Source organism: Lissotriton vulgaris, chromosome 5 (genome assembly GCF_964263255.1).
Source record: "Lissotriton vulgaris chromosome 5, aLisVul1.2, whole genome shotgun sequence".
Lineage (NCBI taxonomy): Eukaryota > Metazoa > Chordata > Amphibia > Caudata > Salamandridae > Lissotriton > Lissotriton vulgaris.
The window spans coordinates 984881398-984953486 of NC_141693.1; positions in this window are offsets into that span (position 1 = coordinate 984881398).

A 72089-nucleotide genomic window follows, 5' to 3' on the forward strand; every position below is an offset into this window, starting at 1 on the left:
TTATTACGGGGCGGATAAGCTTGCTGTCGAAGAACTTTAGTCTTCAATTCCTTAGTCTTCCTATCCGCTTTCTCTATCTCATCCTTATTCCTATTTTCATAGTACTGGGCAGTAGCTAAAATCTGCGCTGACGTAGAAACAGCCCAAGCACTCTCAGAATCCTTCAACCTATTACACAATTCCGGAAGCAAATTATGAAAAAATTTGTCAACGAACAATCTCTGACCACCTTCGGTAGCCATGTCCTGACCACTGTGGTCTACAAAGGTCTCTTCAAACCGCGTGAAAAAATCGGACACAGTTTCGTCTTTCTTCTGCTTGCATGCAGACAACTTGTCCCAATTAACACGCACTTCAGGCATTAGAGTCTTCATATAATTAATAATCCTACCAGGAAGGTCAGCAATCAAATCCTCAGGCTTAGCACCACCTACCTGTCTATTATCTGCATCTCTAAGATTATTCCATGTCTCACCCAGTTCATGCGCATGATTCGTATGACGAATCTTACCCCAAATAGGCTGTGGAACAACATTCCCAAACAACATATCTATATCAGCCAGATTCATAATACATGAACTCACAGTCTGAGTTAGCTCCTTATAGTACCCTGCTGGATTTTTGCGCGGATCAGGCAAAGACTGCTTAATCGCTAAAACTTCAACACGCTTCCAAGGAACATGTACCCAGACACGCTGAAAGTGTGCAGCAACAGGTGGAACAACATTTGCATCAGCAGGTCTCCAAACTGGAGGAACTTCACGCATCGGATATTGACGCGCCTTTCTCCTAACTGACGAATCAGGCTCAAACAATCGGTCAGAAGTAGATGCATTCCGCAATGACAACAACGTCCCAACTGCTTTCTCAACCTCAAGACCCACAACAGTCCCTTTCGCAAACTCGGAACGTATACGATACAACTCAGGCGGAGTTTGACCTACTTCACTATCTTCCCATTGTTCACGAAGGAACGAACACATCATATCAAATACGTATCTCTGTTTCGGTGCTTCCCATTGATGGAAAACATCCATAACACTCTCAAGATCATAATGCGTAGGATATGTAATCCATTTACACGCCATGTGATCCAACACAGTCCTTTCATCAATATTAGGCAATTGAATACGCGATTGTCTAAGCTCGACAACAGGAGACATACCCAAGGAACCCAACAGAGGAGAAAAGATACTAGCAACTGCATCAGTCATTCTCTGTCGAGCAGAAGGAGAAGGTGACAAAAGAAGAGGAGACGGGGCAGAATGAGAGGAAGCCAAAGTCGGAACAGGAGGAGTATACAGGACAGGCGTAGGAGTTGCAGACGAAGGAAGTAGCAAAGTCGGCGACCCTTGAGAAGGCTGCACCAAAGGAATAGTAGCCAACGGAAGAGGAGCTGGCTGTTGAGGAATCACAGGTGGCAAAGCAACCGGAGGTTTTGCAACCACAACTTGTGGCGGTGCCGTAGCATTTTGTGCATAAGGGGGTGGCGAACTCAATAGATGCGACATTAAAGGATCTTTCACAAGATCTTTCTTCTCGTCTTGCTCTTTAGGTGGAAAAGCTGGGTAGCACTTATCTACCGCTAATTTACGCTGCCTAAGCATCTGTTCGCTTTCTTGTTTTTCTTCATTATCCCTAAACTGTATAGCAGCTTGCACCATTGACATACCCCGTTCACGTTTATTTTTCTTCGCTAACTTAATTTCTTTCTGTTTGGCTTCCTTTCGCCATATGCGGAAAGACTCAAACATCGTCGGCCGGGCTTTCTTCTTGAACAGTTTAACTTCAAGATTGTCTAAAATCTCTGTTTCAAAGCTACCATAACGGGGCCACTGTAGGACATCGTCTTTTCTCGTGTATTCAACCTATATGTCATTATACGCAATGGGGCCCACTCCATGTTTTACGTAGAGCTCATAGGTCGGAGTTCCAATCGGAGGAACCGGAAACGAGTCCTCCAATCGGGAATCCCTAGTACAACCAAAACCAAATATCTTTCCAAATCTGCTAAGACCAGGCATCTTCGCTCACTAGTCTAGCTTCAAACTTCAAGGGAAATCTCAAAACGATAGTCTCGTGAAAACACGAGTCCCTCGGCTTTGGGGCCTGCAGGTACCAAATCAAAGCGATCCTGAAGGATACCCAAACAAAACTAAGGACTGGGAAACGCTCCACTCATACTTAACTGAAACGTCAATGGCGTCACCAGAAGACCCGTCTATGGTCTCGCTCTACAAATCGTATAATGGCTCCAAGACAGGGCGACAGTCAGGGCAGCAGTCCTTCGTAGCCGTCGGAAAGCGGGGAACCTCGCAGCAAAGACTTTCGGACCACGACGACATACAGGGGTCGATGAAGTGGCAGGCCTTCCTCCAGAATTTCCACACGAAGCTCTTCGGGCTTGGACCGGTACCGCTGAAGTCGCCCCACGTGGGCGCCAACTGAAGAACCGGGTTTTAGAACCCAGCGGCGCCAGGGATAACGTCCGATGTCTTCGGATTCCCCTGCCTCGGCAAACAGAGACACGGGACACTTCTTGATGACGTCAAAGACCAAGTTTATTGGCTGCAACCAGGAACAGAGGTCTACGAAGCACAACACAGGTGGTTCGTTAGAGACTGCACAAATTCAATGAGTGGAGCATGGTCTTTTATGCCAAAAATCACATTCCAGGCTAGCATCGATTACATACAAACTGACCAATTGGAACATGACATTTTAAAAGTAGCGCATGACGACAATCCCACTTTCCGTTGTCCAGCCCGCCAGAAATGACCAAGCACATTCCAATATCCTGTTCGATCAGGCCGGACAAACCCATCATAAAACCTCAACCCAAAGCAGTGATTAAGCCATAAAGGAAGGAACAGAAACAGATGAGAAGCAGGATAAAAGGGTGGGTGCAGTGTACCATAAACTCAGCAATGTCCTGCTCTTTGATCTTTATCTGACCAGCTGCTTAACAAGGAACTGGCTCAGCGAGGTCAGCCTCGGGCAAGGGAGTCAGTTCGGCCAGGTCACACAAGAGTCAGCTAAGGTGTACGTGTCCCAAAGACTCGTTCGGCCATAGTCATCGGCCTATGTGAGGGCAACCACACAAAATTGCTGCCGCACACAAAATGGAACCCGAGGGTGCAACTGAAATCCCTGAATATGTAGTGTTCTCATTGATCGATTACGACGAAAACACTCGTACACACCGCACTCGTGATTTGCGGTCCGCTGATACCAAAATCGTCTATATCCGACGACCTTTATTGCACGGGTTCAGAATCTACGAACCACGGACCCATAAACTACGGAACCACAACGTAGAATCCACAAGAAAGAATCCCAAAAAAACGAAGTAGAACACGAATAGCCATCAACCAGTGCTTATGCGAATAAAAGCAGGAGAGAGGCTAGTACTTGGAAGTTAATGGTAGGTGTAATTTAAGAGAATAAAAAAAGGAAAAAGGTAGAGTAGGGAGAAAACAGGCATTCATTATATTCTTTCCCTTCAGGTTCAGAATCCCTTAGCAGTCTGCAGGTCGGACTAGACCAAAGGAACCAGCCAAGATAGTCTCTTCTCTTCTCTTTGTTATTTTATCCAATATCCACCTTCCCCCCAAGGTAACAATTTAGAGACTCGTGCAATTAAGCTCTGGGTTGTTGTCTGGTGGGATTTGGGACCTAGCATCTCTGTTCCTGTGCGGCAAAACTTACAGAGTTTTCTCGGAGTCTGACAAAGGGAAACCATTAAGAAAAAACCCCTATGTCGAACAACTCCCTGATCCCAGGACAGTCTGGCAATGGCCAGTTGCCCAAACCTTAAGTAAAACATCAGCAACTAGTTGAGGCCATACCCACTGTGATAAGGGCCATAGAGGGGCGTGGTAGATTCGGAAAAGGAACCAAGAGCAGGAAAAGCTGTATGTGGTGCACCAGCCCCAGTTGGCCATTCCCAGATGGCGCCCGGGACACTGGCAAGCAACCCTCACACCTCCACGGAGCCCCCAAATATCAGTGACAGACTTCGATATCAAATAATGTCATCCACTGTCTTCGGGGTCACCACAGACAGATTTATGCTGCCACTATGGGAGGAGTCTGATTCTGACCCCTCGGTCCCTCTCGGGGCGCGGGATCCCGCTTACGATGGCGATTTCCTTTCTGGCCTGATCACTGCCACCGCTTGCAGTGCCTCTGCTCTCGCTTTCTCTGTTTGTGAGGAACTCGGTTTCTTTGGAGCACATCGCCCCTGCCATCACCTGAGTCGTTTCCTGGGTTCTCGGTCCAGGGGTGGCACCGCAATCCTCCGAGCCGCTTGTGGTTCCTGTGTTTTATAGGTCTCTATCCATTCCCATGCCATTTTGGGATCTTTCCAAAAATGCGCCTTCCCATCCAACAGTATACCCAGCTGGGCTGGGAATATCAGGGAATACTGGAGACCCTCTTCTCTGCTTCGAGAAGAGAGGTGCAACGTCTTTGTACCTCCAGCTTGTAATCAGGGAAAAGTGAAACTTTGCTACTGTCCACCATATAAGGGCCCTCAGCCCTTGCTTTTTGCAATGAGGTGTCTGGCGAAGTGAAGGAGCCTGGCCACCACTGGACACGGTGACCGTCCCGGGCCGGCTACCTGGCAGGGACACAGTATGCTCTCTACAAAGTATAAAATGTTGACAGGCACTCCGGTACGAGCACCATTCAGAGCCAGGGCTCCAGAATAGCAACCAAGTTGCTACCCTCCACTCCCTCTGGCCGCCCCAGGACCCTGATGTTGTTCCTCCTGTTCCGTCCTGCTGTGTCCTCTGCTCTCCGCTCTAGCATGCAGACCCTATCAGACAGGCCCCTTACCTGGAGCGTCAGTGCCCACTGTGCCGGCGCAATGTCCGCCATTGAGGATTCGGTCAGCTTCACTCTCTCAGCTAGTTTTGCATGCTTCGTTGTCAATAGGCCCAGCCACACTGACACCGTACTATTGTCCTGGTGCAGTTTTGCCTTGGTGCTGGCTATTGCGTACAATATTCTAGTAAGTTGCTGTTGCACAGGGTCCTCAAGGGTGTTGCTGCCTGAGTCTTTCCGCATTTGTTCCCGGGCATTCTCTTCCTCGCCCAGGTTGCCCCCCGTCTGCCTTGCTTTAGGTTTGACCATCCTAAGAGGGGGTGCTTCAATACAGGTATCTTATCGATACACTTTTGCAATCCAGCAATCTAGCTGCGGTCCACCTCTGTGGTACAATATCAATCAAACTCCCACTAGGTTGCAACTCGACATTGGTAACTCACGTTTCATTGCGAGGCCCTGGAGTCAGCATTCACGGGCGCTCGCCAAGCAGGTTTCCCAGTCAGGCGATGGGTGTCAGGGACCCTGCCAGGGCGTGCAAGCCAGTTCAGCCACCCCAGTTCTCAAGTCCCGTGAGTGCCTCCTCTGCTCTTAATGTTTTGGGACTTGGCCCCGGAAGCTTTGTCCCAGTCAGGTAGGCCACACCTCCACCTGTGTGCTATGTGGCACAAGTGTGCTTCTCCTGCAGCCCGTGTCTGTCCCAGTCGGCCACCTCCCACATGGACCAGTCACAGGTTTCCTGAAGTATGGGCTCAGGCCCTCAGCGCTTGCACTCCCATTGTCCCCCAGGGCTACAGCCTACAGGGATCCTCCACTGTGGCCAGGCCACTTTCAGTGGGCATCCCCTCGTACCTGACTGCAGCTCAGTGAGGGCCTCCACACGCTTCAGTGTCCCAGAATCGGTCTCGTCAGCTGTCAGCGCTCCTTTGCCCAGTCATCTCCATTGGGCCCTGATTCAGACCTCGGGGAGCTGCTGCCGCTCCTTACCGCAGCTCTTGCATCACGCTCAGTGCTTCGAATGGCTGGTAGAAGCCTGGAACTCCAACATTCCAGTTGGGGATTTCAATCCCCTCGGGCTCTGTGAGGCCTTTGTTTTATTTGTTAGAAAATTCTGCCCATAAGTGTCAGAATGTTCATTAGCCTTCCCGCTCCCTTGTTAATGGCCCTCGCCTTTGGCTCGGGCCTTTAAGCCTGGAGCGGGCGTTTAATGGCCGGTATAGCCCGCTACGGTGAGCTATAAGTCTAAATCAGAATCCAGAACAATTGTATGGAGGCTGATTAAAGGAGTGCTACCACTTAACTGGGGATATCGTATCTGCCACGCAGAGTTGCCAGAACCTTGCCAGAACCTCGCATCGCTGCCAAAAGAAGTTGGTTTCCCTCCCGCCGCCGCTCGAGTCCACCTCGCGGCCGCCGAGCGGAGGGAAACTACATTTCCCAGACTGCCCAGCGACCCGGAAGACATCTCTGGGGTCACCGCGCCCGGAGGCGCTTGAAATTGACGGCGCCCTCCGCGTCGCGGGACGCGAGTGGGACGCCCGGACGAAGCCCGGACAAAGGGCGGACAGTCGAAGACAGTCCAAGACTGGCCACGACTGGACTGGACCAGGACTCTAACACCGTCAGTATCGTGAGTTAATTGTTTTTGTGCCCTGCTGCTATTGACTGTCTATAGGCGTAAGGTTTAACATCTAGCCGGTAGCATCTCACAAGCTTGTTTATTTGTAGTAGGATTGTCTGCCTCCCATATGTCGAAACAGAAAACTCCCATCACCCCTGCCAACACTATGGACAATTATTTAGTGCATATGGTGGCAAAAATAAATAGTGAACGGAGGTCTTCTTTGGGGCTTCATGACTCTCCTCCGTGTGCACAAAGAGAAACTATAGGCTTGATTGGACTGGACTCTGATGCAATGAATGTAATAGATGTACACACTGAAGAAAATAATGATTGCTCGGTATTAAATGCTTCTATGGCACCTATTGCCCCAAAATCTGTTATAAATGTTGATCTATTAACAGGGGATGAGTTACGCATGTCCTGTGATGATTTAGAGATAGGTGAAGAGAGCATTACTCCACCAACGCCAGTCCCCGCTCCAAGAGCAGCAAAAGGGTTCACTAAGGTTCCCCCCAAAAGACCAGGATTACGGTCCAGTAGGAAAAAAACAGCAACCCCCCCTAAAATTAAACATAAAAGTGTCACAGAAGAAATAAGGGAGGAAGGGAATGGCACCACAGGATGGGATGACTTGATATCGAGTAAGTTTATGGGCATGTTAGAATCCAAGATATCACGATTAATCAAACCTCTCCTATCCAAAATAGACCAATTGTCTGACAAAGTACACAAACTGGAGACCCTTTTAAAAATAACAAATGACAACATGGGGGGAATACCAAATTTGATCATGAGTAAAATGGATGAAAAACAAGCAAATATGACAGGGAAAGCAGAAGTTTTACCCAACCCAATTCAGATAGGTGCTACTAGATCTAGTAATGATCTTAACAACTCCATAGTTGTAGACCCTCCGACAACACGAGGGAATGCTTTAACACCTGATCTTCATATAGGATCAAACCCTGTGGAGCTGATAGTGGAAGCCTCACCCCTGGTTCTAGTACTTGCCAATGTCCCACCGCTGAAAAAAGACCAGATTGAGACTTCTGATTCCCTATTAAATAAATCTTTACAGTGGTTAAGTAATAATATGCAAATATCTCCATGGGGCAAAGAAAAGCTGTCCGAAGATCTGCTAACAGCAAGAAGAGTAAAGTGGATAGGGACTAAAGCCAAGAAATTCGCTGGAGATTGTGTGGTATTAAACCTTAAGGGCCCAGATGTATTACCAGACATTTTGCTTAATATTTTCCCCCCGCAACGCAGAACGGCAGAAATAATCCCACTTACGCTGGACTTCTTTTATAGCAGAAGAGGCCTTGTGGCAAAGCCAAGCATATTAAGGACTAAGTGGTCAGTAGTTGGAAACAGAAGGGCTAGGGGTGGACCCTGTTGCGATTGGGGGCTAAATCTGGAAAATTGCTTCTCGGCTTTATCCGACTTGAACGAATGCGATTGACTCGCAAGCCGTGAACTAGTCTCTCCCAAAAGGCAGATGATGCAAAAGAATGGAAGGGTAGAAAATATGATATGCACTCACTTGGTCAGCCAGAAAATAGGCAAACAGAAATCAGAGCCCGTGGTATGTAAAAACTCTGCATCCGAAGAGCCAAAGTTAGTTACAGAGGGTCCTATCTGTACTAGAGAGGCGAAAGGGACCAAGATTACATTAATGGAGGGAAAAATAACAACAGCAGAAAGTAAAGTATCTGCAAACAATGATGAAAATGGCCAGCTATTGCAACAACATGAAACCACACTACTGTCCCTTGTATCTTGGAACATTGCAGGCATAGCAAGTAAGGCAACTACACCGGAATGGGCTGACTTCATTGACCAACATGATATCATTATGCTACAAGAAACCTGGTCTCTTACTCCAATCTTTCGAGAGGGGTATCTAAACTTTCACATCCCAGCAACCAGAAATCGTCTAGGACGTCCCTCTGGAGGCTTGCTAATCTGGATACGCCAGTCCTTGAACTGCACTATAAAACAACTTTCCATACCATCCAACGATATTATGGCACTCAACATTAGATGGGATAATGGTCAAGAGCTTACCCTGTTTAATGTTTACGCCAGGGGAGTGGCTAGTGGCAAATCCTCAGAGGTTGTAACAACTTTAGAGCAGAATATTGAAATGTTAACATCAAAAAGTCAAATAATAGTGGGCGGGGATTTTAACGCCACTTTTGAGCCCTTGGGTGACGAGGATAGGATCTTGTCTGAGGAAGAGGACGCCAAGTGGGGAATACCCCAGTTGGAGTTGCCGGCCATTAAAAAATGGAGTACAGTGGCAATCCAGTTAAAAAGTCTCTGTCTAGCTAGAGGCTTGAGAGCGGCAAATGGGCACACGCTCTCTGACTTAAAAGGGAATAATACGTTTGACAATGGCCGATCAACTAGCAGAATTGATTATTTACTATTGGACGTAAGGATCTGGAGTAAAATGCTAGATATTGTAATCTCTCCATTCTTCGAATAAAAAAGCCCTCGCATAGGGGATGACCCTGCTTCCCTTTTTTGATGTCTTTCAGTACAAAGTTCAAAAAAGAATCAAATTAAGGTGATAAGGACGTTCTCACTGCTCAGGAACCCGGTAAAGCATTGCCTTCGTCACACTTTAGCACACTTATAGTAAGTATATATAAACAAAGGATCATCTTACTTAACGATAGGGTTCCTAACGCCCCATTTCGCCTACTGCCCCCAACCTTTAAACTACTGTATTTCATTGTAAATACAGAATAAAGCACTGCTAACCTTGCCGGCCAATATTTCAAAGATAAACCTCAAGACTGTTATTTCTCATTTTCTTGTCTCTGCTAAGGGCCAATCCTGTTATTTAGGCACCGGAATGAACTAATACACATCCCGGCTCGCACACCAGGATCACAGTGTCCGGGAAGGCGCCCCTTGGACCCCGGTTACCTCTTAAACTTTCCCCACAAGCGACGCACCACTAACTCAAAGGTAAAAAAGTAAAAAAGTAAAGAGTTTGTAGAACGATGGTATTTAATGCTAGTGGCCTCTATACCTAAAGGCGTAGTTATATCCTTATCTCTCCAACCTTCCTCTCTAAATTCATGACCAAGTCTGAATGTGGCCATGAACAACAACAAGCACACTTTCTAAACGCACTTTTCTCTTTTTGTGCTCTCCCTATTACTTTTTGTCCCTTTTTTCATCCCGGTCCTTCCCTGTGTCATATGCACAAACAAAGGCTTAGCATAGATCTTGTGCCCTACCCTATGTACGTGCACATCAACGGCCTATTGTAATCGCTTGTTCCAAATGTAAATAATCCCCTGTAACTGCAAATATTGTTTATTCATTTGTACATAACCGTGTGTTTATATGTAATCCTCTGCCCATATATTTTCTGTGGGCTGACATCTCAAAATCAACGAATGCATAAGCTCCATGTCTATCGTTGTAGGGTTTTTTTTAAAATGTTTTTAAACTGTTTGTTTTTGTACATGTTGTAAGATTGGGTGTTGACTTTTTGTACATAGAAAACTGATTACATGTATATGTTTTTACCGACAGCCCTGAAGAAGTCCCAGTTTGGGACGAAACGCGTCGGCTGTATGTTTCATTGCAACCTGAAAATAAAGATTAATAAGAAGACTATCAACATCTCCTTGAGAAATTTTTCTTCATTGTGCTTAAATACCATTTGCACTTATTGTCTTGCTCTTTGTGGTGCACCTTTGCGGTTGTTTTATTTGCACTGAAATTCCCTAGGGAATAGGCATAGTTATGATGGGTGCCATCCAGTGTGCACACAATCCCCCTCACTAACTTAAGGGCCATAGAATATTACGGGGAGAAAGATAGTCAGGTGCTGTCTTTAGGAAGGGTCCATCATTAAATCTTGTTCCTTGCTAGATATGGTTGTAGAAGAAAGATTAGAAAGTGATCACAACCCCTTGCGATTGACCTTTTATTATCATTATGATTCCATAGTGCACATTAATAACAATGGAATGGTGACGCAGGATGTTGCATGTTCGAATAACCTACGCCACCTGAAATGGAGAATGCTAATAGAGGACGCAGCAAAACTAGAGGTACTTAAAAAACTAGTAGTCGATGAAGTAAATAACATCAAGTCCCACCAAGGGATGTCTAGCTTCCAAGACTACATGATGGAGGCCCATGATAACCTCTTTTCTAAAATACAAAGCTTCTTCACTAAAACAGCAGATCCCTGTAAAGCAAAAAAAGATCAACCAAGGCAAGGCTGGTATGATAAGAGCTGTAGGGTGGCACGACTCAATCTGAGCTTGGAATTGAAAACAGGCAATGCTATAGCAATCAGAAGGGCTAGAGACATTTATAGACAAACCCAAAATCAGGCCAGGAAACGCTGGGATGAAGAAGGCTGGCAGGAACTGAAGGAGGCCTGTGCAGCAAAGGATTCTAAGCGTTTTTGGGCCATAGTAAAATGGGAGAGGGGAGGGATAGCTGCCCAACCACAAAATAATGTTGCCATAAATAAATGGACTGAGTTTTTCAAACCACAGTATGCCCGAAATCCTGCCCATACTTCTGATCAACCCCCCCCCATCCATCTTTTTTTAAGACCAAATATTTAATGAGAAGGATGTTAGCAAAGCATTGGATTGCATAGCGGGGGGAAAAGCTCCAGGCATGGATGGCATTCCGGCTGACGTATTTTTATCGGACCGGAATTCCTGGTGCTCTTACTTTAAAATGTTGGCTAATGCTGTGGCGATGGGAGGGGAAGTGCCCGTTTCATGGAAGGGAGCAGAAATAATCCCCATATTTAAAAAAGGAGATAAAACACTAGCCCAAAACTACAGACCCATCAGTCTTATAGATACAGCACAAAAACTGATGGGGCGCTTAGTCCAGAATAAGTTGCAACAATGGATCGATGAAAAGAACATACTGTCTCCATACCAGGCAGTGTTCCGTCCACTGACTAGTAGTGTTGACCAAGTTCTCTACTTTATAACTATCTATTGGAGAAATGTCACACTTAAAAAGGGTTCGTTGTATGCCGTCTTTGTGGATTTAAAAGCAGCTTTCGACTTAGTCCCTAGAGAAAAACTGTGGCAGACCCTGGCTGATGTAGGATTAAGCCAGGAACTCCTCACCCTCCTAGTTCGCCTCCACGAAAATAATTTCGCTAAAATCAGATGGGGCAAGCAGGGAGAAGTTACAGACCCTTTCCCAGTAGAACGAGGAGTAAGACAAGGGTGCGTTCTAGCACCAACACTATTTTCAATTTATATAAATGGAATTGTTGACCATCTAATGAAATCCCCAAGCGATGCCCCAATTATAGCAGGCTCCCACGTCCCTGTTTTAATGTTTGCGGACGATACGCTTTTACTTTCACGCACGCCGAGCGGTCTCCAAAAAGTGGTTGATGCCTTTGGTGAATTCTGTGATAGTAGGGGCCTCGAATTGAATACTACCAAAACCAAATTCATGTGCCTAAACTATCAGTCCTCTTTCAAAGGTGTAATAAAATACAAAGGTACCCCTTTAGAAAAAGTGGATGCTTTTACTTACCTAGGCATCACCCTACAGGGAAACATGAAGTGGAAATCGCATATTAACACGACATTATTGAAGTTTAACCAGCTTGCAGGCGCAGTTGCTTTAAAACATCGATCATCGCTAACAAAGCCGGTTAACTGTGCACTTGAAATATACAATTTGAAAGTATCGGGTGCCTGCTTATATGGATCCGAATTATGGGGATTTTCAAATCTTGAAGAGCTGGGACGTGCAGAAAACAGATTTTTACGAGGGCTTGTTATGGTCCCCCAAAGTACACCCACAACTCCTCTGAAACTGGACCTTGGCAGAAAAAACATCGAGGACATAGCTAGACTACGGCCACTCTTGTACTGGAGACGCCTGATGGTGACCCCAGAGCTGAGCCATTATGCTGCAGCTCTGGCGGACGTTGTCAAGTTCGATTGTTTTCATTGTATTGAATGGCTAAAAGAACTACGGGGGCTCCTTGTAATGTTAAAGCTGGAACACCTATGGGGCAATCATGATGTGGCTAGTTTTCCCTCGAAAGCAAAATTGAAAGAACTATATTGGGAGATGGTGTATGTAACAATGTTCTGTAAAGGTTCCCAATCAAAACTGACAACTCGCTTTTGTGATGTCAAAATGTATCCATCATGCGAAACATATTGGGATATAATTGAACGACCACATGATAGGAAACTATACTTTCAATTTCGTATAGGAACATTACCAGTGAATGCTTTTAAAAAACACTGGTCTCCAATGTGGGATGAACACTGCTATTATTGTAAAGATCAAATAGAGCACATTTCCCATTTGTTGTTCTGCTGCCCATTATATGATAGCCCTAGGCGTAAATGGTTAAAGCCAGTGTGCTTGAACATTGGCACCCGTAGTCAATCGACAGCCCTTAGAATACTAGAATCTGATTGTTCCACACCATTTGTAGTTGCTGTAGCTAAATTTCTTGCTTGGGCATGGGCAATCCGCACGCGCACTTTAAAGTCAAATGTAACAATAACATGAAATAGGGTTGTTATAACTCAATCATTCCACTGTATGAATTATTTTTTAAAAGAAACTAATTTTTAGGAATATTTGGAAATCTTCTTGTATTTTTAATGTACAATATTCGACTGTCAATGTTTAATATGTATTTTAGAATTATTTTTAGCTGTAGTATTTATTGTAATAGGGCAGGGTTCTTCAAACTGTGGGGCGCGCCCCCCTGGGGGGGCGCGGCACCATCCCAGGGGGGGGCGCCTGCTCCACTCCGATCTTCCCTTTGTGCAGCGCGAGACTCTCTGTGAGCTGAGGGCGGGCGATTTCCGTCAGAGTGGGGCTGCAGGGGCCTAAGAGCTGAACAAAGCTCATTAGCATGCGAATGGTCTCTTAAAGAGGTGTGAAGTGCTCGGGTGCGGCTGCCTGGCTGAGTGTGTGTGTGTGCCCAGACGGCTGCCTGGCTGAGTGTGTGTGTGTGCCCAGAAGTTGTGTCAGCCCGGGCACACACAGGCATGGTGAGATGAAGAGGGAGAGGGAGGGAGGAAGGAGACAGAGGGAGAGCGAGGGAGGGAGACAGGCAGACAGAGGGGGAGCGAGGGAGGGAGACAGAGGCTGACAGAGCGAGAGCGAGAGAGGGAGACAGGCAGACAGAGGGAGAGCGAGGGAGACAGAGTGAGGGAGAGCGAGGGAGAGTGAGGGAGGGAGACATGCAGACAGAGGGAGAGCGAGGGAGGGAGACAGGCAGACAAAGGGAGAGCGAGGGAGGGAGACAGGCAGACAGAGGGAGAGCGAGGGAGGCAGAGTGAGGGAGAGCGAGGGAGAGTGAGGGAGGGAGACATGCAGACAGAGGGAGAGCGAGGGAGGGAGACAGGCAGACAGAGGGAGAGCGAGGGAGGGAGACAGGCAGACAGAGGGAGAGCGAGGGAGGCAGAGTGAGGAAGAGCGAGGGAGACAGAGGGAGAGAGAGCGAGGGAGACAGAGGGAGAGCGAGGGAGAGCGAGGGAAGCATAGCGAGGGAGACATAGCGAGGGAGACATAAGGAGAGCGAGGGAGACAGAGGCAGCTAGAGGGAGAGCGAGGGATGTCGGGTGGAGCCGGCCACCAGACGTCCGTTATGTTGCCATGTGGGTGAATAGATGTATGGGTGGAGTGGTGGATGTATGGGTGGAGTGATGGGTGGAATGGTGGATGTGTGGGTGACATGGTGGATGTATGGGTGGGGGGGTGAGGGGATGGATGGATAGGTGAAGGGGTGGATGGATGGTGGGAGAGAGGATGGATGCATGAGTGGAGGGATGGATGGGAGTGGATGGATGTGTGTATGGTTGGAAGGGTAGATGGATGGGTGGAGGGATGGATGAATCAGTGAAATGGTGGATGGATCAGTGAAATGGTGGATGGATCGATGGGGGGGTGGATGGTGGACGAGTCGGTGGGTGGATGGATGAGAGAGGTGATGGATGGATGTATTGATGTATTGATGGGTGAAGGGGTGAATGGATGGATGGATGAGTGAAGGGGTGGATGTGGGGATGGATGGGTGATTGAGGAGGGTAGATGGACGGGGGATGGATGGAGGAGTTAAGGGGTGGGTGCGAGATCAATGGATGGATTCATGAGTGGATGAGTGGGTGGATGGGTGAAGGGTGGATGGAGGGATGGGTGGGTGGGTGAGGGGGGAATGGAGAGAGAGGGGGAGGATGGATGGATGGATGAGTGAGGACATGGATGAATGATTGGCAGAGTGGATGGGCAGGTGTGTGCATAGATGGGTGAGGAGAGGAGCATGGAGATGGATGAGTCACAGAGTGCATGCATGAGTGGGGGGAGGGTGGAGGGATGGATGGGTGGGTGGATGGATGAGTGGGGGGTTGAGTGGGTGGACGGATGAGTGGGTGGGGGGATGGCTGGATGGGTGAGAGGGTGGGTGGTTGGATGGATGAGTGAGTGAGTGGATGGGTGGAAGAGTGGATGGATGAATGGAGGAGTGGATGGATGGATGAATGGAGGAGTGGATGGATGAATGAATGGAGGAGTGGATGGATGAGTGGGAGGATAGCTTGGGTGAAGGGGTGAGTGGTTGGATGGATGGGTGGAAGAGTGGATGGATTGGGTGAAGGGATGGATGATGGATGGATGGATGGGTGAGGGGGTGGATGGAGGGCTGGATGGGTGAGATGATGGATGGAGGGATGGATGGTGGATGGGTTTGCAAGTGGTTGAAGGGGTTTGGATGTGGATGGGGCACCGATGGAGGGAAGGAATGAATGGTGGGGGAGTTGGTGGATGACAAGGTGTGCATGATGGATGGGGAGGGTTGTGATGACTTCCTTTGCCTTGGAGGATTGTGTTTTGAGCTGTGTGGTACGCCTCTGTCGTTTCGCCACACCCACTCACAGGCCTGCAGTTTGCTAGGCACTCTTGTTGTGTTGAGCATTGTTTGCTGGATATGGCCCGTGGTGTGCGCGTTGCAGTCGATCATGTGGTGTGCCGGATTCCCGAGGTTTCGGTCGGGTGGTGGGGGGGCCCAACATCTGGGGGAATTCAGCTGGGGGGGCTCAACCTGGAAAAGTTTGAATACCTCTGTAATAGGGTTAGGAAGGATGCTTTTATGACAAATGTCGAATAAAGCTTTTAAATTGAATTGATTAAAGGAGCCATAGCTGCTTCCCACAGGGTCTTCAGTTCTGAGAGACTGTGAAATTGTTGTTGGATCCCTAGGCTTACCCAGACTTCAGTGCACTCCAGGTCGTTTGGAACTCCTGCAAAGGAAACAGTAGAGATTTACTTGAAGATTTGCATACTAATAAGAAATTAGAAATCCAGTGTTTTCCATCAGTTGTGGCTAAAGTATTGAGAACAAAGCTCTGCTCTACCATGCCACCAGGTTCCAGAGTCATTGACCGTCATGCTCTTTAGCATAAATGTGAAATTTTTCCACAAATATTTGCATTGTTTTACCCTTATATAATTTTTTTGTAATGACATGCAGCTAACAGACTTTCAGCATCAGACATTTTAATCCTGAATAGAACATTGGAATGTTGGGAGCTCCATTGAAAACAATGGAGGGCTTTGGGCTTCTAATAGCCGGTAGAAGTCCGGACCTCCAACATTTGAATGTTTGTTTTACAACTGTTGCTGTAAACAAAAGACCTCAAGGAGCCCGAGGTGAATTTCAATCCCCTCGGGCTCCATGAGGCCTTTGATTTACAAATTTGAACATTCTGCCCTCTGGGGCAAAATGTTCTAATAGCCTTAAATGTAAATGTGCTGCCCTCACCGAAATGCTGGAGCGGGCGTTTAATGGCAGGTAGAGCATTCTACGGTGATCTCTAAGGCTGTATTAGAAATTTGTTTGTGAAACTTTAGTCTATCTAACCAACGATTATTGTTCTTTGGCAACTTTGTTGCTTCATGTTTAGTGTGCTTTGATGATTCATAGCAATTCTAAGAAAAAATGCAATAGGTTTAGAGCCAGAATCCATTAGCTGAATTACTTTTTTGTTTTTCACAAACAAAATTCCCACTTTGGCAGGCTACTTGTGAAATACCCAAAAATTAATGGCGATAAAAACATGGCACCCACTCAACATTCAGTTCTGCCTTCAGTCGATCAGCTGCAACGGCTGGCAGGAATCTTGGTATCGTGGGCAGTCCTCTGCCAAAGGGACCTGCCAGGCCTAACGTCAAGGTCTAAATGACTATGCACGGTTTTCAAAACCGTTAAAGATCAGAACTGTCAACAGCATAGTAAGTCAGGAGCCACTTAACAGAAGTCCTGACAGGGGCTCAGTCTGGGTGGTCTGCAGGGAAGCAATCACTGGTGTTTCTTAACCAATGGTTGTGAAATTGCTAGTGTTTGTTCAATTCTAGTGGCATCATGTTTTCCACACTGCTTTGTTTAAATATATGCCTAAGCAATGATTTCTTGATTAGGCAGTGCCTGTGTCCAGACCTATCAGGGTGGTCTCTAGTCTGGAATACAAATTCCAGAATTTCGAACCCCACATCCTTGCAAGTCGTTTACATCATATGTATAGATTTCTGGGAAAAGGCATTGGGAAATCTGTGGCTTTCATGCATTAATTGCACTGACGCTGGCATTAAACCTTATCACAGCAAGTGTGCTGTTTCCAGTGCAGGCCCATGTCTGCACACGGGACAGTGCATTAGTGAAACAGACCTGCTGTTAGAAGCTGCTGGTCTGCCTTACACTGTGCAGGCAGCAACCAAACCTGAAATTCACAGGGGGCAGCAGGGGTGTAGCTTTTTAGGGGGGGGGGGTGGGGTGCTCCATCCCCCTAATAAATCTATTCTCTAGTAATTAGGTGGGTTACAGATGTTTTCAGACAGGTATGGTGAGGAGTGCGTTTGATTTTACCTAGGATTTTTACATTTTCTCCCGCTCTCTCTCTTTTCAAGGTCTTTGAACATGTCGGTTATTTTGATGTTGGTTATTTGATATACTTTAAAATTATATGCCAGCATAGTTGTTGGAAAATCTGAAGCTCACCCCCTAATCTTACTGACCAAGCTATGCCCTTGGCGGACAGAGTTTCCCCTAAAGGCAGATTCAGTGTCGGACTGCATCTGCTGGCAGAGAGGTGTCTGGGGGACTCTGGGGGACTCTTTCCCCTTTCCGAGGGGTGTCCTTGTGAGGTGTGCACTGCCACTGACTGTGAGTCTGATCTATGTGATGGGCAATCAATGGCCCTCATGGCAGAGTATTTGCCTCTGTGCCTTCATTTGCATGGGGTCACACCCACATCCAAATGAAGGAAGGCTCCCTCACAATCTCACTAGGCGGAGGGTGTGGAAGCAGGAGGACAAGACGGAGTTGATCTGGCGGTCCATTTTGAGCTCGGAGTCCAGGATGATTCCCACGTTGCGTGCGTTGTCCGTGGGGTCGGGCGGGGGGTCACCAGGTGTCGTTCCATGCGTCGATGTTTGGGCCCATTATGATTACTTCTGTTTTGTTGGTGTTTAGTTGTAGGCTGCTGTTTTTCATCCATTTGGCCCCCCAAACATCTTGTTCATCCACCTCGGAGGCAACGACCTCACAGTTATGGGCAGAGGGGCATTGTTACAGGCAATGAAGGCAGATATGGGTGAAATCAGCAAATATATTGGCAATGCGAGTTATGGTGGTCAGAAAAAGTCTTGCGTAGGGTCCTGCAAGGTGCCAGGTCATGTGAGGCTGTTGAACATTCCCGTTGAAGGTTAAAAAGCGCCATGCGCAAGTTCACGGACCAAAGGGGTTTTGGCTTTATCAGGCACGGGTTAATACATCCCAACACCAAGGTGTATTTTGAAGAGGACAGGGTGCACCTGTCCTAGGTGGGCTTGGATCTGTTCTTATTGGACATTCGTGAGCGCTGGAAACAGCAGGTTGCAAGTGAAGGAAATGGCAGACCTTGGTGGGAAGGCTCTGGAGGCGACGGTGGCCACATCCAGAGCATTGATGGAGTTACAGGGCGATCCGGAGGTGGAAGGGTACAGAAGGGTACCTCTTCAGGAGCACAATAGCGGTGCTAGTGCCAAATCCCAGGAGTCTTTATGGCAGGACCCTGGAGGAAAATCGTCGGCACCCCGCTAGTCCTTAGTGCGGTTGTAAGCCTGAACAGCCGGGGGCTTGCCTTGCAATGCTCCGCCTGGAAAAGGGCGTGAGTAAGATGGTGGACCAGTGGTCCATGGGATTCAAGGGAGGGGGATCCCATCATAACTGGTAGCTCTGATTGGGCTAGCCACAGTGCAATTTGGCTTGTCAGGCAGGCAGGGCAGCGTAGGTCAGTCACTGCTGCCTGCCCTTGGATAGCCTGTAAGTTAACCCACCATGTTGCATACTTTTTGTATGGAATAAACCTGTAGCAAACTTTTCCCAACAAAAAATTGTGTTGTGTAATTATTTATTCCATTGTGCATGCTAAGTTCTGCAAAGGTGGGGAGGGTTGCCTATATAGGCTGTAGAAGAGATGTACCAGTTAACGTTCACATTCTCAGCCTCTCGCCAAAAATCTGGAATTCCACAAGCATATGTTTGCAGTCACCTCGGTCAGGCCTGCGTTACCACACGGGTGTCCATGCAGCTTTAGTTTTCCATGCTGCTTCAGCTCCATTATGGTCTGTACAGTTGTCTCTGTATTTTGAATAACAATCAAGCGCGAGGTTCTTACTTTTCAACTGTTGATGCAGGGATTAGACATTTCTTAGGCGCAGAGGGACCAAATTTCAGCCTCCGGTCTATCCTCCTTTGGAGCTAAAAACCGCAGGCACTGTAAGTCAAAAGTGGTTACACTTATTAAACTCATTCTCCAGTATGGCTATAATTTGTTTTCCAAATAATAGGTATGTTATGCACTCGAAGGAAAGTAGGCCGGTTAGTACAAGGCCCACTTCAAAATCAGGTCACCCACTGCAGCCGGATATTTCCACGAACACAGACAAATGAGGCACTTGCATGGAAAGGAATTGTAGTTCAGAATTATATCATGTAGTCTTACCGTAAATGTGTATCTATAAGAGAAAGGTGTAAGCATGCTCTGTTCAGTGGGGAGATTATGCGGGGTCGTGCATATCGAACAAGTACCATTTGAGGCAGAAGCAAGTGCCCTGCACGAAAAGAGAGCGGACTTCAAGGCATCGAAGGTAGAACCGCCCAGGCTTCAGTCTGACTGACGTCACCAAGTCCCTGTGGGTCTCAGGGATAGCAAAGGTCCGCCTTGAGTCGACGATAATTGAGCCTCGGGTTGACCGTGGGAGCCTTCCGGAGCAGACGCCATCTTTTAGGCTTGGGAAGCCAGGCGCAGCACCTCTGTGGCTTTGTGGCCACTTTACCTGGAGAAAAATCCAGCATGGTCCTAAAACACAGCATCTGTGTCTGCAGAGGTTTCAGGCCGCCGTTCAGAAGAAAAAGAAAGTGGTATTACATTTGAAATGAAATGAACACTTGGTAAGCGAATTGTTAAGGTGTACACAGCTGCTTGGTATTTTAGCCTTATAATAAGATAAGCTGGGCAGCCGCTCATGTTTTCCTTAGAAATTAAATGAAATCCAGTATTTGTAAAGCGCGAACAATTACCCGAGAGTGTCAAGGCACTGGGGGCCCTCGGGAAGTTTAAGCGAGCCATTGCCTGAGTGAGAAAGGCTGCTTTTTAAAATGCACATGTTTTTGCCTAGACCCTAGTCTCATTACCTTTGTCAAACAATAAAAGCTCCATCTTTTGTATTGTTTTGGTAATTAAGGATAACAAAATTAATGGAAACATTGGATATGGAATATGCCCAATACTTATGTGTTATATAACTCGGTTCTACTGTAGAAAATCCGAGAAGGCAACTTTAGTTTGATTTACTTAAGGGTCTGTGAAGTTCAATTTGGGAATATTATTGCCAGAGGTGTGGTCAGGGCAAAGATCAACAAGGACATGCCCTCACTAAGCACTGGGCTCACAGGTGGCTCCCCAGTCAACATCAGAAAATGTGGGGAAAAAAATCAAAAACTTGAGGCCCAAATAAATGTAGAACGTGGAGAGGCGATGGATCTTAAAAATGAAGCCAGCAAAGGCAGGTTTAAATGAAAGTCAGGAGCACAAAGTCAGCGGCCATCACCCCTGAAGTTCCAAGACGGCTTTCTCTAATGTAAGGTATTGAGGTGGTCGTCGACCATGAGACCGGTTGGGGAGCGAGCAAGGAGCAGCAATGTCTGCGGTGGCCAAACAGTAAAAGTCAGGTACTTCTTCAGAGACAGTCGTGTGAGGAAGAAAAAAAAAGGGATCATTGATCCTGAAGGGCCAGATTAGACCTGCTGGCGAGCGAGAGTAGCATGTTAAGCACGGTGCCTGCTGAGAAGGCTGTTTTTTGGAGCTGTGAGAAAACTGAGGGGCCAGCAGATGAAAAAGAGTATGCTGGGGTGAGGACTTTGATGCAAGCAGGACCGTGAGGAAGAGTGCAACAGGATGGGCGCATCCATGTCCCTTCCCGTCTACCTCTGATGGAGCGAGGTGGAGAAACAACATTTTGTATACCCCTCGTGAAATCATTTCCTCATAACTGTAACTTTTATTAATTGCATGGTGTGGAAAATATTAATCAACATAGTATAGAATGCACACACAAATACACGTGGGAATACTAATCTGCTTGTATGGCAAAAATATAACTAACTAATTAATGTTGTTGTCGTGATGTGTAATAATGCAAAAGCTTCGAAATAATCAAAAGTGGCATAAATGTGCTTTTTGTGCATGTATTTGTGGCAGGAACCGAAGGATAAGTGAGTATAAATTGCATATGTGTTGCTTGTTTGCTAGGTAATAACTAACAGGGAAACCTTAGTATGGGGGAAGGTAAACAGAAGGGCTAAAATTCAATAATTAACATTTATTTGTGTTTGTTTCTATGATAGTTCCTGTTCTGGCCTGTGAGGCCTAGACACAAAATGGCTGCTGTGCCAAGCTACGAATGAAAGACAGAGTGCGCATGAGCACTTTGAACAGAACTGAATGCGAGCTGACTGTGCCTGCATGGGAGACAGTTTAAGGACGGACTGTCCTGAAACCCTGTTGACTGCCAAAAAGCTATGGACTTCTCCATTGTTGAACGTGAGAAAAGACGTGAATATAACAAATTAAGGACATAACTGAGGAAACTTGTACAATGACAAAGGACCTTTTAATTTCGCTGACATGACAGAAGTTTAGGAATGAAATGATGAGGGGATGCTCATCCACCCTCGAATTTGTCAAATCAGAATCTGAGTTCATATTGACAGTTACTTTTTAGCAGTGCTTAATTTGTAAAATATGAAGTCCAGGTGCTCAAATGTTTATCGGAGGCCACACCTACTTTTCCCCATCTCCACCCACTTACTGTAGTGGCTCCACCCACATCCTCCACGGGCACTGCTAATAGTCAGAGGTAATACCCTATCTGAATTTCAGCAAGGGAGCCTTCCTCATAGTAAAGTTTTAATAGGAGGTTCCCCTACCCTGTGAAAATTTCAAAAAGATTAAATCATATCATTCATTCACATGTGGAGAAAAGCAACATAGAATGTGCACTTGACAATAGCATCGCGTAGCCAGTGTGCGATTAGATCACAAAAGATATTGCAAATTACATTAAGAATACTTTAATGAAAATACAGAAAGAAAAGGTAAACCTCTGATAACTAAAGGGTTCATCCAGCAAATACAGATGTTCTCCACAAAGCGCAAAAAGGTCAGCAAAATATTTATTTTAAAATGTATGTGTAAATCCTATTTGCATGTTGGTAAACATTTGTCTTCATCAGAACATTCTCAACTTGACAGTCGTAGCGTAGAGACACTCTTGCTCCAGGGCACTGGTTTTAAAAGAGATAGGAGGCCAGGTGAGAACCGCAGTGATAAGTGACTAGTGACTGGTGATAGAAGGAAAGAGGATGGGATAAGAGAGGAAGCTGATAAAGGATGGGGAGGAGAGGATGCTTGAGAAGAGAGAAAGACAGGAAGTAAGAGTAATGAAAAGATTGAAAGAACAAGGATGTTTGAGAGTGTGGGAAAAGAGTTAGAGAAACAGAGAAAAAGAGATGGGGGTTGATACAGTGAGAGATGCTTGGCCAACATCTGCGCTATTGCTTTTATGTAACCAAGACGCACTGACCCGGGGTAGGTTTGGGTGTACTTGGTTATATTTCTTCCCACTGACTTCCAGTGGTTGGAGAGTAAGGTCCAGTACGGAAGAGGCACCTGGGACGCTGTGAAAGCGGTACTACAAAGTGATATATGCACACCTCTATAGTGCAAGATGGGGGACATTTTCAAATCAGCATCTCCAGTTCAGACCCTGGTAGAAGGCTAGAACTTATAAAACTAAGGAGCTAGGTGAAGGGTTAATGGGGAATGAATGCAGTGGGTAGCTAAATTGTCAGGCGACGGGCACTACTGTGGTGTTTGCTCACATCACCAGTTTTCTAGGTAGTGTTTCAGGATCATGTTTCCGGTCCTACCACGATATGGGTTGAATTTAGTCTAATTACACAAGTTAGACCCTTGTTTGGTGATTGCTAGGAAAATATACTTTTCTGGTTTCTTCAGAGAAAATAACTGTGGCGGCCCAGTTTCAGAAAGCACTGCACACTTTACACCTTACTGCCTTTCAGACTCCACCCTGCCAGCTACAGAAAGCATTCTCCCAGGTGTATTTATTTCACACTCTCGCCCTGGCTTTTCGCTTGACTTTCGGCCTATTGCTCTTCTCTGACCCCCGTCCCTGGTGAGAGTCATGAGCCCAAGAGGTCCGGGCTGTAAACCAAGTGTATGTACATTAAAGTAATTGCCAAATTATTTGTGCTCTGCTGTAATCACCATTCTGGCGCGCATTAAATCAAATCTTGGTTTCTTTTCTTTTGTGGTTGTTCTTCAATAGCTTTCAACGAGGTGCTTTAGCTGAGCTCAGGGCCTCGATAAAGTTTCAGTGGCTTCTAATCTCAGCAAACCGTGCTTTAAGCGTCTGAGGTTACAGCGCACCTGAAATAATGAGTGTGCTGCCAGATAATTCTACCAGACACGTTGTCATCTCGAAGCTGTTACTTAACATTATTCCAGTGCCCCCTTGGGGAAAGATTTGACTGTACCCCAGGCACAAATTCATCTCTCTTCAAGACTTTTGGCATCATTTTTTTTTGTACTTGGCATATGCTTTTATTGGAAAAGGCTCACTTTTTTTAACGTGATCCGCAGTGGACGACTATGGAGAAACAAGTGCCTGCAAATGACAATGATCATCATTTGTCAACAGTCTTAACTATAAATTAGCTGCATGTAAGAAATCCAAGTAGGTCGTGTATGAGCATCGAGAAACATGATCAGGCGCGATGCGTCCATTCGGGCGTAGAGGCGTAGCCCCAACCATGGACGCACCACGCTTCAAGCACTGTCAGTATATTAAGCACACAAATTATTAAATAGTATCTCTCACGTGCGTGACGTCCTCGCTGGGAACGCCGCGGCCACCGGGACACGTCCGACACAATTGGAGTGCGCTAGGGGTGGGGCTGGGCTGGGCTGCTGCAGCTTGAGTGACAGTTCACACTCAGCTGCAGCAGTAGTGCGCATGTGCATTTTTGGGCTCTCACAAGCCCAAGCATGCGCATACTAAACCTTCCTCAATAAGAGTGGGACCCACCACGACCCAAGGGTGCTGTTTCATACAGCAGCCAGGGCTGCAGCCCCGTGGTCAAAAGGGCGAATGGTATATGTGCCCCCCTAACCAATCCTGGAGCTGCATGCAGCCCAGCTGGGTGCCGTCCGGGACTCTTACCAATCACCGCATTGTGATTGGCTTTCCGTAGGGGAGGGAGCTGCAGCTTGCATGTGTCGTGCTTGCAGCCGGGGTCGTGGTTGGCAAGAGCAACAACCAGTTGGTTGGCAAGGCAAGCTGTGCATGCGTGAAGATCTGAGCATGCGTATGCGTGCCTTCCCCGGCATTTAGCCCCTCCCCTCCATCCCAAGAACGCTTTGCGTTCCTTTCCGGTTCCGGGGTCGTTTGTTATTGTGTCCCGGTCACGGTGGTGGCGTTCAGCGGGTCCCGTCGTGTTTGCGGCTGTCGTCGGTTCGTAACCGTGCAGGTACTTAGCTTCTTTGGCATCAGTCTGTTTTCTTGTGGTAAATAGCGGTTTGTGATTAAATCGCGAGTTCTTTTGAGACGCTTACTAGTTTCTAGTTACAGATGCTATCCCTGAGACTTAAAGGGATTACCATTCCTCCTGATATATTCTTGAGTTCCCCCACGGGCTTTTTGGACATTGTGTAGTATAGTTTATTGTATTGGGAAGATTCTCCCTTTCAAGTTAGTTAGGACTAGAGGAGTATCGATTCTAGTCCTAGCTTCAACCTTTCTATTATTTTTAGTTGGAACTAGAGGAGCATTGATTCTAGTTCTAGCTTCTTAGTTTTTTCCCTACACATTCACATGTAGGCAAAGGGTTATATCCTCTACATTGGGTAATTAGTTGTAAGCCTAGAGGTTAATCATTCTGGACACATTGCAGGGCACACAGAGTAACTTCATTCCTATTACCAAACCAGTCATCCTTTCTTTCCTATGCCAACCTCTACACACCAGACGGTACACAGATTTATCACTCTTCCTAGATTTTCTACCACCCACCAACAAGACTTACACTAATGTCTGTTCTTTGTCCTTGTATCTAGGAGATGGTTTACAGAGGTGCATTGGTTCCCCAGGATTGACAATCACTCCAGCTGTGTATGAAGAAACCTGTTTTTCCCCTACTTTCCTTGTTTTGCTTCCCTGTTTGCCCCTGACGGGCATCACTATTTGTGTCCAGTTATTCTACTCTGGCATATGGTGAACCGGTTAGGGGAAGTTGTGGATTGAGCATCACTTCCGTGGTACTTCCGAGGCAACATCAGCCCCAAGCCTTACAGCACTTCCTGTTCAGAACGCGGCACCCCGGCTCAGAGGCGGTGCGAACAGGTAAGTTTTCTTTTAATTTTTAAATTAACCCCTTCCGTGACCCCTGACTGCCTCTGTGCAGGAAGGAGTACTCACGCAGATGAGAGGTGTTTATCAGTGTCCCCTGTGAGTGACTGCGGTTTCACTCTTGGTGTGTGGTTCATTCGGCGCAAATAGGACAGGGGTGGATTTCGGTGGTACACCGGCGCTCCCAGAGTTTTCAGGTTTGCACGTGAAGGGAACAGGCACCTTTGTTGTTATTGTCGCTACTGTAGGCGCTGTACAGTCGCACACATTTACAAATGTATGTGCTTAATGAACACAAGGTTCTCACCACTTTCGTGCCTGTAAGCATTGAGCAGTGTGTATCATGAATAAGTGCGGAGTATAGACTTGAGCCGTGGTTTGTTTTTCTGAAATATTTCTTTTATGTGTTTCTTTAAAGAAAATCTTCTCCTAAGTTTAATTGTAGACACTTTTCATATCGGTAGTGAGGAGATATATTTTGGAATAAACTGTTAACAGTAGAAAAATTGTGTTAGCTCCTCGTGTACAACAATGTCTGAATATTTGATATGCTTTTGACACAAGAAAATAACTCGTCAATATTACCTAGCTTATTTCAAAGACACAATTGAAAAAGTACCAAATAACACAAAGGAGAAGGTTTGTGTGAGTGAGCGCTGCTTGAACAGCTTCGACCCCTCTCTACTCACCTCCAGATCGGGTTCAAATCTCGAAAAAAGCATTTTTCTCTGCAAGGTGAGCGGAAGCGCAGATGCATAATAAACACGACTCTGCTGCATAAGCACGTGGGACAAGGTGGGTGCCCCGTGAGTCCGATGGTCTGAAGCCGAGTATGACTTTCTGATAGGTAGTGGCTTAAATTTAAAACTTTCGGATGACAAGGGCTACCCAGCGTACCTTCCACCCGCTTCTTTCTTTACATTCAGGCTATGAGGTGGATGTGTGCCACACAGCGGACCAACAGACACAGATTACTTTGTTAGCACATTTTCATGACTATATAATTTATATTAAGTCAAAAAGAACCCTGCACCGCTTAAAGTTGTTTTCTCAGAGTCTGCTCCTGTGTTCCCTCCCTCACCTTAGCAAGGTAAATGAGTGTTTGAGGGAGTGTTTGAAAGGTAGTTTATCCCTCTGCTGCTGGTAGAAATGTTTCTGGATGCTGTCACTTGACTTGCGGGATGGCCCGGCAGCTGGGACGTAAACAAGGAACAAACCACCCAGCACATTCATAGACGCAACCACCAAGGACAGCATGTTCATTGCTCTGTGCCTTGCTCTATAGGTGCATGTTGACACAGGGACACCTTTTGCCTATTTAAGTGCTTTGTAACGTTCTACGTGTCACCATTTCCCTCACAATCTATTTTTGATAAGCTGGAGGGTAAAAAAAACGGACAGCTATATTTCTTATTTGTTTCGTAAGCAGCTTTTCTTGTTGTAACACTTGGGTAACACTAATTTAACGCTGAAAGCCTAATAACCTATTTCAGGGCCCACAGCTTCAAAGGTGTAAAGATTTTAAAAAATCGATAGCGCTTTGTTAATGTATTTGGCAACATGTTTTTACGAGTCACTTTTTATTGGGAATTTGTGGTACTTAATTTTGTCTGGGAATCATACACAACTGAGTGCCAGAACTGGGCCTAGCTTCAAAAACATAACAATAGAAATGTTTCTGATGCTAGGCCCTGCTGGCACACAGAGTGTATATTGCTCAAAGGTGCGTGGTACTGGCAGGGTCTAGTATCAGAAACTTTTCTATTACATGTTATATGACATCCCTTTATTAATGTATAACTGCACTTTCACAATTACTTTATTAACCTTCTTGTTTCTCAAATTTGCTTGAAAATGCACCCCGGTGCACTCCGACGCACTCCGACAAAGTTTACGGCCCACCACTTTCAAATGTCACCCGCCACCACTGGACATGATGTGCTCTTGGAAAAGAAAAACAGCAAGTGTTCACTTCCCAAAATATCCTCAAGTGGTTTAATGACAATAAATCAGATTTTATGAAGACAAAACTTTACTTGCAGCACTCTGTTCTGCTGTTAGCAACACCTGAGAATCCTACAATGCCATCCAAACAGTAGTTTGTTGTTGAATTCACAAAGTGCCTTGAAAAGGTACCACTCCCATCAAACCGACCTTGGAGCAGTTAATTAATGCCTCACTCACCGACCTAGTCGGTGACATGCTTTATCATCGGGGTCCACCCTGACAGCCGAGTGCCATCAGGGTGTGCTACGACACCTGGACTACAGTGGAGCGGGTATTTTGTGTGTGAAGTGAAAAAAAGTGTTAACAATTGTCCTGGTATACTTGTGTGAAAATTTATTCTCAAGGAACTGGACAATATTAAAAGTAAGTGTATGGATACGTTTAGGTGTTATGACCGTGTGTATCACTTATGTGTGTGGTCTACATGTTTCAACCCGTAGGGTGGAAGGTACCGGGTTTTCGTCAGGGCCAGAAGGAAAATGGGTGGTCAGGACACACTAACGCCCTGCCGATCCCTAGATTCCTGTGCACAACTGACAAATGGTCAGAGTGAGAAGAGCTCAAAAACAACAATGGTTGAGCTAAAGGAAAAAAGACCTGGAGGAGAAAAACGTAAAAGGTCACAAGTATAATTAATACAAGCCTGCTACGAAGTGCCATGCTGGTTCTCACGTGTCTTCTGTTGTATCGTGCATTCCATTCAGGATTTTTTTGTGATCGGTAGTGACTGGCTATCACTAAAACTGGCACACTCTATCAATAGTGTTGTGCTCGGTGATCACTAGGTACTTAATATTGGCATTCAATCACATTTGACACTAAATAGTGCGTGGAAAAAATGCTCGCAATGCCATTAGCGTGAGGGAACAACGATGTGGATTATACGTGTTTCAACTTCTACTCAGACTGGCACACTCTAGTGATATCGGTGTGCTCGGTGGTCGAGTGGTTATTAATTAATTTCTTATACATAGTCGATAGCACTCAGCACTTCCGGGTGCCAGACACAATTACTCACGTTTTTCAGTTAAAGTGAGCAATGATCGGCGCAATATGTTTGTCCCATCAGACATACACTCACACTATGCAAACACACAAACAACTCACATACGGAGGAAATCGATGCTATCATGGAAGATATTTCTGGGTTCGCTGATGCGAGCATCTCACAAACAATCTCCCAGACGGGGGATTGGGAAAAACTCACTGAAATGAAAAGGAACAGAATCAGAACTATACTACATGGCACCATCTTGAAGGAATATGTGACAAATAACATGGCCCCTAAGGGTCTCCTTGTGACCAATGCCCCACGCATTTTTCTAGAGGATGCTACCTTTAGAAAAGACTGGGCCCTAATAGCGTGGCACTGCACGCATGACTGGATTATGCTGATCCTGAAGACAGCTTTAAGACTATCAGAAGTCATTCTAATTGACATCCAGAAAACAGAAACCCATATAAAAACCAACATAACTGGATACAAAAAGAAGTTAGATGAAATTAATAAAGAAATGAATGTATATAAAGAGAACCTAACACAACAAAAGGTAACCAAGTTCCAAAAAGACTTGAAGCGTTTCTCTTTTGTCAAAACCTATCCATACTCTGACCCAGACTTTGTACCTACAACAAAATCTACATCTGATTCAGATGCATCAAGTGTTTCATCTAACAGCAGCAGTGGCTCAAATGCAAGCACTCCTAAACAGAAAACAAGGGGAGGTTACAGAGGTCAGAATCATTGGAAACCATTCAATCCACCTATGTTTCATGATCCTTATAACCATCCACCGCAGTTCCCCATGTACGGTTGGCAACCACCTTTCCAACCGCACTTCCCACCACCGCCATTCCAACAAAATCAATACCGCCCTCCTTTTTTAGGCAGAGGCAGGCGGGGAAAGGGAAGAAGAAGACAAACAAACCAGGTACACTGGGAGGAGGACGAACCAGTGAGCGGTCAGACCAGGAGCAAGGCGGGACCAAGCAACACGAAGACCTAGTCACCAACTTATCCTCCAGAACACTTTCAGAGACAGAAATGTGTGTACTTAACAAAGGCTTGGGCTTTGTCCCGACCGCACGCCTTGATAAGTTTCAATTGCACTGCGAACTAGCAAGCTTCTTTAGAAAGCTAAGACTCAAAGCTTTCTTTGAGAAACAAGGACCGAATGTGGCGAGTGACAACCAAAATGAGAGTGGACTTAAAAAGAAATCTACTTTCACACCACCAACCCATGCAGTTCCCGTAGAAGTCATTACGTTTGAACAGGCTGTCTACAATGATGTGGAAAAAATGACCAACGATTCACAGTTCCAAAACCTAAGTCGAGCTGAATGCAATGCTCTACGAGACCTCCGCAACTGTGACACCATAACGATAAAACCCGCCGACAAGGGGGGCGGACTCGTAGTTATGGATACCAGCGCATATCGCGAGGAGTGTCTACGCCTACTAGGTGACACAAGGAACTATCAGACCCTTCCTTTAGATCCTACAGCCGAACTGCAATCAGAAATAAAAGTACTAGTTGAAACTGCAGAAATAATGGGCAAAATCTCCAAACAGGAGGCAGAATACTTATGTGACACCGAAGGCAAGATACCGTATTTTTATACTCTGCCTAAAATGCACAAGGGGAAACTACCACCACCAGGCCGCCCCATTGTCTCGGGTATCGGGTCACTACTTGAACCACTATCCAGATTCTGTGACTTTTTCCTTAAAACTATTGTGCAACAAACAACTACTTACCTACAGGACACAAAAAGTCTCCTTAATCTTCTACAGGAAATCACTGTGGACAACAATACTATCCTGCTAAGCTTTGATATAGAGAGTCTATATACGAGCATACCGCAAGATGACACGCTGAGAGTGTTGGAGAAAACACTAGGCAACATAGACTGGATGTACAACACACCAAGAGCCTTCATCATTGAATGCGCTAGGCTAGCACTCAAACGTAATTACTTTGAGTTTGAGGGGACCCTATTTCTTCAAAAAGGGGGTACCTCTATGGGCAGTGTTTTTGCCCCTAGTGTGGCCGGCCTTTATGTCTATGACTTTGAACTCAAGTTCATTCTCAGTAACCTCAATCCTTTTAGAGACAACCTGAAATTCTGGAAACGTTATATTGACGATGTCCTTGCCATTTGGCAAGGACCTTTGGAACAACTTACCAAGTTTATTACCTGGATCAACACATGCGACCAGAACCTGAAATTCACCCACTGTTTCAGCGAAAAAGAAATAGTTTTTCTCGATGTGGTGATTTCCAAGGAGAATGACCATCTAGAAACTAGAACATTCTACAAACCCACTGCTAAAAATAACTTGCTCAAATTTGAAAGCTTCCATCCACGCCCTCTCAAAGAGAATCTTCCCTACGGTCAATTTTTGAGACTTAGGCGCAACTGCAGCAAGCTCACTGAATACAAAAAACAAGCCTCTGATCTAACCGAAAAGCTTCAAGTCCGTGGGTACCCAGCAAAAATCATAAACACCTGTCAAAAAAGAGCCAGAAACCAACCAAGAGAGGCTCTCCTTGAACCAAAAACAGCCACAGCTAATGAAATACCACTTACCTGTGTCACCACCTTTAACAGTGTCTCCAACCAAGTGTCTAAGAGCATCAAGAAACATTGGTCCATTCTCAGCACTGGTACCCTTCACTGGGAAAAGCCCCTCTTCTCCTACAAAAAATCAGCAAGCCTAAAAGACTCACTGGTCAATACTAGACCCAAGGCAAAAGAACTTTCTGACAATCAGTCCATCACAAGAACTTGGGGTTTACCTGATGTCACAGGGCATTTTCGTTGCGGAAACTGCAGCGTTTGTCATCTAACGAGTAACACCAAAACCCTAAACATCGAGACTGGCAAAACATGGCAGCAGCTATCACACACAAACTGCAATAGCTGCAACGTGGTATATCTGATTGAGTGTACATGCAACAAACGCTACGTGGGAATGACGACAAGAAAAGTAAAGCAAAGAATATGCGAACATCGCAGCACCATTCGCTGCAGAAAAAATGCTACAAAACTGACAGATCACTTTCTTGAATCTAACCACACACCGAATGACATGAGGTGGACAGTCATCGAACAGGTCAAGGCTGGACCTAACATGCAGAAACGGCTCTTTGAGAAAGAACAAAGATGGATATATAGATTGTCCACACATGTCACAGGACTGAATGATAACATTCCTTGGGCCAACATTATCTAATTCCACCAGAAACAGCATGATCCCCAACTGAATTGTGTGGAGTTATTAGGTACCTGGCCCTTACACCCCTTTGATACATAGTATAACCCTGTGGCCTGTGAATTCTACCTCAATGGGTTTATTTACAACTCTTTCCCTATCCAGTAATTCCAACTATTAGCGTTGCCTAAATTTCCTCTGTAAACTAACCCCATTATACTATGTGGAGTCATCAGTTACCTGGCCTCTGCACATACACCCCCTTGAAATGTAATATACCCCCGTGGTCTGTGAACTCGGCCTAAATTAGGCCATTTCGTAACCCTGTTCCAACCCAGTATTTGTAATCCCAGCGTTGCCTTCAAGCCCAAACTAGGCCATTTGGTAAGCCTGTTCCAACCCAGTAATTGTAACTCCCAGCGTTGCCTTCACTCTTATGTAAACAACCCTGATCCGACTTTTGAGTCTTAGATTGCCTAGCAACGCTCTGGACGCACTTGCCCCCGTCCTCTATTTCCACTCTCTGCACGCAAATGCGTCAACACGCATTTGCGTAACCACGCCCTTCCCGGAAGCACGGTTACCGCTATATCCACCCCGGCGGCGCCTGCATTATTCACGGGGAGGCACGGAGAGGCGAGTAGGTACTCTGAACTCTGTACCCAACGGATCTGTAAGTAACAAGACTGCTCTGAGCCCGATTCTGGTAACTTGGATTGCTCCAAACAATACCCGTGATAGCTACTTATTGATCATTTCCCTCTTGCAGAATATGGCAGCTTGGGTTTTTACCTTCCCTCCACCCCGTGAAGCCTAAAAGATCCTAAATAGGAGTAAGCCATTTTCTCCCCTTTGTGAGCCCATGTATGTGAGTTGTTTGTGTGTTTGCATAGTGTGAGTGTATGTCTGATGGGACAAACATATTGCGCCGATCATTGCTCACTTTAACTGAAAAACGTGAGTAATTGTGTCTGGCACCCGGAAGTGCTGAGTGCTATCGACTATGTATAAGAAACTAATTAATAACCACTCGACCACCGAGCACACCGATATCACTAGAGTGTGCCAGTCTGAGTAGAAGTTGAAACACGTATAATCCACATCGTTGTTCCCTCACGCTAATGGCATTGCGAGCATTTTTTCCACGCACTATTTAGTGTCAAATATGATTGAATGCCAATATTAAGTACCTAGTGATCACCGAGCACAACACTATTGATAGAGTGTGCCAGTTTTAGTGATAGCCAGTCACTACCGATCACAAAAAAATCCTGAATGGAATGCACGATACAACAGAAGACACGTGAGAACCAGCATGGCACTTCGTAGCAGGCTTGTATTAATTATACTTGTGACCTTTTACGTTTTTCTCCTCCAGGTCTTTTTTCCTTTAGCTCAACCATTGTTGTTTTTGAGCTCTTTTCACTCTGACCATTTGTCAGTTGTGCACAGGAATCTAGGGATCGGCAGGGCATTACTGTGTCCTGACCACCCATTTTCCTTCTGGTCCTGACGAAAACCCGGTACCTTCCACCCTACGGGTTGAAACATGTAGACCACACACATAAGTGATACACACGGTCATAACACCTAAACGTATCCATACACTTACTTTTAATATTGTCCAGTTCCTTGAGAATAAATTTTCACACAAGTATACCAGGACAATTTTTAACACTTTTTTTCACTTCACACACAAAATACCCGCTCCACTGTAGTCCAGGTGTCGTAGCACACCCTGATGGCACTCGGCTGTCAGGGTGGACCCCGATGAAGAAGCATGTCACCGACTAGGTCGGTGAGTGAGGGGTTTCTTAAAAAAGGAAGGACTCTCTTCTTTTTCTCATCTCATTCCATTCAGACTGCTTTATCCAAGCTATCTCTGATGGTACTCCTTTCTTGTTTTGTTCATTACTGATACCCAGGGGACCAGGAGTACTCTCCGTTCACTTTTGTGAATTTATTCCCTTACTCTCTCCTTTGGTTAATTGCAGTTAATTAATGGTCACAGTATTGCACTTCTATCACTTCTCTTCTTTTGCACATGAGCACAGTCCTATTTCCCTCTCACGACTTTCAGCTTGACCCCAGGCAGATCCTGAGTCCAACCTCCCTCAACTAGTACAATGTTGTGTTCCTGTAGGTTGTGGCCCTCGCCAGGAATGAAAATAACTTTCAGCATCTTTACAGAGAGTTCGATCCCAAGCGCCAGGGATCAGCGGCGCTGAAACAGTTTACCCAACAGTTCTGGAGCTGCTGTGTTTAATCACAGGTTTAAGTGGCACACGGTCTTCGTTAGCACCCTGGCCAGGACAAGCAGGTTGAAAGGGCAGGAGCCGGGCAGGGCCATTAACTTAACCCCCTCCAGCCCTATTGTGATATAATGTACAGCTAGGCCAGGGCCCTGGGATTCGTCGAATTTTCTGTTTGCGGCGCTCAGCCGGAGCTACTACGGTGACCGTCACGCCACCATGCTTGGCTAAAAAAAATAGCACCTTGGTTTGGCAATAGGCTGCGTTCATTTACTTAGTACTTACGGTTTGCTGGTGGTGGGCGGCCGGGCTCTGCCTTTATTTAACTGATAGGCCTGGCGCTGCTGCTGCCTGCCCTCAAGGCTCAACGATGTCGGGCTGACCGAGCTGAACCGCTGATGACGCATGGAGTGTGGGTGTGCCAGGCATTGGCATTCTGAAAAAAATCTGTGCACGTTGCCTGCTGCTCCGGCCCCTACCAAACCAAATCCAGCCTGATCGGTGTCCCGCCCAGCGCCCGCCTACTGGCAACACTGAACTAAGGGATGCCTCTGCGCCGCCAAAAGCAAATTCGCAATGCGCATGCGATATGGATATTGCATAAATAATTATGATTGGACCAGTAATGAATCATATCTTGTGAATCTTGGCTCTCACAGCCGCAAAACTCTTCACTGTCTTGGACTCACTCGGTAGACGAACAAGCATAATACTTTCTGCCCGAGTCAGTGAGATAAATATATCATCAATGCCATATGACGTGCAGATGCGTGTAGCCCCGGCCCTAATAAATAAGTGCCGGTGCTAAGCACCGGAAAGCACCGGCACAAATTAAGCACTGCTTTTTAGATAGATAAAGTTAGTGAAATAGTGTGTAAAAACCCCTGACTTTACTTAAGAAATAACTCTTCCAATTTCCTCCTGAGATGCTGTCGGTATGCTGATTTTCCTGAGATGTACGACTTTGAATAATTTTCTATTTTCTTTGAATGAGAACTGAGCTTAGATGAGGTCATTAGTTAGGGAAGGTAGGAGAAAATTAATTTTGGGAACTATCTGTCTTTTGCTAATACTTGTATTCTGAAAATCTAAATAATAATGTCTATTTCCGAGCCTCTGAAATAAAACTGAATATATCTGTTTGAGATAAAACTCTTACTCTTTAAAGTTATTTTTGAATAAAAAATAAATAAAGTGAATGAACTGTTAGACATGCTAAACTTTGCTTTTAATAAAAATTAGATACATTGAGAATTAAACTGGTCTTGTATTTTCCTATACCTAATTTTTACTAGCAGATTCGTCGACCATATTGGTGGTGTGTCTAAATAAATGTCTTGTTAATAAAAAACCATGGTAAATTCATTAAAACTGCAGGTGTAAATAGTATAAATATTTCGTTTTAATTTAGACACTCCGCTATGATACAGCAGCTCTCCTTTGAATCTCACCGATCTATGAAGTAGGATAGAAGTGTTTTGTGAGTAACTCGCAGTGTTATGAGCCCCACTGATGAGTATGATTTGGTACTTCAGGGAAAGGGGATATGGTTTTAGAAAATATTTCCGGAGTAGCGCTGTATCAGTAATTAGCTTGGTAGCAGAGCATTGGTTGCTATAGAATTAGCTAGGATTATGTATAGAGTGATATATATATAAGGGTTTTGATGTACAGAATTATGACTAACATCGGTTGAGTTCGTATTATGTTATATGTAGTCCTGAAAAGGCTTCCGAGGATTGCGTGAAGCTGGTCACTGTCTGCAGGCAGAGGAAGTGTGGCAAGTGAAGTCGCATATCGTATAGTCTGTTTCAAAAAGTGGTATCGTCGTATACTACAGTGGTATCGTCGTATATCACAAGTGGTGTTGTCGCACATCACAAGTTTAGGGACTTTAAGTGTGAAAGGATAAGTGCATAGTGAGGGCAGTCTATAACATCTTAGCCTTCAAGTACAGGGATCATTGAGTATCCTGATTTAAAACTTACTGCTGGGAGAGTAATAGAGCTTAACTCGAGCTTGAGAGAAGGGTAAAGTAGAGGAACTGGTGCTACTTTATCGGGAAGTGTAAAATTCTGTGGTAGAGAAGAGGTAAGCGCTGTCTACTGGAAATACAGAATAGTTGTGTGATTGAGAAAACTATCACTTTGTTTAGCGAAACAGACAAATGGAGTTGTTTTGTGTAAGTTAGTAACCGATTCAGTTGTATATCTTGTAAATTCATCTATTCGATAAATCTTGTAAAGGAGGGGTCAGTCGGCACTGCAGAAGCAGGAGCGCTGGTGACGTCAAAAGTGTCGCGCAGGGATTGGTCCTTGTGACCAAGACAGAGTAAGGGCTGATTGGTGCATCGCGAAAAGCAGCAAAACTATTGGTTAAGCACTAAGGAGACGTATCTTGTTCTAATTGGTACGCTAGTGTAAACCACGCTGGGATAGGTTGGTGTTACGGAACAGCAACAGAAAAGTACGCGATCTTTTTAAAGACAGATAATAAACAGAAAATGGATTACTATTATGAAGGAGAAAAGAAGAAACCTTCATGGTTTAAGAAATTGAAAAATGTGTTTGTAAAGCATTAGGCGATAGTAAAGAGAGAGGGAAAATTACTTCCTCCACCGAAAACGCCTGCTTCCTATATGTTGTCGAAATATGGTTACCATGCAATTGTTTGGTTGGAGAATTGGGCAAGGTATACTAGAAATGATGGTGCGTTCGCTTTTCCAGAGGTTGCATCATTTAATATGGCAGTTTTGCGAAACTTGAGAGAGAGGATGATGAGGCTTGAGCCAAGACCTAGACCGACTCAATTTGAAGCTTTAGTTGAATGGGAAGATGAGATGCACGAAATGGAATGAGAACGGTCGGAAAAACATATCAGACCGAGAGGTAGATTACGTGTATTATGAGAGTAGAATGCGCAGATGGAGAAATCCTGACATGTGTATTGGAATGTATCCAGTCAGATTAGTGGATGAATATGAAGGGCAAAAATGTACAGAGAAGAGAAAAAATGTGGAAACAGGGAAAGAAAGTTATGGTGAATCGGAGGATGCCATACTGGAATAAATATTAAATAGGAGACCATCACCATATCAACCAGGTGTTTTATGGACCACACCTAATGCTCCACCAGTAGAAGATAGAGTTAATGAAACTCCAAGGCAATTTTCTAATTTTAGAGATATACCAGAAAGAGTAGAAATTAGATATATCCCAAATACCTTGATGGCAGAAACAAGACTTACCGGTACTCCCAAGCAAAATAATGAAAGAGGAAGTGTAAATAGAGTAGAAAAACGAGTTGAAGAACAAACAAGTACTGCTGAATATATACGATCTACAAATGAATTGACAGAAAAGATACAAGAGCTTACGAAAAACATAGAAGCAGTAACAGTCCCAGTAACGATAGGGCCTGTAATTCCAGTCTTTGAAAACCAAATAATAAAAGAGCCAAGTCTGACAATCCCTTTACAGCAAAGTTTGCAAAAGGTAAAAGAAAATATTTATCCAGATTTGTCAGAAATTAGACGAGCAAGTAATGTAAATCCGCCTGACTTAACTTTTAATCAGAGTTTACCCTATAAATATGCAACCGGAGCAGAATCTGATTGTGCTACACCTGAAAAGAGTATTGAAAAAATAGATTTAACACAGACTCCTATAGGATCGTCGGAACAAAAATTAAGTGATTGGCTTAAAACTTTGAAATTAAAAGAGCATGAACCCAAAGTATTAGATATAGCAAGGTTAAAATTCGATATGGAAGAATTAATTATTAGAACAATTGGAACAGATAGACTAAAAACGTACCAAGAGGATGAACTTATGTTCATGTGCAAAAGTATAACATGGAAGGCGAAATCTGTATATGACAAATTAGAAGGATTAGCAAATGAATTTGAAGTAGAATTCGCAAAGAATAAAACATTGCAGAAATCCTACAGAGTAGACTTTTCAGAAAAAGACATTGAAAATATGAATACTGCCGGAAGGTTAACCCAAATAAAAGAATTGATTGTGCTGTTACGGAGATGGGGGGATGTGAATAAGTGGAGAGTGAAATGGGCAAAGAAGAAAGAAGAGGCTAGTGATAAATCTACATTAGCATTCCCAGTCAGAGAAAAAGAAACAGTAGTAAATTAATTTCCTATTAGAGAAATACCGGGAGGAGGATATGTGCATGTTCCTTGGAGTAGACAGGATATATTATCATTATGAATGATTTCCCCAGATTGAGAGAGAAACCAGTAGAATGGTATCGACAGGTAGATAGATTTGCGAAAGTTTCAAAAGTACTAGGGGTTGATCTGGATGGATTATTTGATATAGTTGTGCCAGCAGATTTGTGGACTGAGTGTAAAATATCTGTGAATTGGCCGAGAGAAGAATATCCTTGTGATAAACAGGTGCACCATCACCTGAAGTAATGCACAAATACGAAAAAGTGATAGTGTTTTTGAAGAATAAAATTCCACCAAAAGAGACAGATTGGGTCAAAATAGACAGAACTACACAGGAACCGAAAGAATATGTACATGCATTCTATGAAAGATTGTTGGTGTTTAAACAATACAGTGGATATGAAGAGTTGAGCGAAAAAGACATGAGTCATTTTGTATATCGATTTGTGTATGGATTAAGACCAAAAATTGGAGACATGATTAGGCATCGTATGATAGGATGGCAGTCGAGCACTGTAGATGATGTTTTAAGAAAAGCAAAATATTGTAGTGAATAAATTGATGCCAAACAAAAGAAGTTAAAAGAAAAAACTATGTGGGCACAAGTGAAGGTAGCAGAACATCAAGTGGCACAATTGGAGAATAAAAATACTGATGCAAGTTAAGGAAAATTTAAAGGAAATTTCAACAAAACATAATTATTAGGAAATATAGAAGACCTTAAGAAAAAGTTTCCTTGTCATAATTGCGGCAGGATAGGGCACTGGAAGAAAGAGTGTAAGTATCCACCAAGAGTTAATCCCGAAAATACATCATTGAATCCACAGGTGCAGCATGAGGTAATTCAACAGCAACCGAGACAGCAGCAGATAGTTACTCAGCAAAGTCAGGTGCCACAACCGCCACTTCCACACAGTGTAAATCAACAGAGATACAGTGCAGAGACAGGATTCAGCGGAGGCGAGCAGGTAAACCGATCGCCTAGAGTTAATGTGAGTCCCCAGTATTGGTTGCAAGAGGAAGGTGGGAGTGAGTCAGATGACAGTTTCTGACAGTGCCTGAGAGAGGGATAAGAGTGTGTGCCTGGAGCCACTCTTGAGGTAGATCAGTCTGGTCTATTTGTGAACGGAAAGGTGAATCATGTAGAAATAACTTTCCTGGTGGACACTGGTGCTACCCGTTCTACTGTTAGATCAGTGCAAGTCCAAAATCTTCCTCTCTTGGGAGACCACATCCAAGTTGTAGGTGTTGCCAATAGACAGATTAAAACCCCTGAACACAATCAGTTGAAGTAGAAATTGGGAATTTCAAAGACATGCATTGATTTGTGGTGTGTGAGAGTAGCCCCGTAAATATGTTAGGACGAGACATTTTGAGTAAAATGAACTGTGCCATATACTGTTCACCAGATGGCATAGAACTGTAAACTCCAGATGAAGATAGCCTGTACAAAATGACCATGCTTATGATGGAGGCAGAACAAAATAAGTTGTTTTCTGTGTTTGATCGAGAAAAGATACCTGATGAATTGAAAAAGGTAGTGAAAGAAAAAGTTTGGGATTTCACAGGAGAAGATATTGGATTAATGAAAGACGTAGATCCTGTAAAAGTCTCTATAAAAGAAGGTGTGAGTTACCCGAACATTCCCCAATACAAAATGACAGCAGAAAAAATTGAAGAAATAACTCCAGTGATAAACAAAACGATTGAACAAGGCATACTGAGAGAGATAGAAAGTAGTCCTTGTAATTCACCGATAATGGGGTTGAAAAAGCCAAATGGAACATTTAGGACTGTACAGGACCTTAGAAAGGTTAATAAAATAGTTGCCCCATGTTGTCCAATTATACCAAATCCAGCAGTGATTTTATATCAAATTCCCCATGATGCAGAATGGTACACTGTGGTCGATCTGTGTAATGCGTTCTTTACAGTTCCATTGTACCCAGAAAGCCAGCCAATATTTGCTTTCCGGTTCTGAGATCGTATTCTGGCATGGTGCCAAATTCCTCAAGGGTATACTGAAAGTCCATCTATCTTTAATCAGTTGCTAAAGAAATCACTAGAAAGTTTGAGCATGCCTGGAGAGTCTGTATTGGTTCAGTACATTGAGGATCTCCTAGTGGCATCGAAGAGAAAAGATGCATGTGTAACAGATACCGTTGCATTGCTGAATCATTTGGCAGAAGAGGGACATAAAGTGTCCACACCACATACAATTAAAGGGGACCCAAGGGCAATTTAATGACCTGCTCTGAATACACGCCCAACAGACATATATCACAAAGAAGTATCAGAGGGTCAAGAATTTAACAGGCAAATATTAAGGACAGTAAGAGTGAAATGCTACCTCTAGCCATATAACTGGAAATATAATTTAAAGGAGCCAGGTCAAGTTAGTGTCTGGTCTCTGGCACCCATCAGTCACCACTCGGAACCGCCCTTCATCATTTGGGGCTCCGAGGACCAACACTGTACCTGATCTTGTTCGCTAACAGAAAGAAATTAGCCTTCCTGTTAGTCAGTGTATATTGGTTTTAGAGTTGGAAACCTATGTGTTGGTAATATAACTGACGGGGTAAAAAAGTGTGTGCAGTGCAAAGGAATACCAAGGAAAAATAGAAAAAGTGAATAAAATTGGTTTAAGGAGCAACAGAAATTTTAATAGAGTATAGCTCCCAGCACCAATGTTAAAAATAGCCAAGACAGGGAAAACTTATAACTGTCCAGTGGTGGAACGTGGCCGACATGTTTCAGCAATTACGGCTGTTAGCCTTGCTTTCTTCAGGACCTAAATATACCGCTACTGCAAACAGAAAAAAACCCCAGTATGTGACAAAGTGTTTTAGAATAAGAGAAAAGAGTACTGGAACAACATTGATATGTAAGTGTCACCTGGACCTCCTAGGTGTGCTTGTTCCAAGTCTTCTCACACAATCAGCGGTAGACTGGTTTGTGAGAAGTAGAGACCTCACCCCACCTGGCTGCGGCTCAGGACATTGGTGAAGCACCGCTCTATCCGTCGGTACTTCTACGCGGCATCTGTGCCATAAAGTGTCTCCATCCAAATTACAATTTTGTCAGAAAGAAGTGCAATACTTAGGTTATAAGATTACCAAAGGAATCAGACAAGTCACTGCAGAAAGAATTAAAATGATACAGGGAATGCAGCCACCAAAAACGCAAACAAAAATAAGAATGTTCCTGGGAATGGTAGGCTACTTTAGACAGTGGATTAGCGGATTTTCTCTGATAGCAAAACCATTACAAAGATTAACCAGAGCAGATATCCGAGACCCTATAACAGAGTTCTTCATTCTGTGGGGGGGCGTGACACCGGCTCAGGGGGGGCGCGCACTCAACACTAAAATCTCAACTTTGTCCTCTACTGATTCGAACAAACGGCAGAGTGGAGCTGCAGGGGCCCTAAGCAGGGGTGAAATCCATCAAAGCCTCATTAACAAGAAAAAGGTCTTTTAAAGACCTGTGAAATACTCGGGTGGGCTTTGTGCGCGCCAGGAAGCTGTCTCATCAGGCTGCCACACACGGGGTTGGGGGGGCTATCCTGGTTAATTCCTACAGCTGAAATGCTTTAGCTGCAGTGGGAGGCAAGGAGCGCCCTTTGCTAAAACTGAAAGCGACTATTTCATAGCAGAGGAGACTCCTTGCCTCACACTGCATATGAAATGAATGTCTGTTACTTGCTTTCAGTTTTAGCAGGGAAGGCTTCCTGCCTCCCACTGCAGCTGAAGCATTTCAGCTCTAGGAATTTAACCCCGTCCAGGGAGGTACAGCTCTTCCCAGAAAGGTGACAATGTTGCTTTTTAAATTACACCAGCAGGAGCAATGACCACAGGGCTAAAAGGGTTTTAAGTTGCCAAAAGACAAATCCCAGTCAGGTGTTTAAACAGCCTGCAAATTGCTTCTCTTGGCACTAAATATGAGTTACAAAGAAGTATGTATTCATTTATGTTACTTTTCTGTCTTTATTCCCTTTTATTATCAGTCATATCATCCAAGCAGCCCTAAAACACATTTTAAAGTGCTTTCTATTTATATTTGCTGTTCAGAGTATGCACAGATAAAGGCTGAAAATAGAGCTTTAGGTGACTGCTTTTTTTGTACCATGTGGGACATCAAAGTAATTAGCTGGCAACCCTAATGATAAAACTGGAATTTTGTTGCAAGATCAGCCCAGTATTTATTTCCTCCACCCTTGATCCCTGGTTAATGCCATAATTGCAATAGCAATAGTTTAACATATCTGAAACCCTGTGCTGCCTTCAATAGCGTGCTGAGTTACTGCAAGTGTCTGGGAATGCACCCTGCATTCAGACAACTTGCTCCTCATTCTCGCCCTTCACTTTCATGCTCACTCTGCACACACAGCGATCACAATTCCCTCACACTGACCCCCATGCACTCACACCATTCACCCTGCACTCAGTGATCACTCTGCTCTCACAATGCACTTGCGCGGTTTTCCCTGAACCTCAACCTGCAGCCACACAAGCACACTACCAACCCTGAACTCATGTGTCACTTCACTCACCTGTCCCCCTCACTGCTCAATCTGCAATCTCACTTAAACAATCCCATCACTAACCATGCATTCATTAGTCCCACTCTGCACAAACATGCACACCCAAATTCATATGGTCACCTCACCCTGCAGTCACTCCACTTACCCTACTCTCACACTGTCGCATACCTCACTGTGCACTCACATGAGCACTACTGGAATCCCTCACAGCACAGAGGATTAATGTGCCTGCTACAAAGAAGGTGTACCATGCAGATCAAAGAACTAAGGGGATATGTTCAAGGAAGTTGCGGAGTGAGGCGTTAGCAGTCATTGGTTAATGCCTCTCTCCGCCACTTCAGAAAAAGAAGGCTGCACCATATTTACAACAATATGGTGCAGCCATGCGTTTCCCCTGCGCTGGGGCTACACTTAGCAGTGTAGCGCCAACGTAGACACCATTGCACCATAGTGCAAGGGTGTCTGGGTGCAGGGAAAATATTGTTTATGTACAGGAGGGGGACCTTCCTGTACATAAACAATCTTTAAATGCCATTTGTCCCACTTCCATGTGTGCTGCTTAATGCAGCACACACAGAAATCACAAAATGGATTTGTTTTTTTAAACATTACAAATACAAGGCATTTAGCTTTTTCCATGTGTGCTGCACGAGGCAGCAGACATGGATGAAGCAAAAATGCGGAGAAATAATGCATTTCTTCTAGTTTTGCCAGTTAAGACCAGGTTTTCCCTGTTCTTAATTTTAACGCTGCCTCACTTTTACGCTGCCCTTGTAAATAGGGCGCACCATCAAAATCAGTGCCTGTTGCAGTGGAACGCCCACCGCAACACCCACTGCCCACCCTTTCACGCTAAGCATAGCATGAAAGGGGGCCTTATTTACAAGGCAGCGTTAAGCCAAGTTAAGTGGCTTAACTCTGCCTTGTAAATACGACAATGCCCCTATCGCCACCACAACATCGTAAAAGGTGACGGTGTGGTGCAGGGCTTGTACATATGCCCCTGAGTATGATGAAACCATGAGTAGCACTATAAAAAAAATTATATGTTTTCCAGAAAGGTGCTATAGAGAGATGAGGTGCATTGTTGAGTGGTAGTGAGGGAATTCATGGAGGAGGAAACACTCATTGTTTTGAACATTAATTGCCAGATATGGCCCGGGATATGTGGGTGGCGGTCAATTATGTAGTGTACCAGATTCCAGAAATTTCTGTCAGGTGGTGGGGGTGACCCGACATTTAAAAAAAATCTGCTGGGGGGGCTCAACCTTCAAAAGTTTGAAGACCTCTGCCCTATAGTATTGACCAAAACTGAAATGTAAGGATTTGAGCAGCTAAAAACGAGCTTATGTGAAGCACCAGCTTTAGGGATGCCTGACTATGAAAAAGAGTTTGAACTGTACTGCAGTGAACGAGAAGGATGTGCATTGTCAGTACTAATACGGAGACATGGAAAACGGAGAAAGCCGATTGCATATTTCTCAGCTGTTTTGGACACAGTTGCAAAGGCGTTGCCAGGTTGTCTAAAAGCAGTAGCAACTACAAGCGTGAGTCTAGAACAAAGTAAAGAAATAGTGATGGGATTTCCTGTGAGGGTGTATGTACCTAATTCTGTGGAGATACTCCTCACTAGGACAAAAACACAGTATCTCACTAACAATAGGATGACCAAATACGAAAAGGTAATCCTAGGAGCAGAAAATGTGACAATCTCTAGATGTGTAAATGTCAATCCTTCCACACTATTGCCTGATACCATGGAAACTGAGGTGAGAAATGAGGTTGATCACAAATGCCTGGATGTTCTTGAATACTGTACCAATCTAAGACCAGACATCGGGGATGAGCCATTGCCTGAATCTGACTTTGTAATGTTTGTTGATGGTTCATGTCTGAGAACAAATGAAGGTGTTCGGAGTGCTGCATACGCAGTCTGCACAGTAGCAGATGTACTGGAAGCATCTTGTCTGAAATGAATTTGTTCTGCTCAAATAGCAGGATTGATTTCTTTGATTCGAGCATGTGAACTGGGAAAGGAAATTAAGGTTACCATAGTGACTGATAGTCAGTATGGATTTGGGGTTGTCCGTGACTACGGGCAACTGTGGTCCCAAAGAGGTTATTTAACTTCTGCAGGATCCCCCATACGTAATGCTGAGTTCGTGAGAATGCTGATTGACGCAATTCAATTGTCTGATAAGATTGCTGTGGTAAAATGCGCAGCACATAAAAAAGGAGATGACTACATAACTCGAGGTAACAGGTATGTAGATTCCATTGCAAAATATTGTGCCAGAAATCTTGCATCCATAAATCGGGACAGAAGCAAAGAGCATGTTTCAAGTTCTTTAATGCTAACCACCGTAGTTGAGACTTGGCAGGAAGTGAGGCAAATGCAGGAAGAAGCTGATGAGGAAGGGAAAAAGGTCTGGTGAAAAGCAGGATGTAGGCAAAGAGAAGAAGATGAAATTTGGGTTTACAAAGATGAAAGACCAGTAATGCCCGATAGCATGATCTCAAATATGGCCCGAATGTATCATGGTCAAGCTCATGTTGGAAGAGATGCCATGCTACCTCTATTTAGACAGACGTGGTACAATTCCAAGTTCAGGATGATTGCTGAAAGCTTGTGCCAGAGATGTCTGGTATGTCAGTAATTTAATCCAAACAGAAAAACAATTGTGAGTTTGGGAACCATAGGACGGGAGGGAGGTCCATTCACACGAATGCAGTTGGATTTTATTGAACTTCCACCTTGTAACCGACTCAGATATGTTTTAGTGATCATTTGTTTGTTCTCCCGATGGGTAGAGGCTTTCCCCACAAGCAAGGAGAAATGATGGACTAACTGTTGCAAAGTTGCTTTTACGTGAAATAATCCCTAATATGGATTTCCAGTAACGATCTAAACTGATCGCGGAACTCACTTCCAGAATGAATTTATGCAAATGATCTGTGAAGCCCTGGACATTCGTCAGAAATTGCATTATGCTTACAGACCTGAGGCTTCAGGAGTAGTTGAACAAGTAAATGGAACTATTAAAAACAGGATTGCAAAAATGTGTTTGGCAACAGGACTGAAGTGACCAGACGCCTTGCCACTTGTTTTAATGACATTAAGGAGTATCCCTGATAGAAAAACTGGATTGAGTCCACATGAGATTTAATGGGCAGGGTGATGAGACAAGTATTTGTACCAGTTGATAAACTGTTAACTATTAATGATGACATCATACTGCAAAAACCTGTCTGACATGGTGACTTCTGTGTTCCATCAGGTGGGAACTGAATCAAACACGAAAGAGAAAAATCCAGCTCATGATCTAGTTCCTGGATATTGGGTTCGGATAAAGGTACATCGCAGAAGAAACTGTTTGGTGCCTCGTTGGCAGAGACCAAGACAAGTCATATTGGTCAGCACCACTGCAGTTAAATGTGCCGGAGTGAAGAGATGGGTGCATGCAAGCCACACCATCCGTGTGCCTGAACCTGAGAATACAAACGAGGAAGGGGAAAGCACAACTGATTCTGATTCTGAAGGTGAATCAGAGAGAAGTCCAGACACTGAAGCTCGACAAGAACGTCGACATCTGGAACTATCAGATGCTAGCTCTGCGTCTGAAGAAGGAGAAACTGTCGAAATACCGAATTCTGAAGATCAATCTGAATATCAAGAATTAGTAGAAACTGACACCAGTAAGGGCACTGAGCAATGTGGAGAAAAAAATACTGAAGAACAGTCTGGAAGCTCTGGAAGCAGGAACGAAAATCCTAACACTGGAAAAGAGGAAATAACTCACGATAAGGATGAGATTCCAAGTACCAGCTATGGAGATGTTCCTAACAGAGTAAAAGAACTGTCAAAAGAGAAAACTGATCTTGAAAAAGAAAAAGACATTATAAAGTTTGTCATAAATAAAACTGTTGAAGAGACTGAAAGTGAAACCGACAACAGTGCAGATGAGACTCCTTTGAGAAAGAGTTCAAGAAAAATGGTATGGAGAGTGGAGCATAACACCACGGAGCCTAAGACAAAAAGAGTTTGTACAGGAGATAAGTGGCCAAAAGAGACTGATGGACTAAGATTTAAACTGGTTAACAAAGCGAGGAAACCAGAAGATCAAGTAAATGAAATAACCAGTCAAAATGAGTCGTTGGGAAAAAGAATAGAAGTTGTTCAAAGGCCAAAAAGAGTGAGAAGACCAAATCAAAAATACAAATCACCTGAGTGGTCTTATATTGTTCTACCCCCTATTGAAGAAGTAAGCAGTAGCTGAGAAAATTTATACTGCACAAAGTCAAAGGAGAAAAGTGAGTAATGGACTGGATCACAGAGAAAAGTGACAATTGGTCAAAGGTATAAGGTGAAAGACAAAAACCTGAAATCCTGATATGAAGAACATTGTAAGTTAAAGGTGAAAGACCTATAGATGATAAAGGGTCTAAGAAAGTTGTAAAAGCAGAAGTGTAAAAAAAATATATATGTCGAGCAATGATCACAAAACTAAATGTTCTATCTTTAGAAAATGGTGTAGATCATGTTTGATATGTACAGGGTTACTAATATTGATATGGATAATCTTAGCTATTGTCATTCTTTTTCAGGATAACTTAGTGAAATTGAAACATAATGAGAGTTCTGTTGTATCTTACTTATGCCACTCCCCTGCACCCCAGCGCATGGTACCTTCCCCTCCCCTGCGCGTGAACTTCCCTTGGGTTCTCTCCTTCCCTATTGGTTCCCCCACATTCCATTCCTTCCCAGCTGATACCGTTGACACCAACTGTCATTACTGATGTTCCGCTTACCCACGCACCACCATTGGTGTGGGGCTGTTATAATAAACCTAACTTCATACTTCTTCAGCCTGCAGTCTGCTTTGTAACAGTGGCGACGAGACTTCTTGGACAAACTCTTTTTAAGTGAAGGTTTACCCAAATCGGTGCTCACCGATAATGGCCCGCAATTCTGTTCTGAGGCATTCAAGTCATTCCTTGCTAGGAACTGTATCACCCATCACACCACTTCAATTTATCATCCGGAAGGAAATGGCCTCACTGAACGTTTCAACCGTGTCTTGAAGGGACACATACAACTATCCAGAAATGCAAACTTAAACTGGGAAGAGGAAATATACAAACTTATCTGGGCATTCAGGATTGCTCCTTGTGCAAGCACACGCACAGCACCGTTTGTTCTCATGAGAAGCAGACAGCCTTTGAGCATTGATCTGGGGTGGATGTCTGAATCCAAACAAATTGAATGGTCACCAGAAAACATAAGGAATAACATCCTCAAGTCACAGAAATACTACAATGAATGGTGTGATTCGAGACACAGCGCAAAAGATCATACATTCAAGGTTGGCGACCTTGTGAAAGTTCGTTTGGAAAAAAAAGTAAAGAAAGGAGAAAGCAGATTCACCGCCCCACTTCACATTGACGAATTGTTTAACAATGCGGCAAGACTCAGTGATGGAAAAGTCTGGCACATGAGCAGACTGGCGAATTATCATCCTAGTGGCAAGGCCCACGATCAACAGCAGCATGTTACCGTTAGCAATGATTTGTGGGTAGATATTGATAGATCTTGTGTTGAAGAGAATAATATGTCTAGAAATAACAGCACACATGATCTCCAACCTGACTCTGACTCTGATGATGGTCAATCGACAGATCAGTCTGCAGGTGTCAATCCCAGCACTTCGACATATAATCGGAGTTGTCATGATGACCCTCATTCGGATTCTGAAGTTGCGTCTGATGGTCACAGACTCAGAGGTAGGTTCGGCAGAACTAACCTTGACACTCATTCGGACACCGAATGTGCACCCAACTTACCGGCGGCCTCTGGAAGGTTTGGTAGAACCATCCGTAGGCCTAAACATTTGGATGATTTTGTTTGTGACTAATTACCCACCAGTTTATGTACCCACCTGTTTATAGCCACCACATTCCGTGGCACTGTTGCCAAAACTCTCAGGAGAGGAAGATGTGTTGTATCTTACTTATGCCACTCCCCTGCACCCCAGCGCATGGTACCTTCCCCTCCCCTGCGCGTGAACTTCCCTTGGGTTCTCTCCTTCCCCATTGGTTCCCCCACATTCCATTCCTTCCCAGCTGATACCGTTGACACCAACTGTCATTACTGATGTTCCGCTTACCCACGCACCACCATTGGTGTGGGGCTGTTATAATAAACCTAACTTCATACTTCTTCAGCCTGCAGTCTGCTTTGTAACAAGTTCAAGTGGGCAAAATGTGGAATCAAAGTCTAACAAACAGCATGTATATAGACCAGAAATGCATCAAGATAGGTCCTTTAGTGAATACACAAAGAATACATTTTCAAGATTATTATTTGAATATGTTAAGACTATGGATGCAAGTGACTGTTACGTTTGTGTAAAATTACCTGCATCTGTTTCAGAATGGGTGACATATCACCATCTTCCACTTACATATGGAGTCACGTGTAGTGTGATTGCAAGCCTGTTTTACCAAACAGGAAAATTAGAATATCATTATTCAAATTCAGATGATGTTTTTGCGAAGTTAAAGATTGTTAATGCCCTGAATAAAATGAAGCCCGCCAAAGTAATGGGAGGATTCTTTTTGGAAATAGATGAATTGAGCCATGAGTACGCCTTCAAAAATAATTTGACATGTAAAATGAGAGTTGAGGAGAAAGCATTTCTAGATATGGTTGAAGAGAGAAGAATTGCTTATAAACGTAGTGAAAAAGTAAAGCATGAGAAATCCAAATATTGGACATATGAAGATGAAAACATTGATGAGAGAAATGTGAATGTGGCTATAAATATAGATACTCCATTGTTAGGGAAAATCTCTATAAGAAGAGACAACACTGTGTATGACAATTATTTTGTGGGAGCGAGTCAATGTAAAGACACCTATAGAATTATAGGGGGTTGGGGATTTAAAGGGGGAAAAGATCCAGTTTTTCCTGGTATATATTTTATCTGTGGGAACAAAGGTTACTATGGATTACCGGACCATTGGTATGGGACATGCTACGTGGGTCTGGTCTTTCCAAAAATCTTTCATGTAGATAGGGGTACTAATGGAATGCATGAGATAGGTAAACCTTTAAGTCATAGAAATAGAGAGAGTATAATAGAAATAATAGGTGATATCTTTGGAGCACTGATACCAGCAGTGGGAATATCTTTTAATGCAAATCAAATTCGAAGATTGTCAATGATAGTAGATCTTTTGTCAACAGACACAGCCAGTGGATTTTTAATGGTAAACACTGAAATGGTTGCTATGAGAGCTATGGTAATGCAAAATCGTCTTGTTCTTGATATAATATTGGCAAAAGAAGGAGGAGTTTGTGGAATTGTGAAGGTACAGCACTGTTGTACCTATATTCCAGACAAAAGTCAAAATATTGAAAAGTACATTACAAACATTACAGAGTTGCATAAGGAAATTGAACCACTGGAGGTTGAGGGTGTTCTTGAATGACTTGGTAAAAGCTTTTCAGCAGTTAAACATTGGTTTCAAGAAATAGGTAGTTCTATTATAGGTAAGATACTAATTCCAGTAACAGTAATAGTATTAGTGTGTTTGATATTAAGATTATGTTGCATATATAGAAAAAGAAGGAATGCAAGAAGGTCAATAAATAAAGCAATTCAAGAAAAACTAGAAAGAGAAAGAGAAAACTGTGATATTGAAATGGAGGAATTTCGAGAAAAGGTATTTAATGAAACTAGAGAAGAAGATATTAGAGTATAAACAATACTAATCTGAAGAACTTGAAACATGTTTTGATAAACAATTGCAAAATTTTGGGAGATATTTGGTGATAAGATCACCAAAGGAGGGAGTTGATGGAGCGGGTGGAGAAACAAAATTTTGTATACCCCCTGTGAAATCATTTACTCATAACTGTAACTTTTATTAATTGCGTGGTGTGGAAAATATTAATCAACATAGTATAGAATGCACACACAAATACACGTGGGATTACTAATCTGTTTGTATGGTTGTATGGCGAAAATATAACTAACTAATTAATGTTGTTGTCGTGAAGTAAAATAATGCAAAAGCTTCGAAATAATCAAAAGCGGCATAAATGTGCTTTTTGTGCATGTATTTGTGGCAGGAACCGAAGGATAAGTGAGTATAAAATGCATATGTGTTGCTTGTTTGCTAGGTAATAACTAACAGGGAAACCTTAGTATGGGGGGAGGTAAACAGAAGGGCTAAAATTCAATAATTAACATTTATTTGTGTTTGTTTCTATGACAGTTCCTGTTCTGGCCTGTGAGGCCTAGCCACAAAATGGCTGCTGTGCCAAGACATGAATGAAATACAGAGTGCGCATGACTTTGAACAGAACTGAATGCGAGTTGACTGTGCCTGCATGGGAGACAGTTCAAGGACGGACTGTCCTGAAACCCTGTTCACTGCCAAAAAGCTATGGACTTCTCCATTGTTGAACGTGAGAAAAGTCGTGAATATAACAAATTAAGGACATAACTGAGGAACTTTGTACAATGACAAAGGACCATTTAATTTCGCTGACATGACGGAAGTTTAGGAATTAAATGATGAGGTGATGCTCATCCACCCTCAAATTTGTCCAATCAGAATCCGAGTTCATATTGACAGTTACTTTTTAGATAGATAAAGTTAGTGAAATAGTGTGTAAAAACCCCCGACTTTACTTAAGAAATAACTCTCTTCTGATTTCCTCCTGAGATTAAGCATGGGCGAATTTTGCGAATCTGCGTTTGCGAATTTGCGTATTTGCGAACTCGCAATCCGCAAAATCTGCGAATTCGAGCGAATTTGCAGATTTTTTTTGTGTGTTCGTAAGGGTTTCTGCCAGTTCGCGAGGGTTTTGTACCAGTTCGCAATTGCGAACTTACTTGTCGGCTCGCAACGGTCGCGACTATGTTGTTTCTACGTCTGGTTCATCATCACAGGTTCACAGCACCCTCTGTTTCAACACTACCACCCTGTTTCACCCATGCCACCCTCTGGTACATCAATGCCACCCTCTGGTTCATCACTGTAGATTATGGGGGGGGAAAGCAAGCACACCTGCCCTGCTTCAACTGACATGAATTAATTTGGAGTTGATTTATTAATGTGTCACTGTTTTAAAATTCCAGTCTGGCACCTGCTTCCTTATCTGTAATTTGCTTTCTGTTGCAGTGCAATTTTTTTTCTCCAGGACCTTTGTGGCCTACTTTTAGCTATTCTATGAGCCTGCTGTGAGGGTCAGAGCAGGGTCATAAAATTGTTGCAACTTGCAACTGAACTCTGGAGGGGCCCCAGTCAGGAAGCACTACAGGGAATGGTTACTAATGATGAGTTTGAACTTTTGCACCTGCTGAGTGCTTTCAGTTTTGCAAAACTCGTTTTTCTGCATTTTTGCGGGATTCGCGGGGCGCGAACTTGCGCGAGATTGAATTCGGAAGCCGCGAATTCATGCGAATATGTGATTTGTTTTTTTGCGGCGTGTTAGTTCGCAAGGTTTTGTGCGTTTTAGCGAGCCGCTTGTAGCGCAACAGCGCAAAGTTACTCTCACGGTCGTTCACGGGCGCGGCCATCTTCTTTGCATGACGTATTTCCGTTTCCGGGCGCGATGTGTAATCTCGCAAAGTGTGCGGCTCGCTAGTACAATTTTGCGTGTGATCGCGAGGAAAATCTCGAGCGAACTTACCCACGCGGTCGTGAACGGGCGCGGCCATCTTGTTTCTCATTCATTGCTATGGTTCTGGGCATGCTTTTTGTATCCTCTCTGAATCTCTGCCATCCTTTGCTTGTTTGACGTTCTTTTAATCTATTTTACTTATTATCTTTCCCACTATTTTTCTAGCTCTATATTTTTGTGTTTTCTGCTACTTTTGCTTAATTTTAAACTACTTTTTTTAACTCTTTTCTTTTCTTCTTCCCTATTCTATTTCTTCTTTATTATTTAGCTTCCTTTCTGCTCAGACCATGGTAAAGGGAGCCAGGAAGCATGAGAAGGGGAAGGGTCCCGCACCCCGTGCCCGGCTCCCGTGCGGGCGTTTGAGGGGGGAGCAGGTCGCACCCCGGGAGATCTTCAGCACGGAGGAGGTGGCCGCACTAATTTTTTATGTTCAGCGCCGCCTCCCCAGGACCATCATGGCAGGCGGCAAGATCGCTAGCGGCTACGGGATCCAGAAGCGCCGGAAGCGGTGGGAGAAGGTGTGCCGGGCCATGTACCAACACTCTTGGGTCCGGCGCACCTACAACCAGGCCACTCCTGGACCGGATCTCCTGGACCGGGAACGCGATCTGCTCGACCTGCTCGGCCTTGAGATCCCCGGGCTTGGTGAGTAGTAGTAGCTATTTCTTTACTACTCTGTTTTCTCCTGCTCTGTGTGTTATTATATTGCAAATTTTTGTTTTTTACCAAGAGCATTAATGCTGCTAATTACATTGTAGGTACATTATATTTCAAAATCTTCTGTGCATTTCAGGTGCACTGCTCTCCTTCTCAGTAGTGTTGCTACTATGCTTATTTGTTTTCGATTGTGTTCATTTCATTGGCCTGGGAAATTATGTATGAGTGTAGTTTAAAGAACTGCGTAATGCTAGACACTAAGAGTCAGATTTTTAATTACCGGCGCATCCCTGCAAAGTAGCAGGGATGCGCCAGTAATTGTGCACCATGCCACCACCACCCATGGTGCGCCGTATTTACAATGCGGCGCACCATGGGCCCAAAACGTCACCAAAGCGTTACGCATCTGTGCCGTAAAGGCGGCGCATTGCTGGAGTTGCGTCGCAACGATGGCACAGCTCCAGCAATGCTCTGGGGTGCCCTATCTCCCCAATGCTGCGTCAAGCCGTACGTCTGCTTCAAGCAGGCGCAGGGTTTGAGTCACGCATCATTGTCATCAAAGTGACTGATTGAAATCTTGTAGATTTCCCTCAGCCACTTTTAGGATGCGTTCCTGCGCAGGAACGCCCTCCCTTGCGCCGGAACGCCCCCTGATGGCGCAACGTGATGCATCTCCCATATGCGTCACGTTGTTAATATACGCCGCACCATGGCGCCTCTTTTGTTCTGCCGCTGCGTCACAAAAGTCACGCAACAATGGAGCAAAAGAGCTGCAAGGGGCTTCTAAATCAGCCCCTACAGACTCAAGTCCAGTCCTTCCTTTGTACACATGGCGATAAGAAGAAATAGTGGTGGTGGATTGATAGTTTGAGTATTTTAATGACTGGTTAATGTAGTAGGAAACTTTTTAGTGTTGTCGCTGATCTGCAATCACAATGGACTTTGTCTGTCACTTCGCGTGCTGCAGACTGCTGCCTGCCAGTCCTAGGCGAACCTTTTTAGTAGTTTGTTTAGTGAGTTACATAAGAACTTTCCAAGTCGACGGTCCGCAAATCAAGCAATACTAATAACGTAGTAGACCACATGAGATCGGTCAATATATCCCGTGGAATAGTTGTCTATTTGCTATTTCGCCAAAATATTTTGTTATTGTTCTTTTGAAATGTTTGATTTGATTGACAAATATCATCCATGTTTTCTGGTCTTTCTTTCTTTCATGTTGTACATCAGCTCCCCCCAGGGGCAAGAGGGCATTGGAGGAGGCTGCTGCTGCTGCTGAACAGGATCGGTCAGGCGAGGGCTCCTTTGCTGGCCCCGGTAAGTTTTAATTTTAATATAGAGTACCTATTTTTTCCTAGCGTTCCTCATTCGATTTTTTCTAAATCGTCTTTGATCTTCTTGTAGACTGTATCTAAATTCTTATCCTGCCTCGACTATGACTTCCTGTTGTATTACTAGATTATTCTCATTAGTCTGTCTGTGTGGCTAACTAAGATTGCACATTTGGCAATTCCATTGGACTCCCATTCTAGTCAGCAATAGCTCTATGCACTGAGTGCAGTCCTCTGGGATTGTCCATAATGTCTTTTCAAGTCTTCTAAATGTTTATGCTTTGACAATTGCCAACAATAAAAAGGTGAATGACCACCAAGAAAGAATAAGATACTACTTTACTTTTGGTTTTGATAGGAGGACAATCCATTCTACTACTGTTGCAGGGACAAATCTGCACAAACAGAACTATGGACACTAAATAATGCATTGCTTAGCTCATCAATTATAATAGGCGCTGTTAGACTTTCCACATACCTCAGTGATAACAGACTTTGTAGTTGAACCCCCAATCTCCTTACTGACTAGATAGTGTGGCAGAGTCATTTAGCTCCCAAAGTCACCGATGATTGAACCCCAATGATGATTATCCAACGCAGGACAAGAGTACGGAGTCAGAGTCAAGAAGTGTCAGAGGCACGGACTCATGCTTGCAAAAATTGCAAAACCTTTAGCTCAGCCACTCTAGTCTGGAAGACCAAAAACCACAGAGTCTATTTAAGTTTAAAAGCTTTATTAAAAGTAAACACATTTATTAAAATCAAGTTTGTCATAAAACTAAACGTTTAACTGAAAATGGAAAAGTGCTTAGTGCTGACGATTAATTGAACACATTTCTTGTGGTCGAGCCGAGCTCTCACCTGGTTTGAACTTGATCTTGCTCGTGTTCTTAGAAGTCAAGCTTCTGTCTGTTAGGGGAAAAAGTGGTGCGTGTTAAAAATAAAAAGCAAGCATTCATCAGTTGTGCCAAAAAGTGCAGCAATACAACAGCCTTCCCAGAAAAAGGGACATTTTTACTTTAGGGTAGACAGTCACAAATTATTACATTGTTTTCTGTTTTTTTCACATTTCTTTATTCCTAGACCAAATATTATATAGTAGTGAGTGGTGTATTCTAACATTCTTAAATGTACTTTGTAGGTGGAACATCTGGTGCTGGGCCCAGCGCGGAGGTGGAGGAGGAAAGTTCTGGGGAGGAGGCGGTGCAAGTGCCAGACGACACCAATGTGCCTGTGAGGGTTCACACGGTGGTGGCGGGCAGAGGTAAGCTATATATTCCTTACTTATTGAGATTGAAGACTGCAGAGGGTGCTTTCTGCACGGGTGTATTATAAATCAACCAGGTAGTAGCCTCCTCTAAATGTACCTCGACTTAGCTGTGAAGTTTTTGGCGAGAAGAATCCCAATCAGATCTGAGATGAACTTGATGGATGGGATGAACGAAAAGTGAAAGAAGGGTGTAAGTAAGTGTGGAAGGACGAGAAATTTAATGATGACTGGCAAAGAAGAATGATATGTGTTTGCTTGGTCCCCCAGGTGGCTGGGAAAGAAAGAATATGGTATGGTGCATGGCTGGGTGAATGATGAAGCAAGGATGGGTGGAAGGAGAACAGCCTGGGTGGGTGAAACAGAAACTGTATGTGTGCATATACTTTGAATGGATGGATGCCTGGATCATGGTTCTATCTGACTCTTAGATAGCATATGTGTATCTAGAGAGAGTAGACGGTCACTGGATGAACTAAGTGTTACTTTGAAGAGCATGTAACACCGCACCCGCACGTCCGTTCCAGTGTAGGAAAGGCAAGGAAAAGAAGTTGTAATTTTGTCCAAATACTACCATGAATAGTAGCAGTAGTTTGTATTGCAACTGCAAGCACAGCATATATCCGGTTATTATGGTGGACACTCCCTACCTCTCTTAATAAGTTTAGTTTAGTAGTAGTACGTCATTCATGTGTGGGTGTATCACTGTTCACTCAATAAAAAGCAAAGCGCCTAAAGTCATCCCATATGTAATCAAAAACATCCCATGTGAAGTGATAGATAATCAGATTATTTAGCTTCTTCATTTTCCTTTTCTAGTACTCATTTGCACTGTAGGGTGAAAGTTAAATTAATTAAGCAGTATCCCTTTTAACAGTATTCTCAGTGCCACCCATAATAGAAAAGTAAGAGCTTCACCACCTGCATGTACTGGACCGGTACAGTAACGCAAGTCTGTCTCACTCATCATGGTGTGAGTCTGTTTTTCTCGGGTGCAAGTTCACTGCGCTGGCATTATGCTGGCTTGCATAAGATAACGTACCAATTTTCCTAGACAAGAGAGAAGAAGAAGAATAAGACTGGTGTACTGTCATAGTCGACTGTAATGGAAGTCCATAGTGCTCATAGAATTTGTTCCTTAAACTCCCACTAATGTTAGAAGAAGTGGGAGGTTAGATAGATACTGGCCTCAATAGTTATGTACTGTGCTTTCAAGTTGCTAGTTGTACTGTGACACAACTTTCTGCTCAATCATTTTGTGTTAATCTTAAGGAGCATTGGTTACAGACTATGTCTTTCTTTCTTCATATAGTTGCTCCTTCCAAATCAAACAAACCAACAAGGAAGGAGCTGGCTCGAAGGGCCCGGCAACGGAGGCTGGATGCCACTGTCGCCGAATATCGGCGGCTGGTGGCCCTGGAGGAGGAGGACACGCAGTCTACTGGTACATCCACTGGAACAGCTGCATCCTCCTCCGTGCCCCCACGGGCTGCCAGCCAGCGCAGTGCTCCAGCAGTACGGAGCCGGGCTACCAAAGCCAACCGCCACCGCCGAGCAGCAAAGACAGCAGCTGCCCCCCACAGGAGTTGCAAGACACGCCAGCACCGCTTATGCCTCAGAGTGTCCTACCTGGAGCAGGAGGTCCTAACATATAAGACCTTGGCAGAGGGCCTCCGCTCCGACCATGACACCCTCCGCAAGGAGTATGATGCCCTGGCCGCTAAAGTGAACAGCATCCTGCCGTAGTGTCCCTTGCCCCTTTTTTAGAGACTTTTGGGGGGTGGGAATTGGGAGTTGGGTTGTTTTGGGGACTTTTGAAGGACAATCGTTGGGGTTAGGGAGGGTCTCGCAGGAGATTATTTTGTGAGAGCTACACAAATATAATTTTTGAAACTTTATCTGAGCATACCTGTTTTTTACTGCTTTTGAGTCTGGTGGGTGGGGGTTTAACAGTAAGTTTGTTTTCCTGAAACTTAAGTCTGTGTCATTTTCTTCCTTTAAGTGTAAATGGCTAAATGTTTTCAACACTAAGTGCCTCTCACAGAGTAAGTGAATTCAAGAGTCCTATGACTTTAGTAGTACTACCGTCAATCTCTTGTCTCTCCTAATACTCCATTATACTACCTCCCACCAAACTCTTATCTTACCTGTAATTTGTAATTGAAAGTAGGGCTAGGCCCAGGGCTGGCTCCACGGGAAATGGCGATTAAAGTTGGCAATCCTGGGCGGATGAAATGTCCTCATTGCGGTGGTACTAGTGGTGTGACACAGTGGCAGTTGCATGCCTATGGAAAAAAAGAAAATGAAACCTGCTTTGTCCTTACTGAAGCATTACAACGGTACGATAGAGAATATAGCAGGTGACAGTACACTAGAACAGTGCCACACTGTAGCCTAACAAATGGTAAAGTATTGAAAGTATAACTAGTGCTTGCGTTGAATTTCTTTGCCTTTGGCTACTACTACAACAAATAGTACTGAAGCTGAGTAAGTCTAGAATATATCCTCGGATTCCTTTACCAGCCTGTTGCTATGACCTTATCCTCCCCAGCAAGTGTGTGGAATTACTGCTGTCATTTAGTCACACATCAATCAAAACCACACAACCCGGGGGAAGAGGGTTAGGGTTTGGAAAATGGATGGGAATGTTTTTTTTTTTGGCTAAGTTTTGTTGAGAGAAGAAAAAAAAAGTACAGCATGGACAAACAATAATTGAAGATAAAGAAATCTTTGGGTACAAAGCTAACCATAAATCTTTTAAGTGACATAAAGGAAGTGCATGCACTACTGCATGCATGGTTACTGAAAAGTAAGTAGCACTTTCGACAACCGTGAATGACAGAATGCGACAGTACAGGGCTGCAGCGTTTTCACTTGCCTATCTCTGCACTCAGAGAAACACTTCTTACATTAAATTAGGTTTAAAAAATAGCCGAAGTAAAACCTATAGAATGGCTGTAGGGATCAATTTAGAAGCAGAGAGAGATCCAAGAAATGCAGAGTCACACTCATAGAAGTTCACAGCAATAACATTACTTAAAAAATAATTTGAAAAGAATGGATACTGTGTCTGTATGTTGTTGTAGTTGTCCTGTTGAATTTGGTAAGTAAGTTGCACGCATCAAACCATTCCTCTTATTAGCGGCACTCCTCCATTCCAGCTGATGCTTCGTCCATCAATGTTGGTGACCAGAAGACACCCTGTCCACTGCCTGCCTGGCGGATGCTGAATTGCGGCTCGCTAATGTGAAGCCTGACTTCATCCTTTTTTTCCCATTGCACAGACTGAAACCCGGCCTGTAATTATTGATGGAAAAACAGGAAGTGATATTAGAACACCACTGACAAATAGATATACGGTATGTACGCTGTGTAGTGCAAAAAGTCACACTTTGAGTTTCCTAATAGACAGTACAATATTTTTGAAAGTGCGTACTCTGTCTGAGTCTCCTTTTGAAGGATAAATAAGTATTGGGAAATTAATTTTGCGGATCTTTCCCCTCAAGCTAGGTGTACTGTAAACTGTGTTTTAGAACAAAATTAGACCTTCCCAGCAGTGCTCCCACCCAGACCCTTACTAAAGTCAGTCTCAAAAATGTAGAAGACCCCCAATCAGATCTCCAAAAATGAGGCCTAGTAGAAAACTGGTGACAAAACGTACTTTGAAAGTAAAAGTAGGCCTAAATATCCCCTTACCGACCGTGGATTATATTCAAACCACTTGCAAGCAAGCAAAAGTATCCATACCCAGCATCGCTCCAAGACTCGCAAACCCCCCCACAAACAACCCCCCACCCAAACACATGCAATACAAATACTGCTAACCCTAACAAGCCCTAAGTTAAGAATAGTGGCAAACGCTTTCTTTAAACATGCCAAACTCCCCCTTTCCCACCATGAATTTTCTTCAAATCACTTGCATCCAAAATTACACATTCCCACGAGTGCTCTAAGACCCCAGAACTCAGTTGCAAAAATCTAGAACACCCCGAAACACATGCAATCCTGCTGCTAGGGCTAACCCTAACGAACCCTAAGTTACAAAAAGTGCAAAAAGGCTTTTCCGCATGGATTTTCTCCAAACCAGTTTTATCCGGTATTAGACCTTCCCAGCAATGCCCCAAGACCTGCCAACCCACCCGCAAAAAAGCACAACACCCCCAAACAGCCCAAAAGGAAAATCTCATACTTACAATATTTATCGGCCTTCGGTCCAAACGCGCTGAGCAGCTAGGTCATAACTCCCGTTTTCCACCACGGATTTCCTGAAAAGCAAATGCAATCAAAATTAGACTGTCCCAGCAGTGCTCCCAGACCCCAAAACCCACCCACAAACACCCGGAACCCCCCTAAAGAGCACCTCAAAGGCAAGCAAGTCAGCAAAAACGCAAAAAAGATTTCGCCTCCGAATTGGGTCAAACCTCTTTTATCCGGTATTAGAGCTTCCCAGCAATGGACCCAGAGCCGTCAACCCAGGCGAAAACTAGTAGAAGACCCCCAAACAGCCAAAAAGCAAAAGTACAAAAATGGGGACTTAGTCATTTTCATGGCAATTTCCAAAATCACTCCGCGCGCGCTCTGCAGCTAGGCCCTAACTCCCCTCTGCCACCATGGATTTGCTTCAAACCTCTTGCAATCAAAAGTATCAATAGCAATCAGTGCTCCCAGACCCCGAAACCCACCCACAAACACCAGGAAGCCCCCCAAACAGGCCCCCGAAAATGCTACATTGAGCGAAATGTCAGAAATAGCAAAAAAAAATTAATCATGGATTTTCTCCAAACCAGTTCTATCCGGTATTAGACCTTCCCAGCAATGCCCCAAGACCCGCCAACCCACCTGCAAAAAAGCACAACACCCCCAAACAGCCAAAAAGGAAAATCTCATACTTACAATATTTATCGGCCTTCGGTCCAAACGGGCTGTGCAGCTAGGCCATAACTCCCGTTTTTCACCACGGATTTCCTGAAAAGCAAATGCAATCAAAATTAGACTGTCCCAGCAGTGCTCCCAGACCCCAAAACTCACCCACAAACACCCGGAACCCCCCCAAAGAGCACCTCAAAGGCAAGCAAGTCAGCAAAAACGCAAAAAAATGTTGCCTCCGATTTGGTCCAAACCACTTTTATCCGGTATTAGAGCTTCGCAGCAATGGCCCCGGAGCCGTCAACCCAGGCGAAAACTAGTAGAAGACCCCCAAACAGCCAAAAAGCAAAAGTACAAAAATGGGGAATTAGTCATTTTCATGGTAATTTCCAAAATCACTCCGCGCGCGCTCTGCAGCTAGGCCCTAACTCCCCTCTGCCACCATGGATTTGCTTCAAACCTCTTGCAATCAAAAGTATCAATAGCCAGCAGTGCTCCCAGACCCCGAAACCCACCCACAAACACCAGGAAGCCCCCCAAACAGGCCCCCGAAAACGCTACATTGAGCGAAATGTCAGAAATAGCAAAAAAAATGTCAGCATGGATTTTCTCCAAAGCAGTTCTATCCAGTATTAGACCTTCCCAGCAATGCCCCAAGACCCGCCAACTCACCCGCAAAGAAGTAGAACACCCCCACAAGTGCAGAGTCTTTCTTCTTTGGGCGTAATCCAGCCCTCTGCTTTGAGGGAAATAGGAGTCTGGAGGAGGAGGATAGAGGAGCATGTTCTTATGAACTTGTGAACCTGAGGAATGCAGACTGCGGCACCTTCAAATCAATAAGCAAACAAGTGAAGACAGTTCTGCTGATGGGCTTGTTTTTGTGATTAGGTGATTAAAGTTTTAATTATATTAACTGTGCAAAACAAAGAAAGACAGACACACAGGAATAAAAGTGAATAAGGACGAAAAAGAAAGTTATTGATTCATTGGCTCATTTTCAGGGCTCGGTGTCAGGGAATAAGAATTCGTCCTCACACTGAAAACACGTTCAGAAGACACGCTTGCGAGTGGGCAAGACAAGTAGTTTATAGCCAGGTTGGAGAGCTGTGCCCACAATTCTTTTTTCCCATGCCAATACGCCAATGGGTCAGCATTAACATAGACCTCTGTTGAGTCATTCAGATAGTCCTGCATCATCGACTCAAGGTTCTCCAAGGTTCCTCCACTTTGCTTACTTTTTGCTGGGACCTTTTGAGAACCAAACCTAAGCCGAGTTAGCCAATCCTCTTCTTCACCCAATGTTACTGTTGTGTCTGATGCAGATGATCCGGTTGCCGGTGTCTTTAACGGCTGAGAGGTCACTTGTGCCACAGCCACAGGTGCAGAAGTGGATTCTTTTGACTGGGGATGGCCTGCTGATGCTGATGTACTGCCTTTTCCTTCAATTTGCTGCTGTTCTCTTTCAAACCTCATGGCTGACAAGGCTAGCCAATGTTTGTACTTTGTAACATCTTCATCATCAAAAGGAAAGAATGCTCGGCCTGCCAGCGTCTTTTTGTAGCGTGGATCCAGAATAGTAGCACAAATGTAATGCTGTTCTGAGTAGATCATTTTAAGACGTTCATCGCCAAGTAGGCGCTCTAATAATTTCTCCACCAAAACAAAAGCGTCTTGCTTTTTTTTATCTTTTTGAAACATAGAAGACACCGCCTTCAGTTGGTGCTCCAGCATGCGCAACAATGGGATAGCTTTTCCCAAATTACAGTCCTCCTTGCTGACTGCACGTGTGAAGACCTCAAAAGGACGAAGCATGTCTGTCAGGCTTTTAACTAGGTTCCATTGCGCCGCATCTAGCCTCAGGTCCTTCTGAGCTGTACCCAGTGTTAAAAAATAGTGATCGAGTACCGTATACTGCTCATACAGACGCTCAAGCATGTAGAAGGTTGAGTTCCAACGTGTTGGCACCTCCTGGATGAGTGCTTTCACTGGCATTCGACGTTCATGTAGCAGGCTCCTCAGATGCTTCCGGGCCTTAAAAGAATGGCTGAAATGGTTGCACATTCTTTGGCAGGTGGCCACTAACTCGCACGCTGGAATGTCTTCATCACTCAAGAATTTTTTAACAACCAGGTTTATACAGTGCGCCAAACACGGCACTCTGAAATAGTGACCCAGATCCATGGCCTTAACTACATTGGCGCCATTATCCGTGGAAACATAACCAATCTGGGGTTTTATTTGGGGACAGCCAGTGAAAGACCTTTGTGTTAAACTCATTCAAAATGTTTTCTGCTGTATGACGTTTCTCCAAGCCAAACATGGCTAGTGCTGCATGTTTCCGAGCAGCTTTAAAAACGTGGTCCGGGTCAACACCTGCGTTTAGCTTTGCTTTAACCCCTGAAAAAGAGACCCAGTGTGCAGTGATGCACATGTAATCAGCACCTGCGCCACTGGTCCACATGTCTGTTGTCAGATGTATAGTGTGAACAGCACTCTTCTGCAAAGCTGCCCCAATCTCCTCCAGCACATCTTCATGTAGTGCTGGAACCGCAACTCTGGCAAAATAGAACCGGCTAGGAACCTTCCATTTAGGGCAGAGCGCTGCCACTAATTCTAGAAAGCCAACCCCTTCTACAAAAGAAAAAGGGAGAAGGTCCAGAGCTAGCATTTTATCCAGCTTAGTGTTATACAGACGCGTCAGTGAGTGGTTGCGATCATATGGCGCGTCTGAAAACAACATAGTTTCTAATGTTGGCCTGGACCATGCATTTACGGGATGATGATGATGATGACTTTTTTCGACCCAGTTACGCTCGCTGATTAACTTTTTCGCATTGGTATCTCACTCTCTCCCACACTCTTAGTGTGGCTCACAGGGAGTGTGCTGCTGACAGGGGTACTGGGTGTAAGTGAAGTGTTTGACACGTCTTCTTCCTCCTCGTCATCATCAGATGAAATATCAACGTTTTCTTGAATTGCAATTCGGGCTTCCTTGATCTCCTTTAGGTGCGCAAACCATTGGACAGCGTGCTGTCTCTTAAGATGACCTCTCTGGCCTCCGGTACCATAGTTGGTACCAAACTTACCACGACTAACTGCAACCTTACAAATGCTACAAATGGCGAAGTTTTCCTTTTTTTGGGCAAACACTAAAGAAGTCCCAAACTGTGGACTTGAAATGTCTGTGGGGGCCGGAGGAGGCGGGGATACTGGTGGTGGTCATGCTGCTAATGCCAGATGAAGTGGTGGATGTGGATTGCCGAACTTTACTACGTTGTGCACTTTCACCACCACTAATAGAGATCGAGGTGGATGGAGGTCCCTTCTGGCGAGGAAGAAATATGGAAGCGGTAGGTGTTGGTGTACTAGTTAACTCCAATGATTGTGGTGTTTCCATTGCCTCCTCGTCGACAACATCATCATCACGCTCAGTAGCTTCTCGGGCTAGGGTCAAAATGTCTGTTTGCTGCATGCCCGCTAAGGCTGGAGTGAAGCCTATGATGACTGCATCGTCGTCATGAGAGTCTTCATCAGCAGGAGTATCCACCACTTCTTGTTGAGCCTCATCACACTCCATAACTATGAGACTTTCGAAGACCTTCCTTTTACGCTTAACTACCTTTGTCAGATCATGGTGTGCCTCACTCTCGGACGGCGGTGGTGGTTCCCAAGTTTGATCCGTATCATCAGAAGGAGGTGGGCTTGAAGAAGATGTAGACACCACCCATGATCTTTTCCTTGCTAGGGATGTGGAAGACAATGAATGATCATCAGGAGGAGTGGCTTCCTCAAATGATACCTCGGCTTGATTGTCGATTTCCTGATGTGCCCCTACTTCTGGAGGAACAACTATTGTGGGCACTTGTGACCCTCCATGCACCTCTGCTTGCGCATCTCCTTGCGCTGCCTCTCCTTCCACTTGTACTTGGGCTTGTACTTGCACATGTGGTTGTTGTTGCGGCTGTGGTTGTTCAACACTCGTCAGATGAGTTACAACAACCTGTGTTGATTGAGGGACATTGGTGCTACTTTCTTGCGATGAGCCAACATCACTGGTCGATGGTGATTGAACAACTAGACTAAGTGCCTCTGCAGCACTCAAGGGCTTGGACTTAAGTTGGCGTGGTGGTGGTGGCACTGAGCCCAATGGAGCGGGGGTGCTGCTCCCAGCTTGGTCCCCAGCAGATCCCACTGCTGCTGCAGGCGTACTTTTTTTTCTCCCAAAAAATGTGGCGGGCGACACACCAGTCTCCTTGGCAACTTGCTTCTTCTGCTCCTTACTGACAACTTTCTTGCTAGAGGAGCTTCGGGGAACTTTTTTTGGGGCCATCTTCTTCAGAGGTCAGAACAGCAGGCCGCAGTTGCACGAGTTGCAGAGTTGTCTGTGGTCAGACGTGACGTCGCGTGACGTTATGCTGCACACACACACCGCTGCAGGACTTCTTCATGGCACTGGTGGTTCTCTTGAGTCTTGTGCACCTAAAAGCAATGGAAGACAGAGGAACATCAGTTCAGTTATACACCCCAAAAACTCGAAAACCACATAAAAATCAGCACAATCCCATGCCATCCATGCCCTCCATGATGTTTAAATTCAAGACACCCCACAGAAAGACTAGGCCCATGCACCACTCAGTACCCCTGGTCGAAAGGCCCCAACAACAGCCCAAAAATCGAAAAACACAGAAAAATCAGAAAAATCCCATGCCATCCATGCCCTCAATGATGTTTAAATTCAAGACACCCCACAGAAAGACTAGTCCCATGCACCACTCACTACCCCTGGGCATAATGGTTGAAAGCTAGGCAAAATGGTTGCAGGCCTAAGAACACTGCCTGCATTCAAAATGGCCCCTTGCCTCCCAGCACATGGCCAGGGCCTGCCTGTACCAGCACTCAAAATGGCCCCCACCCACATGGCCTGTCCCCATGAACACGCCAAAAAATCGAAAAACACAGACAAATTAGCACAATCCCATGCCATCCATGCCCTCCATGATGTTTAAATTCAAGACACCCCACAAAAAGACTAGGCCCATGCACCACTCACTATCCCTGGTCAAAAGGCCACAACAACAGCCCAAAAAATTGAAAAACACAGAAAAATCAGCACAATCCCATGCCATCCATGCCCTCCATGATGTTTAAATTCAAGACACCCCACAGAAAGACTAGGCCCATGCACCACTCAATACCCCTGGTCAAAAGGCCACAACAACAGCACAAAAAATCGAAAAACACAGAAAAATCAGCACAATCCCATGTCATCCATGCCCTCCATGATGTTTAAATTCAAGACCCCCCACATAAAGACTAGGCCCATGCACCACTCACTAGTACCCCTGGTCAAAAGGCCACAACAGCCCAAAAATCGAAAAACACAGACAAATCAGCACAATCCCATGCCATCCATGCCCTCCATGATGTTTAAATTCAAGACACCCCACAGAAAGACTAGGCCCATGCACCACTCACTACCCCTGGGCATAATGGTTGAAAACTAGGCAAAATGGTTTCTGGCCTAAGAACACTGCCTGCATTCAAAATGGCCCCTTGCCTCCCAGCACATGGCCAGGGCCTGCCTGTTCCAGCACTCAAAATGGCCCCCACCCACTTGGCCTGTCCCCATGAACACCCCAAAAAATCGAAAAACACAGAAAAATCATCACAATCCAATGCCATCCATGCCCTCCATGGTGTTTAAATTCAAGACACCCCACAGAAAGACTAGGCCCATGCACCACTCACTACCCCTGGTCAAAAGGCCACAACAACAGCCCAAAAATCGAAAAACACAGAACAATCAGCACAATCCCATGCCATCCATGCCCTCCATGATGTTTAAATTCAAGACACCTCACAGAAAGACTAGGCCCATGCACCACTCACTACCCCTGGTCAAAAGGCCACAACAACAGCCCAAAAAATCGAAAAACACAGAAACATCAGCATAATCACATGCCATCCATGCCCTCCATGATGTTTAAATTCAAGACACCCCACAGAAAGACTAGGCCCATGCACCACTCACTACCCCTGGTCAAAAGGCCACAACAACAGCCCAAAAATCGAAAAACACAGAAAAATCAGCACAATCCCATGCCATCCATGCCCTCCATGATGTTTAAATTCAAGACACCCCACAGAAAGACTAGTCCCATGCACCACTCACTACCCCTGGGCATAATGGTTGAAAGCTAGGCAAAATGGTTGCAGGCCTAAGAACACTGCCTGCATTCAAAATGGCCCCTTGCCTCCCAACACATGGCCAGGGCCTGCCTGTACCAGCACTCAAAATGGCCCCCACCCACATGGCCTGTCCCCATGAACACCCTAAAAAATCGAAAAACACAGAAAAATCAGCACAATCCCATGCCATCCATGCCCTCCATGATGTTTAAATTCAAGACACCCCCCAAAAAGACTAGGCCCATGCACCACTCACTACCCCTGGTCAAAAGGCCACAACAACAGCCCAAAAAAGTTGAAAAACACAGAAAAATCAGCACAATCCCATGCCATCCATGCCCTCCATGATGTTTAAATTCAAGACACCCCACAGAAAGACTAGGCCCATGCACCAATCAATACCCCTGGTCAAAAGGCCACAACAACAGCCCAAAAAATCGAAAAACACAGAAAAATCATCACAATCCCATGTCATCCATGCCCTCCATGATGTTTAAATTCAAGACCCCCCACAGAAAGACTAGGCCCATGCACCACTCACTAGTACCCCTGGTCAAAAGGCCACAACAGCCCAAAAATCGAAAAACACAGACAAATCAGCACAATCCCATGCCATCCATGCCCTCCATGATGTTTAAATTCAAGACACCCCACAGAAAGACTAGGCCCATGCACCACTCACTACCCCTGGGTATAATGGTTGAAAACTAGGCAAAATGGTTTCTGGCCTAAGAACACTGCCTGCATTCAAAATGGCCCCTTGCCTCCCAGCACATGGCCAGGGCCTGCCTGTATCAGCACTCAAAATGGCCCCCACCCACTTGGCCTGTCCCCATGAACACCCCAAAAAATCGAAAAACACAGAAAAATCAACACAATCCAATGCCATCCATGCCCTCCATGATGTTTAAATTCAAGACACCCCACAGAAAGACTAGGCACATGCACCACTCACTACCCCTGGTCAAAAGGCCACAACAACAGCCCAAAAATCGAAAAACACAGAACAATCAGCACAATCCCATGCCATCCATGCCCTCCATGATGTTTAAATTCAAGACACCTCACAGAAAGACTAGGCCCATGCACCACTCACTACCCCTGGTCAAAAGGCCACAACAACAGCCCAAAAAATCGAAAAACACAGAAACATCAGCATAATCACATGCCATCCATGCCCTCCATGATGTTTAAATTCAAGACACCCCACAGAAAGACTAGGCCCATGCACCACTCACTACCCCTGGTCAAAAGGCCACAACAACAGCCCAAAAAATTGAAAAACACAAAAAAATCAGCACAATCCCATGCCATCCATGCCCTCCATGATGTTTATATTCAAGACACCCCACAGAAAGACTAGGCCCATGCAACACTCACTACCCCTGGGCATAATGGTTGAAAGCTAGGCAAAATGGTTGCAGGCCTAAGAACACTGCCTGTATTCAAAATGGCCCCTTGCCTCCCAGCACATGGCCAGGGCCTGCCTGTACCAGCACTCAAAATGGCCCCCACCCACATGGCCTGTCCCCATGAACACCCCAAAAAATCGAAAAACACAGAAAAATCAGCACAATCCCATGCCATCCATGCCCTCCATGATGTTTAAATTCAAGACACCCCACAGAAAGACTAGGCCCATGCACCACTCACTACCCCTGGTCAAAAGGCCACAACAACAGCCCAAAAAATTGAAAAACACAGAAAAATCAGCACAATCCCATGCCATCCATGCCCTCCATGATGTTTAAATTCAAGACACCCCACAGAAAGACTAGGCCCATGCACCACTCACTACCCCTGGTCAAAAGGCCACAACAACAGCCCAAAAAATAAAAAAACACAGAAAAATCAGCACAATCCCATGCCATCCATGCCCTCCATGATGTTTAAATTCAAGACACCCCACAGAAAGACTAGGCACATGCACCACTCACTACCCCTGGTCAAAAGGCCACAACAACAGCCCAAAAAATCGAAAAACACAGAAAAATCAGCACATTCCCATGCCATCCATGCCATCCATGATGTTTAAATTCAAGACACCCCACAGAAAGATTAGGCCCATGCACCACTCACTACCCCTGGGCATAATGGTTGAAAGCTAGGCAAAATGGTTGCAGGCCCAAGAACACTGCCTGCATTCAAAATGGCCCCTTGCCTCCCAGCACATGGCAAGGTCCTGCCTGTACCAGCACTCAAAATGGCCCACACCCACATGGCCTGTCCCCATGAACACCCCAAAAAATTGAAAAACACAGAAAAATCAGCACAATCCCATGCCCTCCATGATGTTTAAATTCAAGACACCCCACAGAAAGAGTAGGCCCATGCACCACTCACTACCCCTGGTCAAAAGGCCCCAACAACAGCCCAAAAATCGAAAATTCCAAAATTGTAGTTGCAGCAACTGTAATGCCCCAAACAATCTTACTTGTGACATTTCTAATCCAAAAGTGATCCAAAGAAAGTCAAAAAGGCCTCAAATCCAAATATCCAGCAGCATCCACAAAAAGTAATCCTTCCAGGTCAAGAATCCGAATAAAAGCGACCAGCACATGAAGAAAGCACTGGGAGGAGCCTGCTGGACAGGAACAGGAAGTTGGAGACTGTGGGGCACTTCCTTCCCCCCCCCCCCAAAATGGACTCCTTGCAAAAAAAAGTGCAGGCAAATGTCAACCTGAGGAGTTATTCTGATAAAAATCATCATTTTCAGAAGGTTTATGCTGCTTGCTGGTGAATTTCTTGTGCAGAATTTCAAATTCTGCATTTGGCGGGTGCGAGATTGTTGCTGCCCGCCGCATCTACGTGTTCGCAATTGCGAACTCTCGCGATGCATGCTGTGCAAGGTGGCAAGCCGCGATTACGTAATCGTGGTCGCCAAACTCCCGCGGGATCCCGCAGCAAGATCCAAAATGGCGCAGCACTCGCAACATATCGAGAAAAACAACTCGGCAAACGCTGAATGACAGTAAGTGAACGCCGCACGCCGCAATATTGTATCACCAAGAAAAAAAATCCGCTGCGTGCAAATTTGCGGATTTTCGGTAAATTCGCGAGAGTTCGCGGATTGCGAATTTACCGAAAATCAGCAAAATCCGCGGGCGGAACGGATTTTCCGCCCATGCATACCTGAGATGCTGTCGGTATGCTGAGATGTAAGACTTTGAATAATTTTCTATTTTCTTTGAATGAGAACTGAGCTTGAGATGAGGTCATTAGTTAGGGAAGTTAGGAGAACATTTATTTTGGGAACTATCTGTCTTTTGCTAATACTTCTATTCTGAAAATCTAAATAATAATGTCTATTTTCGAACCTCTGAAATAAAAATGAATATATCTGTTTGAGATAAAACTCTTACTCTTTAAAGTTATTTTTGAATAAAGAAATAAATAAAGCGAATAAACTGTTAGACATGCTAAACTTTGATTTTAATAAAAATTAGATAAATGGAGAATTAAGCTGGTCTTGTATTTTCCTACGCCTCATTTTTTACTAGCAGATTCGTCTAAAATATTGGTGGTGTGTCTAAATAAATGTCTTGTTAATATGAACCATGGTAAACTCATTAAAACTGCAGGTGTAAATAGTATAAATATTTCGTTTTAATTTAGACACTCCACTATGATACAGCCGGTCTCCTTTGAATCCCACCGATCTATGAAGTAGGATAAAAGTGTTTTGTGAGTAACTCGCAGTGATATGGTTTTAGAAAATATTTCCGGAGAAGCGCTGCATCTACCTCCCAATGGCGCTGGGAGTATGGTGGCCTCCACAAAAGACAAACAAGGTAGAAAACATCAATTAAGGGAACCCTGCTTGTAGCACATCGAAAGCAAACTAAAAAAACTGGACAGAGTCCAGAGACCATGGCAATTGCTGCGAGTTGAGTGAAATTGTTTTACCCCACATATTGAAAATAGCCCCCAAAACACAGTGACTTTGCAAAACAAAGCAACTAAAGAACCACCTAAAATAGACTTGCTGAATCAGCAGAAGAGGGACGAAACATGGGACAAAACAGCCACTACTAATCTACTAAATCAACCCCAGTCAGAGAAAGATGCTTTGAACGGCACCCATGGCCTTCAGGCCCCAAGTCCAAAGGAGATGTCCAACTGCTTTTACCAGAGTTCTACCAGAGTTCAAGAAAAACATTCAGTCTCTATGCCAGAATTTCGGAAGATCTTTAGCAGATTACAAACATTTCTTTCAAAAAGCTGAAACCAGAATAGGTCAGGTGGAAAACGACCTGGCTGAATAACGTCCTGACAGCACTGAAAAGCCAACAACAAGAGTTGGCCAACAAAGCTGAGGACCAAACAAAATGGCCTAAAGGAATAATATGAGGATAAGGAGGGCCAACAGTAAGCTCACTAAATCAGAAATGGAGCACTATGGACAAGTCTTGTTCCACCATCCACTACTCATAACTGTTTTTTCGATCTTTAAACAGAGAAATAAACTCAGCCCAGAAGTGGTGACCCACACTTATTTTTTTAAGATTTCAAAGAAGATTTCTTTGCAGCAACTCAAAAGCAGAAAGAGATCATGTTCACAAGTAACGCTATAGTCCTATTCCAAGATGTGTTTTTCTTTGCACGCTGGTTAAGTGAAAGACTTTAAGGACATTACTGCCAACTTGGGCAATGAACATATCCCCTAAAATAGGGTTCCTGTTTCCCCTTTCTATCTCTTATCATACTAAATAATTCTTGGTTAGGATGCTGAGTGAGGTGAGAGGTGACATGAACATCCAAAGCTCAGAAACTCCATCCAAAGAGACTAGTGAGCCCCGCACTACAGACTAGAGAAGAATGGTAGAGGTATTATACCAATAAAGAGCAAAGAGATGATAGAAAATCCCAAAACGACCTTTCCCATGAAGGATGAGTGCAAATATATGGTCTTCTTATTGTTGCATGGCCAGATGCCTAGAGATGAAGGGGGTGGGGGGTGGGGGTCCTGAGCAGCTCTCAGAAGCAGCCCCACCACACCACTCAGTAAGAGTTTGACCATTTGTAACACTTTAGTGCTGTTAAAGTTCTCTAGGTTTGGTCGCTTTGGTGCACCAGCGTTCAGAGGTTTATAGCTTTTGTTCTCATTTCAGGTATTCAACTAATAGAGTTGCAGGCTGCAGATTGCCATAGATGCCGATAAAGGCCGGAGACATATAATGGAGCCACACAATAGGTATCTACACAATAGAGGGCTGCTTGATGAGGGACATGTGTTAGGTACACCCAACCATATAGAATTTCAGCCAACATTGACTCCAGGAAGAGAGAATCAAACTTTACCCACATGACAATGATATTGGCAATGTTGTTGTTTATCTGAAGGCTTTCCTACAGTGATATCATTTAAACACGCATTTACAATGCAATGGTCTCGGCATTCTTAAAGTTAGAG